Here is a 72,089-nt window from a genome sequence, read left to right as displayed (position 1 = left end):
AATATACAACAGTTTTATTAAACTGTTGTCTATTGAATGTTGTTGAATCCTAAAAACACAACAATTTTTTTAACTTCATGAAAAAAAACCTAAAAACCCACTTTTCTGTGACTCTTCAACGAACAAAAACCTATCTCCGACTCCTCCTTCGCGACTCCTCCGCGAAAGACGCTCCTCCACTACTAGAAAAATGATTTATTATAACACTTTCTTCATGACACCTATTAAAAAGTGTCAATATAAATAAATTATAATGACACTTATAAAAACTAATTAAATTTTTAGAAAAATATCATATTAGATGGTGTATGATGACACATTTTGTAAGTGTCATTATAATTATAATCATATTAGACCTATTCCAAATCTCTTTCCACCCACCCGATCCTCCTGATCCTTTCGTTTCCTCCTTGCAGCGCCGCCCGTTTTCTTCCCTCTCCCACCCCCTTCTTTCCTTCAGTGCAGACAGGTTTCTTCCCTCTCCGCAGCAACCAAGATGAGCTCAAAGGTAACCTATTTCTTATTCCTTCCCTCTCCGTAGCACCGCGCACTGCCTCGCCAGGCGACGAGTGATCGCTTCGCCTGTGGCCGCACTCAAGAGGGCCACAACCTCGCCAGGCTGCTAGTTCACTCACGGCTAGTTTGTAAATGGAGGCACATGAGGGGGCCATGCCTCGCCAGGCAATCGGTTCACAAACGATCGCACACGAAGGGGTCAATTCCTTGTCGGGCAGTGTCCTGTCGTGAGGCAGCGACATCACTACATGCTTTTGGAACTCTCGCCCTTTTCTTTTTTCCTAATTAATTTGATCTATTTTGGTTGAATAACTATAGGAATTTTAATCATAAATTGGTTGATTTTGTTGACTGTGAATATAGTAGAGAAGTTAATTAGTTGTGTTTGTTGTTGGTAATTATTCATGACACTTGTGATGTTTGTAATTTAGATTATGTGCTTGATTCTTAAATTTTATGACATTTTGGTTGCTGGGAATACTGATGATAATGTGTTCTTATTTAGGCAAAAGGGCATTTATTGCTGGAGTTGTTGATGATAATGGTTATGGCTGGGCAATCACAAAGGCTCTTGCCGCTGCTGGGGCAGAAATACTTGTTGGTACATGGGTGCCTGTAGGTGCTTCCGAAGTCATGTTTATTCTGTCATTATGTAATTAGATAAACACTGGAATATAAGCCTTCTGTTGGATCATTCATCAATATGCATTGAACATATTTGAGACAAGCTTAAGGTGTGACAAATTTGATAAGTCACGGAAGTATGCCTTCCTCTATTATCAGGAGCATAAATGGTTGGATTTATTTATTTTTATCTTTCATGTTCAGTAGTAATCTTTCTCAGATTGTATTTACATATTGCCAAATGGCTCACTGATGGATATTGTCAAAGTATATCCTCTTGATGTCGTTTGCGATACACCTGATGATGTTCCTGAAGATGTATGTAAAAGAAACTTTTGATAAAATTGGTTCCTGACACTTATTCCAATTTATGATCATAATTAGCAGCTTGTATGGTGTTTATTTTAGGTCAAGACAAACAAACGCTATGCTGGATCCTCAAATTGGACTGTTAAGGTAGACACCAACTCCTTGTTTTCACCAGAACTTGAATTCCCTTTTCTGTACGCTAATTAAACATTTTTTCTCCAAGAGACTGTGTAAACAGAACTAAAGCCTGGAATGATAATTCATTTGATTTTTCACACGCTCTTATGTTACTGATGCCTTCTTCTGCTTGGTGCAGGAAATGGCAGAGCTGTGACGAAAGATTTTGGAAGGATTGACATCCTCGTGCATTCTCTTGCCAATGGACCAGAGGTACTACCTTACACCATCATATAATCATGATGTTTTTTTTTACTTTAGTTCTAAATTATGGTTTTCATAAATAGGTAACGAAGCCACTCTTGGAGACATCTAGAAGAGGGTATCTTGCTACAATTTCAGCTTCGAGTTACTCTTTTATCTCCCTGCTTCAGCACTTTCTTCCAATAATGAATCCAGGTTTCTTTCGATTCCATGAAAGCAAAACAATTGCATGTTCCATTTGTGTGTATATTTCAACTTGAGATCCTGACAAGAACATCATTATCAATCCATCATTATATCTTCTTCTTTACGGACAGAATAAAGCAATGCTAGTAGTTATAATTAAACCCAAAATAAAGTTATCAAACAATTCCTTTTCTTGTTGGCACATAGATTTTATATCTCATCTTCACTTTGTTTTGGATGTCTCCGTTAAACATGGCAAGCGGTGCTTCAATATCTTTGACATACATAGCTTCCGAAAGGGCAATCCCAGGGTATAACCTTTTCCCTTGTTTATTCCAAAGTTTATAATTTGGAATACTTGTTTAGTTCTTGCATCAACTTGCAGATACGGAGGTGGAATGAGCTCAGCAAAAGCTGCATTGGAGAGCGATACAAAAGTAAGTTCAACTCTTCTGTAATTGTTGTATGTGAAATTGATTGTCAAGTCCGGCTAGTGTTTGGAAATATTTAAACCCAAACTATATGGTAGTTCACTCATCTAAGATTATATTTGGCAAAATATAGATTCAATAATTTTGATGTTTTCAGCATTTGTTTTTGGATGTAGGTGCTAGCTTTTGAACTGCACTTGCTTGCCACAAAGCATCAGGTAATTATATAATTAGTAACCATTTGGTGATTGTTAGCATACACGATATGATGGCTTTTCTTCAGTTCAATAGACATGTTTTTACCTACTGCTCTGTATTCCTATGTTCCTTTCTTTGTCTATGCCATGTTTTACATTGATCTTTCAATTGGCATTTGACTCGAGATTTACCCACGCATGAAATTCTACAGTTTGTTTATATCACTTGATTATAGAAATTTGTTGAAGAGTTGTCCCGTTTTTGTTTATTTGATCTATGAATTTGTTTGCATTTGCATTATTTTCAATTCATGAGATGTTAAACACTTCTAGTTGCTTCCTTATACATTGAAGAATGTTTTAAAACATTCTTCAACCTAGCTCTTGATTGTTAATTTTAGTCAATTATAGTGGTAATTGTTAGATCCTTTATTTATTTTAATTAATCTCTATTTGTATATTCCATTATCTAATTAATCAATGACTTATTAATCAATGGTGCTTATTTTTGTAGATGTTTCATCTGATTCCAACACCTCAAGGAGCTTTATGTACTCAATGACATATTCCGTCTCAATGTGCTCATTACAAAGATTCTAGGATACACTTGGAGGAATGATAGCTCAGCCTTATCATCTGGTGTGATTTTAATTAATCTTTCAGTGAAATATTATAAATTTTTTAGATTTATTATGTTATTAAAATTTTAAATAAATATGAAATGTATTTGCAGTTGGCTATAAACGAAGAAGATTTCTATTAGTGCATATGGAATGATACTTTCTGGATTCATTTTTATTTAAGGCATTCTTTCCTTTAATGGTCCCTTTTAGAATTTAATGTATGACTTATTCCTTAGCATCATATGGAGTGTGTGGGAACGTTTGCATTAGATTGTACCTTTTAGAATTAATGCTGCTTGATCACTGGGAAAAATAATGTTTGCATGGTTTATAATAGAAGCTTTGTATGCAGTGACATAAAATGAAAATTCTGTTTAATAAGAAATTTAAGAGCCACCATATTGTTTCAAGAGGTTACCATTTATGTTACATAGATAACGCTTTTTGCACTTCTGTTAGATGACTAGATCAAATGGTTTTTATGGTTATGTAACATTTATGCCGTGCAATTAGAATCACGCGTACAGTTTAGTTTCTAATTTGTAATATATATCTTTATTCGAATAGGTGCCCTCAAGAGTACTGGGAAGAATGCCGACAAACTAAAAAAATGGAGAGACTTTAACAAATTAAGGAGCACTAGGAGCTGCAGTCCCTCCTCTTCACCAACATCTAAGTAGAAAATCTCGTGTTATATTGTTCTACCTTTGTTTTAATAGTGTTATCATTTTGTTAGTTACTTATGAAATTTCTTCAGAATGTTATAGATTTTATTTTTTAATGTTAGAAAATTGTATATTAAATTTTATTTTGAAATTTAGTATTTTGAATGATTTATAATATTGGAAAATTGTGTATTAATTTTTTTTTTATCTAAAAAAGATAACGGTTTTTCACCGTTGTCGTAGATAGTTTAAAACTGTTGTTGAAGATCCTGTTATTAAAGGTAGACGCTCAAAGACAACGGTGAAAAACTGTTGTCTTTTAAGGAAAAGACAACAGTTTTTCACCGTTGTAAAAATGTTGTCTTTGCCTTCAAAGACAACGGTTAAAAACTGTTGTCTTTGTGCACCCCTTTTAACAACACGGCCTTTAACAACAGTTCAAAATGGGCTACGACAACGGTGAAAAACTGTTGTTGTTAGGCTTTTTTCTTGTAGTGCATATCCAAGACTTAAAAGAACGTGTTAAGTTTCACAGGAGATCCAAATCTAAACCTAAAAGAACATATAAGTTAAACTTGGAATCAAACGTGTTAAGTTCCGCAGGAGATACAAGTTTAACTTAAAAGAACACATGGTAGCTAGGAAAGGTTCAGATCACGTACAAAATTTATGTACATTGGGTTTTCCGAGTAGCAACCAACAATATTAAACCCTAAAATTTGAAACATACAAAGTTATCATAATAATAAGTAAGAAGAAACAACATAACTAACCCAAATCCAAAATCTATATATATATTACAAGGTTATCAAAAACATGGTTAAGGTTCCATAATCTCCTAATTAAACCTAGAATCCAAAATTAATCTCTATCATATTAAGTTATTTTAATAAGAAGTAAGAAGAAACATGAATATAAACCTAAACCTAGAATCTGAAATTCACATATATATCTTATAAAGATATGATGATAAGAAGTACGAAGAAACATAAACCTAGAATATGAAATTCACTCATATAACTTATAAAGTTATCATGATAAGAAGTAAGAAGAAACATAAGCATAAACCTAAACCTAGATTTGAAAGTCACTCATATAACTTATAAGTTATATGAGTGACTTTCAGATTTTAGGTTTAGGTTTAGGTTTAGGTTTATTTTTACTTCGTATCATGATAATTTTATAAGTTATATGAGTGAATTTCAGATTCTAGGTTTATGTTTATATTTCTTCTTACTTCTTATCATGATAAGAAGTAAGAAGAAACATAAACATAAATCTCAACCTAGAATCCAAAATTCACTCATATAACTTATAAAGTTATCATGATAAGAAGTATGAAGAAACATAAACATAAACCTAAACCTAAATTTGAAAGTCACACATATATCTTATAAAGTTATGATGATAAAAAGTAAGAAGAAACATGAACATAAAGCTAAACTTGGAATCTGAAACTTATCAAATCTACCATGGTATCTAAACATCCATAGTTTATATGAACTAATTAATACATGATATGAGATATAGAACATGCCTTTGATTTCCTAGCTACCAACCCTCTCCTTCTTCTCCTCCTCTTAGAGCTTGAGCTAGCAAAAAAATCCAAGGTGGGGAAGAACCTTAGGGTCGGCTAGGGTTTCAAGGTGAGGATTAGGATTTGGGAGATGGTGAAAATCCAAGGTATATATTATATAGGTTTTGCCATGTCTAATCCATACTTTGAATGTTTTATTCGTAATTACTAAATTTTTATTTATGCTAAGTCATGTAAATTTTTATGCATGCTAAGTCATATAAATTTTTATATATGTTAAGTCATATAGATTTTTTTATACATGCTAAGTCATATAAATTTTTATACATACTAAATCATATAAATTTTTATATATACATATTTGGATATGTAATAAATTTTATACATATTTATATCTATGGGTTATATAAATTTTTATACATTCTAAATCATATAAATTTTTCTATACATATTTGGATATGTAGTAACTTTTATACATATTTATATCTATGGGTCATATAAATTTTTATGTATACTAAATCATATAAATTTTTATATAAATTTTTGGATATATAATAAATTTTATACATATTTATGTCCTATCATTTTTTAATATAATTGATCAACCCAAGTTCCATAAATGTAAGATAACTTAATTAATTAAATCTAACTAAATCTATCTATTTAAATTAATCAGTTCTAACTAAATATGAATTAATCAAATAAATCCTCTTAATTGAAACGTGTGGATTTAGGGGTCACCTTACTTAGTGTGTATATAATTTTTTTAAAATCTTCCTAAACCTAGGCATCTCGAAATTTAAATCACATAACTCATAACTATTGCTAATAAACCTACATTATTTAAATTTAACATTTTCCTTACTCTAATTATGCATGGAGTTAGCGTGGATGGATTTCAGACACTATAATAGTGCTCCATTCATGTGCTAAGACACCTATTATATATCCAATCAGTTAATAGCTGATCGGGTTTAAGGGATGGCTGACCTACCATAGATCCAATCAGTTAAAAGTCAGGCCGGATTCAGAGGACCCAACTTCCCATTCTCATAGTACAACGTATGGTCGGTCAGGCCTTAAACTGGTCAAAATTAAGGGGCTCAATACCAATACATACACATAACATGAACAACCTTATGGTTGGACGAGTGTACAAGATAGCCCTCCTTCATATAATCGGTTGGTAACAACGTCAGGTAGGTTTACACAACTTAACACACCCATTTCTCATATGTACAAAAGATAAATGTATAAGGCAATTCTCATTATAGACTTGGCTGAACTTCTAGATCTCAGGTTATCACTTCAAAGGCAAGCCTCCTGCCATATGGATGATCAACTTAAAGTACCGATCGGATCTCTCAGGATTTAGTTCTCCATCCTTCAGAGTCAAGTATCCCAACATATAGTCGGTCAGTCATATAGCAGGCCGAGCTTATGGAACCTGACTCCCTATTGTTTTAATATTAGATCCCCAACATCACATAGTATATAGCTGACCGGCTCAGGGAATGGACGACCTTATGGGACTTGGTACCTTGTTTCTTATGTATTGATTTGCCAATATAATATACAACTAGTCGGCTAAATATCCAATCGGATTTTCTCAGGAGATTGCATTATCAATGAATCACAACAACCTATCAGAATAGTAGCTATTCGTTAGGGAATATTCTGATATCTGACATATACTTTTAATGAAACCTTCTAACGAAGGTGGCTATATAACTTCTTTCATTATTGCAGAGGTTATACGAAACTATTCATTTACATATAATTGAAGATTCCTTGAAGAATAACTGTACAAATTCTAGACTGTATGCCTTCCATCACCCAACATCTTCTAGCACAAAATATTTCTTGTCACCTCATTATTGCGAAGATTATGAGAGGTAATATAAAAGGAGGGGTTCTCTCTACTGGTAAGGTACGCAATACATTCTAAGTCAACTTTACAGCACGCACTCTCATTTTAGTATTCATCTTCTGTATATTTCGCTCGTATACTAACTTGAACGTTTGAGGACCTATGCTAGGGGCTCCTTCCCTGATTTTTTCCCTAGCATTCTATTAGCTCTTTCAAGTGTGTGTAGAAAGGAACCGGAAGGAGGGTCAGGCGTCATCATTTCTCCCTAGCAAAGTCTTCTCCTAGTCAACGTTAGAGCCACCTTTCCTAATGTGTCATCTCTGTAACTTTCAGACAGGATCAAATTTGACATTGTCTATGAGAACTTTCACCTGAATATGAAACATAGAGATGGAAGAAGTTGAATGATTCTCCAATGTCACCCCGTCTCAAGAGGATTTTGAGTTGTTGATAGCTGCCTAAGCACAAAGGTTAATGCAACAACAACAAGCAGCTGTCGCTGGTATGTTGCCGCATGTTCTGGCCACATCCAGGATGGGTCCTCACACTAAAGAGGGACTCGAGTAGAAGGCCCAACTTGGTTTCAGCCAGTTCCTCCTCCACTAGCGGCTAGCTATGTACAACCACCCATCCAACCAATCAACCTATTGGTTGTGCTACCATCCCTAATAGCACATCATCGGGCACTATTTCACACTCCTTTTGAGGAGATGGGATGAGAAGTAAGGCCCCAAGTATCATCTTTTAGAGATGCGCTTACGCAGGATTTGCGCCAAGGGAAAGCCTTGATGGGCGGTAGCTCCCCTGGATGGATCAGTAAGTCGTTCTCGCAAGAGAAATTAGAGGATAAGCTACCAAACCACTTCTGACCCATAACAATAGGAGAATATGGATGAGCAACACATCTAGAAGACTACATTCTCAAATTTGAAAATATAGCCATCCTTCACCAATATACCGATGGTGTCAAGTGTCGAATATTCCTTACTACTTTCTCTGGTAAGACATAGAGATGGTTCAACCGACTCTCTTCTGAGTCCATTTATTGCTTTAAGGATTTTTGTAAGGTTTTCTAACACCACTTTGCTTGTAGCTGCTGATATCAAAAGGCTCACCTAGGTTTGTTCACGCTCAAACAAGGTGCCAAGGAGTCCATGAGGGCATACATCAAACATTTCAATCAAGTGGAGCTAGATGTTCCATTTGCCACTTCAGAAATATTAATAAGTGCCTTCTCCCAAGGGCTCATTGAAGACTTCTTCTGATCTCTAATCAAGAAGCCCCCGAGAGATTTTAACTATCTACTTTGAAGGACAACCAAGTACATCAATGTAGAGGAAGTACAATTCGCCCAAAAAAAGGAGGTGCCTATTCTAGTTTCGATTGACTCAACCGATTGGAAACCACCATAACCTCTAATGTGCCCTATAGATCCTCAACCAAACTTTTGCTGGTCTGTTAAGCGAGGGCAGTATGGCACGTCGAGGTTGTTCGGACTTCTTTTGCCGAACCCCTCCAGTGTGCACCTCGATTTTGTGATTACCATAAATCCCATCAGTGTTGGTACGGGCAGCATCTGACAATCGAACTCGTGTTTTGATAATGACAAAGGATTCAAAGTTAAGGTGTTTTGTGATTTAACATGTCTGCTTGAGTATTTCAGAAAAGTCCTAGCTGCGGTTAGGCAAAGGGAAAACCCTAGGGGGTGGTAACCCTAGGTCATAGGGGGCGGTAACCCTATGCAGAAAGTCTTGGCAGGTCGATGGCTTCAGGCAAAAGTCCTAGGGGGTGGTAACCCTAGGTGGAAAGTCCTAGTGTCGCGAACCAGGTGAAAGACTGGACAAGCCGGGAAGCGGATGTCCAGCAAAAAGTCTGAAAGCGTCGAGTGCTGAGCAAAAGTCCAGTCGATCTGGAGGATCGCACTGGCAGCAGGTAAATCTCCTGAGTGGAGTAGGTGAGGACGCGTTCCCCGTAGAGGGAACAATAGGTGTCGGGTCGACCTAGGGTTTCTGGTCGGAAACCCGAAGTCAGACTCGGATAGTCCGGAGACTGTCATTATCACTTCTATTATGTTTTATGTGCTAACTTTATGCTACAGGGTATATTTGGGATTAATGTATCTTGTAGGGACCAAAGTACAAAGATTAATCTCGGATGAACAGTGTCCGAGGCGCCTCCATGGAGCTTGGAGGCGCCTCGGGTGCAAAACCTGAGCTGGCTGCAAAGCAAGCTTCAAGGCGCCTTGGATAGGCTTAAGGCGCCTTGAACAAGTTGATGAAGGCGCCTTGGAGAGGTTGAAGGCGCCTTAAACAAGATAAAGTTTGACCAGGTCAGTTCTGATCCACGTGGGTGACGCGGCCAGCCTGGAGGCGCCATGGAGGGGTTTAAGACGCCTTAAACACTGTTTAAAAGCAGGGTTCGAGCAACACTTCAAGATAACAATTAACAACGAAAGAAAAAGCTTCCTCGTGCTGTGTTCTGCTCAAGTATTGCTTCCGAAGTGCTGCGACAATCACCCGACGACCCGGAGCTCCGAATCTTCATTTCTTAATTGTCGTCGGTATAATTAATTATTGTCAATTATTGTACTTCAGTTTGTAATTATTTCGAACTTATTGTTGTTGCCCACCGAAAGCGATCAAGGATCGCGGGCCTTCGAGTAGGAGTCGCCTTAGGCTCCGAGCGAAGTAAATCCTTCGTGTCTTTGTTTTCTCTATTTCATTTCCGCTACGGTAATTACTCGACGATTGTTTTATGATTCCGATAATCGAACGAAATAGCCGCGTGCGCTATTCACCCCCTCTAGCGCATCTCGATCCAACAATTAGTATTAGAGCGGGGTCATTTTGAATTGGTGCAACCACCATTTAAAATATTTTTTCGTGGTATTTTTTTTTGGTTTTTCGGAGTCAATTAGAAATTAGCTTAGTAGCTAAAATTCTAATTCTTTTCGAAATCGGTGTTGCTCAAAGTTGGTCAATACCACTTGAGCTCGTTGTTTTTTTTTATTCTTCCAGCACTACTAATCCAAGACTCAGTCTTGGAACAGATCTTCTTGTTTTTAATTTTTGCAAGATTTAAATGGCCCAACAAGAAGGGTATAGCACTATTCGTCCCCCACTATTCTCCGGAGAAGACTTCGGGTATTGGAAGGGGCGAATGGAGACATATCTGAAGATCCAGTTCGACACCTGGATGATAGTCAAGACGGGACTGCGACTACCAACTGATGCAGACGGCAAGCCTACATCCTGCGAAAACTGGGATCCATCCCTTATCAAAAAGGTGGAAGCCGACGCCAAAGCCACCTGCACCCTACCAAGGAGGAGCTCAACAGAGTCGGCCCATTCTCTTCCGCAAAGGAGCTGTGGGAGAAACTGATCAAACTCCACGAGGGCACTTCCGACACTAAGGTGAGTAAAAGGGATCTTTTACTTAATAAATTATATATTCTGAAAATGCAGGAAGGCGAGACGGCAAGTTCACTACACGCAAGAATCCAAGACATCCTCAACTCCCCCCACGGAATTGGGCAGAAGGTCAAGAATAGGGACATTATAAGGTATGCACTCAACTCCTTTCCTAGAAGCATATTGTGGGCATCAATGGTGGATGCCTACAAAGTCTCTAAGGATCTATCTTGTATTAAATTAGATGAACTATTTTCGGAATTCGAACTTCACGAGCAGACTAATGCACAGCCACCCGAGAAAGGTGTAGCTTTGCTTGCAGGTACTAGTCGAACATGGGAACCAAAAGTACGGTGAAAAATTGAACCGGAATCTGAAGACAAACTCGACTGAGAAGATGAAGCAGACGAACTGACCAGTGAACTCGTGAACCTCGTAAAGAAGCTCTACAAGAAGAAGAAGGGCTTCAACAAGAAAGATTTGAAGAAGGAGGTATAATCCAAGGAGGCCCAACCGAGTTCGAAGGTAAAATTTGAAGTAACCTGCTACGGATGCAACCAAAAGGGGCACATCAAAGCCAACTGCCCCAACCAAAAGAAAAGAAGAAAGAAGGCCCTGAAGGTGACGTGGGATGAATCTTCTTCGGAGGACGACGACGACGAACTCGATCAGACGAGTTTACTCGCATTGATGGCCCGGGACCAGATCGTCGAATCCGAGAGCGAGAGTGAGTCAGAGGCCGAGTCTGAGCGAAGCCACGGATCCGCATCCATTTCCGAAGGGCCAGACTCCACTATAAGTATTCCTAGACTTAACAATTTAGTCAATTATTTATTACGCAAGTTAGCTAAGTCAAACCTTAAGATTAAATCACTTCTAAAGGAAGTAGCTGTCCTTAAAGAAGTAACTAACACTAAATCCTTACCTGATCAAGTTCAAACTGGAAATTCACCTCAAGTTCAAAAACTTGAGGAAGAAAATTCTAGTTTGAAAAATCAGGTAAAGGATTTAAAAAATATCTTAGAACGGTTTTCTTTGGGTTCCAGGAATCTTGACCTAATTCTTGGGACACAAAAGCCGTTTACAATAGAACTGGGCTGGGATATAAAACTAAAAAGAAATATAAATCTTATTTATCCTTAATAAATAAACAAAATAGTAAATCAGTCCAAGCATGGGTCCCCAAGTCCAAATTAGTCAATCAAGTTGGACTTGGTCAATACTGGGTCCCGAAGGATCAAATACACTATCTCGATAGACCATATCGAAGCTATGATCCAGGGGGAGTTAAAAGAAAAATGATCTTAATAAAATCAAATTAAAAAATTGAAATTAAATTATAAATTCAAAATTCAAAAATCAAAATCAAATTAAAAAGTCGAAATTAAATTATAAATTCAAAATTCAAAAATCAAAATCAAATTAAAAAATCAAAATTAAATTATAAATTCAAAATTCAAAAATCAAAATAAAAAGTCAAAATTAAATTATAAATTCAAAATTAAAAAATCAAAATCAAAATCAAATTAAAAAATTGAAATTAAATTATAAATTCAAAATTCAAAAATCAAAATCAAATTAAAAATTTGAAATTAAATCATAAATATAGATGGAGGATCCAGAATAGCTGGCAACTCCAACTGAACTACCCGACAGGGTAACTGAACTTAACCTACCCATAATGGGTAAAACAAGAGTAGATTACCTGGCAGGGTAATTAAGGTTAGACTAAAATGGGCTAAGTTTAACTTGACCCACAGTACTGGTAAAATTTATGAATGATAGTACGTTAGGGAAGCTTGGGCATCGCATGTCTAGGAAGATATGACTTCGACCTGGTGCATTTGGCCAAGTGGAACTGACCGAAGCTATCCTTAAATGGATCCTAACTAGTTAGACCAAGGTTTAGTATTAAGCTCAATGGGTAGGACTATTTGGAAAACCTCGAAGGCATGGTTACTTTAATGAGTTCCTTGTGACTCACCATAGCCCAGAAGTTTATCCAAAGAATGCTTACTTGTTGAACCCAAAGGTAAACCTGAATCTAACACAAAGTTAACATTACCCTAAAATTCAACCATAATTCCTCTCACAACAATTATAGGGTTCCCTGATTAAAAATTTAGATCGGGTGAGATGACTAAGAAATTAAAATGAATTTAAAACATAATTTCAAAATTATTTTAAAACTTAATTTCAAAATGATTTTAAAACATAATTTCAAAATTATTTTAAAACTTAATTTCAAAACTATTTTAAAACATAATTTCAAAATTATTTTAAAACATAATTTCAAAATAATTTTAAAACCTAATTTCAAAATTATTTTAAAACTTAATTTCAAAATTATTTTAAAACTTAATTTCAAAATGATTTTAAAACATAATTTCAAAATGATTTTAAAACATAATTTCAAAATTAGTTTAAAACTTAATTTCAAAACTATTTTAAAACATAATTTCAAAATTATTTTAAAAACTTAATTTCAAAATGATTTTAAAACATAATTTCAAAATTATTTTAAAACTTAATTTCAAAATTATTTTAAAACATAATTTCAAAATTATTTTTAAACATAATTTCAAAATTATTTTAAAACTTAATTTCAAAATTATTTTAAAACATAATTTCAAAATTATTTTAAAACTTAATTTCAAAATGATTTTAAAACATAATTTCAAAATGATTTTAAAACTTAATTTCAAAATTATTTTAAAACATAATTTCAAAATTATTTTAAAACATAATTTCAAAATGATTTTAAAACTTAATTTCAAAATTATTTTAAAACATAATTTCAAAATTATTTTAAAACTTAATTTCAAAATGATTTTAAAACATAATTTCAAAATTATTTTAAAAACTTAATTTCAAAATGATTTTAAAACATAATTTCAAAATTAGTTTAAAACTTAATTTCAAAACTATTTTAAAACATAATTTCAAAATTATTTTAAAAACTTAATTTCAAGATGATTTTAAAACATAATTTCAAAATTAGTTTAAAACTTAATTTTAAAACTATTTTAAAACATAATTTCAAAATTATTTTAAAACTTAATTTCAAAATGATTTTAAAACATAATTTCAAAATTATTTTAAAACTTAAATTCAAAATTATTTTAAAACTTAAATTCAAAACTATTTTAAAACAGAATTTCAAAACTATTTTAAAACATAATTTCAAAATTATTTTAAAAACTTAATAATTTCAAAATTATTTTAATTTCAAAACTATTTTAAAACTTAATTTCAAAACTATTTAAAAAAAAAAAAACACATGACGCCTCATGGAGGCGCCTCCCACACGGGAAGGCGCCCCCAAGCGCGGCGGGAAAGATCCCGCCGCATCATCTAATGGCGCCTCGGGTCGATCCGAGGCGCCTCCAAAAACCTACTTAAGGCGCCTTAAGATGCTTAAGGCGCCTTCAATCCCCAAATTTAGAAAACGAACATATTCTTTCTATTCGTTTTCTGCCGACACCGAGCACGACTTCCGTGTGCGATTTCTAGCAACCAAGGCGCCTTCAACCCGTTGATCCTCCCTCAACACTTAGCAATGCCTCCTAGGTATATTCTCAATCCTTCCCGATCAAATTTTACATAAAATTTCTGCTTATTTTTGCCAATTTTGGTAAAATCGTTGAAAATAGGAAGTGCCGTCACGTTGATCCTACTCCAGCTAGACTTCCATCAGCAGATATCAGATTTCCTACTGTACATCTTAGGGATACCTTTGCTAATTACACTTTTGAACCTATCAAACCTAGATATGTAAATAGGACCTTTTTTACCCAGTTTTGTCAGCCATCTATCCAGATGATAGAGCACTATCAGCTGGACCAACTGGTTTACTGCACTGATACAGTAAATCAGGAATTATGTGCACAGTTCTATCACAACCTTGAGAGGGTTGATGATAGTAGGTACTTCACCAGAGTTGCTGGTGTTGACATTGAGCTTACTCCCACTTTGTTACGCACCACCCTAAGACTTAGGGCTTTAGAGTCTACTTTCCTATGCTACCCCAGTAGGGACCTGCCATTTGGCGATCCCTACTCTCATATTACGTTAGATACTATCTATACATATTTCTTCGGGGAAGAGAGACCTCTTGGCCTGACTGAGTTCAGGTCAGTCTCTCTTCGGGTTCAGGACTATGTGATGTATAGGGTCCTGACAGCATGTATTTTGCCGATCTCATCTCGGGATGTCCCGAAGATGAGGTCTTCACACTCATTTTTCTTGTACGCCTTGTGTCATCGATTAGATATCGATATAGCCTTGCATATGTTCCAGAACATTATTTGTGCATCTGGGACAGCCACTTCCAGGATAGTACACATGCTCTATTGTCATATTTTGACACGCTTCTTTTCGACCATAGAGGGCATAGATGTGACTAGAGGGACAGTCATCCCTCTAACCATATATGACGAGCTAGGATCCCGCAGTTGTAGACTAGCCAGTGCTGATATCACCGCTGATGGAGTTCTAGCCTGGACAGGACGACCACAACCAGCGGCTGCACCTATCGCTCCAGCAGCCGAGGATATACCAGGCGAGGGAGAGGAGTGGGCTGACTTCTTAGCTGAGGATCTTTTCGCGGATCCTTCCCCGTCTGCCAGACCATCCACCTCAGCTGGACCTTCGACCTCTGCACCTCTCTCCGTCGAGGACAGACTTGCTCGACTCGAGGTCGAGTCCATCCAGACACGATGGATAGTTCTCTCCATTCGATTCGAGATGGCTACCAGATTTATGTCCCTCCGTGACGAGATACGACGTCTAGGTCAGCCAGCACCCGAACAGCCCCATGCACCACCTCCCGCTGATGACCCGTCAGCTGATGCTCCTCGAGTAGATCCTGCTATTTGATATGACCCTTTTATGCATTGTACTATGGACTGTTGACTATGGACACCTTCACTTCACTATCTATCTATTTTGTTAGACCTTCTTGAAGTGATATATACTTATTTGCATGCTTGTTAGTCAACAACTTACTCAGTTTTAAATAATCTGGGTTTACCTATCATTTTAAAAGTTCTAGGAAAAATAGTTTTCAAAATTCCCTTTTTCTTAGAAGTTTCAAAAATTGAACTTAACTTAGGCTTCACCCCGTAGAAATCATGTTCCCCTAGACTTAAGCCAGAGCATCTCACAAACACCTAGGTATACCTTGATTGTGTTTGAAAGACATAAAATGGCGTGAGATGCATAGGGTACAGCCTGGACTCAAGAATGCTTATATCTGTGCATCAATATGAGTCTGGGCATTAAACACGCAATATACATCAATCAAGTCAAGTTTTCCAGCTCTAGTCAAATCTAACTGGACCAAATTGACTTAACTTGACTAACCATGTGAAAGCTGTTGCCCCGTAGGCAATCAGCAAGTAGCTAAAGGTTAGACAGTTGGTAAAGCATACTTAGTTTTCTGGTTAAGCATGTTTGATCTTTAGGGCTCTGATACCTCTTAAAATCAATCTATTGAACTTGACTCATGCTTGGACTTAAGGACCAACTCACTTCCTAAACCAAATTTTTAGCTACTCTGCTCCCTCCTAGCCCTAAAATTTAATAAGTATTGTTTAAAATTAAGCTAAGTTTTTTAAGCTATAGGTTTCAAAATCCAATACTTGCAAAGAGCTTAGCTTTATTTTCAAAACTTTAAATCTTAGCTCACTTTGAAATCTAACTTTGTAAATTCTTGTTTTCCTAAGTAAAGCACAGTCTTGCAAAATTTAACTCATTGCTTTCAAAAATTAAAAAGCGACTTCAAAAATATTTTCTCCAACAAATTTTCAAACAAGTACTCCTCTATGTATAGTTTTACTAGCTTTTCAAAAACTGTCAAATTTCAACCAAGTTTCCCAAGAGCTAACATCATCCTTTCACTTAGCTAAAAGTAAGAAATGAAAGTTATAAACTGTTAAGTGTTTTCAAAATCTTGTTATTCCTCTTTAAAATCAAATGATTATTTTTTGCTTATTTTTGATATATGGCAAAGGGGGAGAGTAGCAAATTCAAATTCAAAATTCAAATACACTTGTAGCAAAATCAATAAATATTAAAGGGGGAGTAACAGTTAAGGGGGAGCCTATACTTGGTGCTATACTTTAAATTCATAGAATTTACTTTAGCAAATTTGCTAAGCTTGCTTTGAATGTTTTCATCTACTCGTTATTTGATATATGTTTACTTAACTTTGAATTTGAGTTGTCATAATCAAAAAGGGGGAGATTGTTGGTGTGGGAAGCATCCGACGATCAAACTCGTGTTTTGATAATGGCAAAGGATTTAAAGTTAAGGTGTTTTGTGATTTAACATGTCTGCTTGAGTATTTTAGAAAAGTCCTAGCTGCGGTTAGGCAAAGGGAAAACCCTAGGGGGTGGTAACCCTAGGTCATAGGGGTAGATAACCCTATGCAGAAAGTCTTGGCAGGTTAATGGCTTCATGTAAAAGTCCTAGGGGGTGGTAACCCTAGGTGGAAAGTCCTGGTGTCGCGAACCAGGTGAAAGACTGGACTAGCCGGGAAGCGTATGTACAGCAGAAACTCCGGAAGCGTCGAGTGCTGAGCAAAAGTCCAGTCGATCTGGAGGATCGCACTGGCAGCAGGTAAATCTCCTGAGTGGAGTAGGTGAGGATGCGTTCCCCGTAGAGGGAACAATAGGCGTCAGGTCGACCTAGGGTTTCTGGTCGGAAATCCGAAGTCAGACTCGGACAGTTCGGAGACTGTCATTATCACTTCTATTATGTTTTATGTGCTAACTTTGTGCTGCAGGGTATATTTGGGATTAATGTATCTTGCAGGGACCAAAGTACAAAGATTAACCTCGGATGAACAGTGTCCGAGGCTGAACAGTGTCCGAGGCGCCTCCATGGAGCTTGGAGGCGCCTCGAGTGCAAAACCTGAGCTGGCTGTGAAGCAAGCTTCAAGGTGCCTTGGATAGGCTTAAGGCGCCTTGAACAAGTTGATGAAGGAGCCTTGGAGAGGTTGAAGGCGCCTTAAACAAGATAAAGTTCGACCATGTCAGTTCTGATCCACGCGGGTGACGTGGCCAGCCTGGAGGCGCCTTGGAGGGGTTTAAGGCGCCTTGAACACTGTTTAAAAGTAGGGTTCAAGCAGCACTTCATGATAACAATTAACAACGAAAGAAAAAGCTTCCTCGTGGTGTGTTCTGCTCAAGTATTGCTTCCGAAGTGCTGCAACAACCACCCGATGACCCGGAGCTCCGAATCTTCATTTCTTAATTGTTGTCAGTATAATTAATTATTGTCAATTATTCTACTTCAGTTTGTAATTATTTCGAACTTATAGTTGTTGCCCACCGAAAGCGATAAAGGATCGCGGGCCTTCGAGTAGGAGTCGCCTTAGGCTCCGAACGAAGTAAATCCTTCGTGTCTGTGTTTTCTCTATTTCATTTTCGCTGCGTTAATTACTCGACGATTGTTTTATGATTCCGATAATCGAACGAAATAGCCGCGAGCGCTATTCACCCCCCCTCTAGCGCATCTCGATCCAACAATCAGCACTCTACAAATGAATGCCACCGATATGCCAAGAAGCTCCGCTGAATGATAGAGCCAAGAGAAGAAAATGAAAGATTAACCTTGCTCCCCTCATAAGGATCTCATTCAAGAACATAGTGGGATCAGCATAGTTGATGCTCGACCAAACATCCAACTGGCAAGGCCAATCAATGGAATGCAATCGACGTCTTCATCCGATCAGCATACGTGAAATTCTAAGGCATTGTTACCAATGAAAGTTCCAATCAATAATTTTAGATTAACAAAATGTCAATCAATAAAATCCAATAACCCGAGTGGTGGCTCAATTTATCAAGAGAAAATATGGACTTTGAGTGGATTCAAGGAAATAAAAGCCCAATCAAAACTTTAAAGGGTAGCACCAATTGATATTGAAGCTAATCGGCAATCTTTGTTCAACAAATTTTAGCTATGTCAATGCTAGTCTATTCTAGTCTCTCGAGCTATTTGGTCGTGTTATAAGCGAGCTTGCTCTCATGCCAATCTATTCTAGACTCCTAAGCTGGTTGACCGAGTTATAAGAGAGCATACTCTTGCTCCATGTCCCTGTTGGTTGCTACCCGAAACATCGTACTGATTCCCCTGTATAAAAATTTTGTACAAGTCCTGAACATTTCCTAACAACATATTGTGTTCTTTAGAAATTAAATTTGGAATTACAAACAGAACTTAACATTATTGATTCCAAATTCAACTTATCTGTTCTTAGAGGTTTAGACTTGGATCGCAAACGATGCTTAACATTATTAATCCAAATCCACCCATGTTACAAATTCGATTAAATATTTATTTCAGAGATCGACTTCCAGGTTAAACATGGCAAGGCATTAGTGTTGGTGCAATCGACCTAAGTTTTGATCAGTACGATCATGGTTTTGATATGTGTATCAAAGAGTTTAAGTTAGGCTTTCATAGGTGTTTGATATGTGTGTTTGAGTCTTGCAGGACTTGGTGAAACACACATGAAGAGCTTGGTGTAGCTAAGCTTGGGAAGCTCATCCTAGGGCTCAGATCTTTGAGTCGGTGAAGGATGGTGTGGAAGACATCTGAGGGGTCGTTGGACGAGGAGCAATGGAGTGGAGTCGAGGGAAGCGGACTTCAAGGTAACATGAAGGATGGCACGGAGAGGAGCCGCGGGCTCGGGTGCATCTGAGGGACGAAGGCTAAGGAAGAGGACTTCAAGGGCGACTCCAGAGAGGATGAGTGTGAGTGTGTAACAAGGTGCAGTCCAGTCGGTTGCAATTTTAGCAGTCAACTGCACCAATCGACTGCAACTTTTAGCAATCGACTGCACTAGTCGACTGCATGTTTTAGCAGTCAACTGCACCAGTCGACTGCATGTTTTAGCAGTCGACTTGCAGCGAACATAATGTTTCTGTTCGCTCAGTCAGCAGCGACCAGTCGACTGCTAAAACTAGCAGTCGACTGGTAAATGATCGTTGGCCAACCGTTTGTGCTGCAAAGTATTCATTGGCTACCTCCAACGGTAGCACCAGTCGACTGATGGTTTTGCCAGTCGACTGGTGCCGAGATGAGTTGATATGATGATCAATTCTCTACTCTTATTTATAGGAAGCTTTGGGGCTTGAAGGAAGTTACTCATGCTTGTTGAATAACTCCTTAGCAATTGTCCAAAGTTTCCAAGTCATTCTCTTCCTCCTAATCTAAGTCTTCATCTTGTAAGAGGAAGAGAGCATCGTGAGAAGTTGTACTCTACCGAGAAGGAGTAAGAGCTAGCCGGAGATTGCCGGGGATTGATCCACCGAAGGGTCAAGGGTTCGCCCACCTCAAAGACACACCGTGAAGTACGAGCAAGCAATCTCCAAACCACGTAAAGGAATCGTGTTAGCGTTTGTATTCTTTTTTATATTCATTGTTTTAGTTTTCGTATTTTCACTACGCACTAACGTCTTGTAGAGAAGAAAGTGAATTGGTGGTGACCTAGCTATCCAACCCCCTTCAAGCCGGCACTGATTGCTTACAAGTGGTATCAGAGCAAGGATGCCTTTCAATGGACTAATCGCCGAGAAGAGCACTTCATCAAAATGGCCGGCTCAAATATTCATCCACCCAAATTTGAAGGGGACTTCTCTTGGTGGAAGAAGAGAATGGAGGTATTTTTTGAAACCGATTTTGACATAATGCTAATCATGGAAAATGGTTTCAAAGTGCCTATCAAGACAATAAGATACTTGAGAAAACAAGGTGGAGCAAGAAGCAAAGGGAAGAACATTTAGCGAATTCAAAAGCAATACATCATCTACTAAATGTCCTTCCCCAACAAGAAGTAACAAGGGCTGGAAACTACTCAAGCGCTAAAGAACTATGGGAAAAGCTAGTGGAGCTTCATGAAGGGACATCGGAAGCAAAATTGGCAAGAAGAGACCTCCTTCGAACTCAACTCACCAATATCAAGCTTTAAAAAGGAGAAAAGGTATCAATTTTATATTCTAGAATTAAGGAAATTTTAAATGGCCTAACAAGTGTAGGTGAGACACTTACAAACCGAGACATCTTAATGAAAGTCATCAAAGCTTTCCCAAGAACCTCAACATGGAGCTCAATTGTAGACTCATTCTACATTTCAAAGGATCTAGAGAAATCTTCTCTAGATGAATTCTTCTAAACAATGGAGCTCCATGAAACTAGAGTTGAAGGGCTAGATGGAGAAGCCCATAGATCAAGAGGAGTAGTCCTTGTGGCAAACAAGGGAAAGGGTAAGAAGAAGAAGTCTTCATCCCCACCATCCTCCGACTCCGAAGAATCAAGCGCCTCAATGGATAGTGACCAAGAGGCGTATATGGTAAGAAAAATAAGAAGAGCATTTAAAAAAATTTCATCTAACAAATCCTATGCTAGGAAAAGTTCAAGAAGCAAAAGTAGGACAAGGAAGATCATTTGCTATAATTGTCAAGGAGAAGAACATATAAGAGATGATTGCCCTCTCCTAAAGAAGAAGGAAGGAAAGAAGAAGGATGAGAAAAAGATAAAAGAAAAAGGGAAGAAAATCAAAAACCTAAAAGCAACATGGGATGATCCATCATCATCGGAGGAAGAAGAGCATCATGTGTCCCATTTTGCTCTAATGGGAATTGATGATGTAGTCTCCACCTCATCCGAACAAGAAGAAGGAAGGAGCTCAAGTGAAGATGAAGAAGGGAGCTCAACTGAAGGGGGAGGTCAAACATCGGATTCGGACTCTCGGTAAGTGAGGTATACAATCTTCCTCCTCATGTTTTAATTAAGATTATTAAAAGTACAAATGAGGATTTGTTCAAGGCAAAAAGGAAAAATAAAACCTTGAAGAATGACATTTGCATGCTTAATGAAAAATTAAAATCCATGTGTTCTAAGGACAATGATATGCATGCTTCTTCTACAAGTTCAAATGATTCATGTTTAGAAGAGGAAAATAGGAAATTAAGGGAAAAGGTAGAATATCTTACCAATGCCCTTAGAAAATTTGAAATTGGATCCAAAACCCTAAACATGATAATTGGGAGCCAAAGGGCAAGTTTTAAGAAAAATGGGTTAGGATACAATGAACCTAACAATGAAAAGACCTACCATTGTCTACTTGCTAGGGGGCAATCAAAAACCAAGACCATAGATAGAAAATGGATCCCCAAGGAATATTTGGTTAATCCAATTAGAAAGAATTTCTATTGGGTGCCAAAATCAATCCTTAAGAGTTAGAGGATTTTCCGTCAAGTCAACCATGGAAATCATAATTCAAATCCTTGAAAATGGTTGACTTGAGACCTTAAGGGGGAGCACTTAGCCTTGATAGAAATTCATGATCAAAAGGGCTAAGTAGAGGTTACCTTTATCTCACAATGATCCGCATTATTTTCTAACCATAAATGTGAGATATTAGGATGATACAAATAATTCACATATGCTTATGGCATTTTGATGAGTTATGAAATGTATCAATTTTTAGTGATCATAGGCTAACTATGGGGAAAGCAAATGTTTAATTAATGGATATCTTGCCCATTGATCGTAGTTAGACATTTCAAATATTTTGAAAATAATTCTATGTTTTATTTACAGTGAATAGTTATTTTGAAACATATGAATTCAAAACTAGGGTTTAATTTGATACAAACTTGAGTGATTTTCAAGGTATTTGAGTTTTTATCAAAACTTCAAAAATATGATGAATTTTTATGAAAACATATTTTTCCTAGATAGAGCCCCTTAAAATAAATATGTCTTCAAAATTTCATGATTTTTTGAATTTTAAAGAATTTTTTATGTATTTCTGAAGTTGGCTTCGGAAGGCTAAAATTCATATCAGTAATGTGCCAATCGACCGCGACAGTTAGCAGTCGAATGGTAGCTGTTTTCCAGCACCTTAAAGAGCTGGTTTTAAGCATTTTTAGGTCCACATTGATACCTTGGTATGGGTATATGTTTGGTACAACTTTTGATGGTGTCAAAGGGGTAGAAATGGGAAGATTTAAGTTAGAAACATAATTGTGTGCAAAACTTGAAAATTAAGGTTGAAGAGCAAATGTTAAGGTGTTAAGGGGGAGCTTGTGTATTATCCTTCATGTTTACATATTGCTTTTAATTTTCAATGTTATTATTTATGCCTAACTTAAACATATTGCCACACATCAAAAAGGGGGAGATTGTTGGTGCAATCGACCTAAGTTTTGATCGATACCATCATGATTTTGATGTGTGTGTGAAAGAGTTTAAGTTAGGCTTTCATAGGTGTTTGATATGTGTGTTTGAGTCTTGTAGGACTTGGTGAAACACACATGAGGAGCTTGGTGCAGCTAAGTTTGGGAAGCTCATCCTATGGCTCGGATCCTTGAGTCGGTGAAGGATGGTGTGGAAGACATTTGAGGGGCCATTGGATGAGGAGCAACAGAGTGGAGCTGAGGGAAGCGGACTTCAAGGTAACGTGAAGGATGGCATGAAGAGGAGCTGCGGGCTCGAGTGCATCTGAGGGACGAAGGCTGAGGAAGAGGACTTCAAGGGTGACTCCGAAGAGGATGAGTGTGAGTGTGTAACAAGGTGCAGTCCAGTCGGTTGTAACTTTTAGCAGTCAACTGCACCAGTCGACTGCATGTTTTAGCAGTCAACTACATGGTTTAGCAGTCGACTGGCAGCGAACAGAATGCTTCTGTTCGCTTAGTCGGCAACGACCAGTCGATTGCTAAAACTAGCAATCGACTGGTAAATGACCGTTTGCCAACCGTTGGTGCTGCAAAGTAGCCATTAGCTACCTCCAATGGTAGCACCAGTCGACTGATGGTTTTGCCAGTCGACTGGTACCGAGATGAGTTGATATTATGATCAACTCTCTCCTCTTATTTATAGGAAGCTTTGGGGCTTGAAGAAGGTTACTCATGCTTGTTGAATAACTCCTTAGCAATTGTCCAAAGCTTCCAAGCCATTCTCTTCCTCCTAATCTAAGTCTTCATCTTGTAAGAGGAGTAGAGCTTTGTGAGAAGTTGTACTCCACTGAGAAGGAGTAAGAGTTAGCCGGAGATTGCCGGGGATTGATCCACCGAAGGGTCAAGGGTTCGTCCACCTCAAGGACACGCCGTGGAGTAGGAGTAAGCAATCTCCGAACCACATAAAGGAATCGTGTTAGCGTTTGTATTCTTGTTTATATTCATTGTTTTAGTATTCATATTTTCGCTACGCACTAACGTCTTGTAGAGAAGAAAGTGAATTGAGGGTGGTCTAGCTATCCAACCCCCCTTCAAGCCGGCCACCGATCCCTAACAATTAGGCCTTCTTGAGTATGGGATCATCCACCACTTCTTAGACAAAGCATTTCAACGAAATTCAATATTTAATCTCCTTATAATAACCCTAGGTTTAACCATTAAGAACAATCAAATCACAAGATCGAAAAACAAATGAACACAAAATCGAAACATAAATTCGATAGTCTAGAATCGTTAGCCTCTTGTGTTTGATATTTCAAGATCTAAACAAAAGAATGAACTAGTTATGATGCGGAAACAAATAACTAGTTATACCTTTTGTAGCTTATAGACCTCATGAACTTCTATCATATTCCTCTTCTTATCTCGGACGTTATGTGGGTGACGATCTACCGAGATGAGAATCCACCCATGCCTCCTTCTTCTCCTAGCAAGTTTCGACCACCAGCAATCTCCTTGAGATAAAGAACTTCGGCCACCAACCAAGCTCCAAGGGATGATAAGAAACAAAGCCTCCTTTCTCTACTTCTTCTCCAAGCTAAATTCGACCACCAAAATTTCCCCAAGAGTTGATGCCGCTGGCCATCAAAGAAGAAGAAAAGGAGGAGAGGAAGGATGAGGGCCGACCACCACCAAGGAAGAGAGGAGAGGAATAATAGATATCTTATAAAGTGAGACACCTCTACCCTCTCTTTTATATTCCTTGGTCTTGACAAATAAGAAAAGTTTTAAACATAATTAAAACTTCCTTATTTTCCTTGCCAATGGCTAATAAGGAAAATTTAATTAAAATTTCCTCTTAATCCATCTTATGGCCGACCCCTACAAGTCCTCCAAATAAGGAAAGTTTTAAACATAAAATTAAAACTTCCTAATTTGTTTCCGGATTTTTTTTAAAATAAAAATTTCTCTTTTAAAATTCCATTCATGGTTGGTTATAAAAGGAAACTTTTATAAATTAAAATCTCTCTATTAAAACATGTGGATAATTACTGATCCTGTCTGAGAAGCTTGATAAAATGGGAAGTTGGGAGAAAAACCTACTGCTGGTGAAGAATAATACCTATAGAACACCGATCTGAGAAACCCAAAGTGGATATAGGAGAATGAAGTCCCAGAATGTCCTCCTTGTGCGAAGCTCCAATGGCGAGAAAGAAATCTGACTGAAGAAAACCTAGATCCGGAGCTTCCAAGGCTTCCTGCGCACAAGAGACCAACCAACACTATCGTCAGTGACCTAAGACCGGGGTGGGAATCCCTGGCTAGGCCCTCTGATGCTCAAGTCAGTGATCTCTCTTGGTGTGGAAGAAGGAAGAAGAAAAAGAATAGTAGTTGAAACCTAGAATCGTGAGTGTGAGCATCAATGTGAACTTACTTGGCCAACGGAGAGGATTCCCCTTTTTATACCACTTCATATAACCTCCGTAGTCATGAAGTGGACCCCGGTTTGTTAGAGTTTGTTATGAGATGACGTAAACTGCGTACTTGTGGTAAATGACTTTTAAGAAATCTTTTTTGTACCCCAGATGTACCTTCTTTATCGTATAGTATGCAAAAAAGTCCAAAAACATACTTCCCCCCAAATAGGTGATCCTGTTATTCAATCATATACAAACATTTTTATTAAATTAATTATGAGTTTACTTGTTCATCCTCTTTTTACTATATTATGGACAGCTAGGTATTATACTATGTTTTGTATTGACCGAGTATTAAACTCAGACCTTGTTCGGTCGGTTTATCATCATTCAACTAACCGTTTAGTAATATATAACAATTCTATAAAGCTTTAGATCTTTTCATTCCCGGGTGATCATGTATACTCAATTAATTTTAGATATACCATTTTAAACAATCTTGGCTTTTTATCTTAAATGTGTGAACCCTGCCGATATTGATTTACCCTTCCTAAGATGTATTCCGGTCGAGATTGGTATACTCTTCTCAAGGTATTTCTCGATCGGTATTAGCTTGTTTTTCTTAAGGTATATATCGGTCGATATTGACCTACTCTCCTTAAAGTATATCTCGGTCAATATTGACCTACTTTTCTTAAGGTATATATCGGTCGATATTGACCTACTTTCCTTGAAGTATATCTACGTCGATATTGACCTACTTTCCTTAAGGTATATCTCGGTCGATATTGACTTGCTTTCCTTAAGGTATATATCGGTCGATATTGACCTACTTTCCTTGAAGTATATCTCGGTCGATATTGACCTACTTTTCTTAAGATATATCTCGGTCGATATTGACCTACTTTCCTTAAGGTATATCTTGGTCGATATTGATCTTCCTTTATCAAAGTATTATCTAGCCGGGATTGACCTACCTTTCTTAAGGTATATCCCGACTGATATTAATCTATCCTCTTAGTTATGCTATCTCCTTTCCCTTTTTTCACCAGGGACCTACTAAACCTAACCCATATCACTAGTCTTCCTTTCAAGTCTAGTCGAAGGAGGTGTAGCCGACTGACTAGACACAAGTCTATTTTTATTTCTTTGCCTGTCTTTACCCGTGACCAGCTACTTATGACTCGGGACCGAGAAAACGACCAGTTGAAAGCTCAAATAGAAACATTGAAAGCCAATCTTCCTCCTTCTCACATTGAGCTTACTCAATTACACGAGAAAGTAGCCTCACAAGGCAAATAGAGGCTATGAAGAAAGAATTACAGGAGTTACAATAGTCATTGAAAAACAAAGAGCTTGAAAGGAGAACCTTAGAGCTACAGGTGGATAGATTACATTCTGGTCTCCAGATGGGAATTGCTTTGAAGGACAAAGCCCTCTAAGATGTTTCTCATAAAAGCATGGTTTTAGAGAAAGTAGAGAGGCTTCATAATGTCTTTCTTTCTGAGTAGGCCCAAGATTCAGACTCACACAATTTTGCTATTCTACAGAACAAGAACAAAGAAAGGCTCAGGATGTCGAGCTATCATTACTCCAAAAGGAACTGGAACAGCTTAAATTGGAGAAAGACACTCTCAAAAATCAAGCTGCTAAAATACAGGTTGAATTTCAAAGTTATAAAGAGCATGAGGAAAACCGATGGGAAGAGAGACGCTTAGCTTATCTAAGATCTCCGACGTTTGTTAATGAATATGTTCGTCGAATCATAGGAGCTTTAAATCATTCTGTGGCGGGGATTCTTCAACAACTGAGAGAGGGTGGTTATCTACCTAGGGAACTTCCTTCTCTATTCATAAACCGTCACAGACTCAACAAAGAATTATCCGAAAATTTGACGAGCCATTTTGAGTAAGCACGATTATGTATTTAAAAAGGCCTATAATTGAAAGACTTGTAATCAGATGACTTGTAATGAAAAGATTTGTAATTGAGAGATCTGTAATTAAGTAACTGCAATCATCAAGTGAAAATTTGATACTTACCTATTTCCTCCAGTTTGTATTAGCCTGACATTGCTTCCTTTGAAATGCTTCTGAGAACCAAGCATAAGTACTACTTTGTTCAAGAATTCCTTCCTTATTCCTCAAAATTAGATCTTGTTTTGATAAACTTTTCCATTAGTGATATCTTCATTGATCATATAACTTTGAGCAGTAAAATCTCCCATAATCTCCTTGAACTTCAATTAGGTAGGCGTGTACAGAGTTCCATTCATACTTCAGAAGAGCATGTAATTCTGAGCGATTTTATATGAAGAACTTCATGGAATTTCTAGGCTTTAGTTGAGTACAACATTCCGAGTAATCTGGAGTGTAATACCAAATGATTTTTATAAAGAAATCCGCACAATTTTAAATTTCCACTAATAATACAATCCCGATCAATTATGCTTTTATGATAGTTTAAAGCCTCCGGTTCCTCTAATGAAGACCCGCCCGAGTTACTTCATGAGACTTCCCGATCGACTTATGTTTTTATGATAGTTTAAAGTCTCCATTTCCTCCTATGAAGACCCATCCGAGTTACTTCATGAGATTTCCCAATCAACTTATGCTTTTATGATAGTTTAAAGTCTCCGGTTTCTCCCATGAAGACCCGTCCGAGTTACTTCATGAGATTTCTTGATCGACAATGTTTTTATGATAGTTTAAAGTCTCAGGTTCCTCCTATGAAGACCCGTCCGAGTTACTTCATGAGATTTCTCGATCGACTATGCTTTTATGATAGTTTAAAGTCTCTGGTTCCTCCTATGAAGACCCGCCCGAGTTACTTCATGAGATTTCCCGATCGACTATGTTTTTATGATAGTTTAAAGTCTTCGGTTCCTCCTATGAAGACCCGTCTGAGTTACTTCATGAGATTTCCCAATCGACTATGTTTTTATGATAGTTTAAAGTCTCCAGTTCCTCCCATGGAGACCCGTCCGAGTTACTTCATGAGATTTCCCGATCGACTTATGCTTTTATGATAGTTTAAAGTCTTTGGTTCCTCCCATGAAGACCCGTCCGAGTTACTTCATGAGATTTCCCGATCGACTTATGCTTTTATGATAGTTTAAAGTCTCCGGTTCCTCCCATGAAGACTCGTCCGGGTTACTCCATGAGCTTTCCCGATCGACTATGCTTTTATGATAGTTTAAAGTCTCCGGTTCCTCCCATGAAGATCCGTCCGGGTTACTTCATGAGATTTTCTGATCGACTATGTTTTTATCATTGTTTAAAGTCTCTGGTTCCTCCCATGAAGACCTGTTCGAGTTACTTCGTGAGATTTCCCGATCGACTATGCTTTTATGATAGTTTAAAGTCTCCGGTTCCTCCCATGAAGACCTGCCCGGGTTACTTCATGAGATTTTCTGATTGACTATGTTTTTATGTAAAGCAAACATGCTTGTACTAACCTTGTGATAGTTTAGCGTTTTTGAAGATTTTCTTAAGGAAACTCGGTAGGCCCTTCTTAAGGCTTCCAATTGACAGCCACTTGATCAAATAATAAATGTTTGCTTTATAATCATTATGCTGTTTGAACCATATTTATTTCTCAAGCGATATTCGGCCTGCATTGTATTTATTAATTTGAATAACGTACATAAACTATGAGCATACTTGTCATTTGTTCATAGGAAAACTGCTTCAAATAATTTTGATTTGTTCTTTCAGACACATTCTCGAATGATATGAGCTTGTCAAGTTCGGTAGGGCTATAAATGATTTGCACTCCAGGGACGCTCGAGAATTCTTCCTTTAATGTCCTAGAGATAATATGAGTCTGATGCTAGTTTTTCTACCACCTTATAAGGTCCTCCCCATTGCGGTGCTAACTTGCTAACATCCCCAACCGGCTTAACACGTTTCCATACTAGATCTCCCACTTGAAAAAATCTTGGGATAACTCTTCTATTATAATTTTACCTCATTCGTTGTCGATATGATGTGAGACGAGTTGCGGCTTTGTTTCTGATTTCCTCTATCAGATCCAGCTCCATGAGTCATCGATTAGCGTTGTCTTCATTATATAATTGTCTTCTATCAGATTCTATTCCCACCTCGATAGGAATTACTGCTTCTCCCTCATAAACCAGTTGGAAAGGAGTGATCCCTGTAGCTTCTCGGGGTGTAGTACGATATGCCCACAAAATACTGGGTAATTCATCTACCCAGCTGCCTCCGACATGATCTAGTTTGGTTTTTAAGCCTCTTATAATTTCTCTGTTGGTCACCTCTACTTGACCATTACTCTGTGGATATGCCATAGAGGTGAATGCTTGAATAATACCATAACTTTTGCACCAATCTAAGATTCTGTCTCCTTGGAATTGCCTTCCATTATCAGAAACCAATTTATGAGGAATACCAAATCTGCATATGATATTTTTCCATAGGAATTTAATGACTGCATCTTCAGTAATTCGAGCAAGTGGTTCTGCTTCTACCCATTTAGAGAAATAACCCACTGTTACTAATAAAAATCTTCCTTGTGCAGTTGCCATAGGAAACGGGCCCACTATATCCATGCCCCATTGATCAAAGGGGCAGGAGACTATAGAGGTTCTTAATAATTGCATGGGATGATGCGAAATATTCTGATGTTTTTGACAAGAAATACAAGTTCTTGCCAATCTGTTAGCATCTTCATGTAGAGTAGGCCAGAAATATCCTGCTAGTAAAATTCTACGAGCTAAGGATCTTCCTCCTATATGACTACCACATGAGCCTTGATGAACCTCTTGTAAGATAAATTATATATCTTTTGTGCCAACACACTTAAGCCAAGGTCTGGAGAAAGCTCTTTTATATAACTACTCCCCTATCATAGTATACTGAGCAGCCCTCTTTTTAAATATCCTTGCTTGTTCTATATCATTCGGAAGAATGCCTTGCTGCAAGTATAATATGATCGGTGCCCTCCAGTCACCTTATATTTCTACGTCGGCTTGTCTTTCAATACAAGATATTAACAGGATCTGCTCCACTGGTCGATCCAGACTCCATGGTGTTATAGCAGAGGCCAATTTAGCAAATTCATCAGCTACTTGATTTTAAGATCGAGGAACTTTTTGTATATTTACTTCTTGAAACTGAGACTTCAATTTATCAAATGCTTCAGCATATAGCTTGAGCCTATCATTATTAATCTCAAAGTTACTTGATAATTGTTGAGCTGCCAATTGAGAATCAGAATAAATGAGAACTCGAGCTGCTCCTATATGCCGAGCGGCTTGTAATCCGGCTATCAATGCTTCGTACTCTGCCTCATTATTAGTATTCCTATAATTTAGCCTGACAGAAAGTTGAAGTCTATCTTCTCTTGGAGATATAAGGAGAACACCAATTCCACTACCTTGTCTGGTTGAAGATCCGTCCACATAAACTCTCCAAGTATTTTCTTCTTCAGGGCCTTGAACTTCTATAATGAAATATGCTAAAGCTTGTGCCTTGATGGTCGAGCGAGGTTGATATTGTATGTCATACTCACTAAGTTCGGTCGTCCATTTGATCAATCAACCCGATGCCTCCGGGTTAAGCAACACCCGCCTGAGAGTACTGTTGGTCAACGCAATAAGTGTATATGCTGAAAAATATGGGCGCAACCTCCGGGCAGTCAACACTAATGCATAAGCCAACTTTTTGAGTGTAGTATATCTACACTCGGCTCCTTTTAATAAATGGCTAGAAAAATACACAGGGTGTTGCTCTTTCCCTTCTTGTCTAACTAACACAGAGCCTACAGTATTTTCATTAGCCGAGAGATATACCCACAAGGTCTCTCCTACTACAAGCTTAGTCAAAACAGGAAGGGTGGACAGATAATCTTTTAACTCTTGAAAAGCTTTGTCACATTCTTCATCCCATTGAAATTTATTAGCCTTCCGAAGTATCTTGAAGAAATGGAGACTAGGATTGGTCGACCTTGAAATAAATCTGGATAAGGCTGTAATCCGGTCGGTGAGTCTTTGAGCTTCCCTCATGTTGCGTGGTGGTTCCATGTTCTCCAGAGCTTTGACTTTGCTTGGATTGACTTCTATTCTCCGCTCGGACACCATATAGCCCAGAAACTTTGCCCCCTTTACTCCAAATAAACATTTGCCCAGGTTTAGCTTGAGCCTATATTACCTCAATGTCTTGCAGGTCTCTTCTACATCCCTGCATAGATCAATAGCTTGAAGAGACTTAATTAAGATATCATCGACATATACTTCCATATTTCTTCCAATCTGTTTCTAGAAGACCTTATTCATAAGCCTCTGATAGGTTGCTCCTGCATTTTTTAGTCCAAAGGGCATAATATTATAACAATAAGTAACTTCAGATGTTATGAAACTGACCTTTTCTTGGTCCTCCTTAGCTAAGGGGACCTGATGATAGCCCTGATAAGCGTCTAGCATAGAGATGCATTCACACCTAGAGGTAGAATCTACTAATTGATCAATCCGGGGTAACGTATAATAATTTTTCGTGCAAGCTTTGTTGAGATCACGGAAATCAATACATACCCGCCATTTGTTGTCGGGCTTAGAGACCAAGACCACATTAGCTAGCCAGCTAGGGAACTGTACCTCCCTGATGTAACCAGCTTCCATGAGTTTAGTCACTTCTTCCTTGATAATTTGATTTTATTTTGCGCTGAAATTTCTCTTTCTTTGCATGACCGGCCGGGCATCTGGGGAAACATGCAAAGAATGCTCCATTATTGAAGGGGAAACACCCATGGCTTCTTTGGGTGTCCAGGCAAAGACATCATTATTTTTCTTCAAGCACTGGACCAGCTTGGCTTTCAATGTAGGATCAAGATCAGTCGCGACATAAGTAGTAGCTTCAGGTTGATCGGTTTGTATCTGGACTTCTTCCTTTTCTTCGTAAACCAGAACAGATGACTTTTCTTGAATGACATTAACCTCCATTCTTTGGATTTTTTGAGCGGCGCTAGCTTCAGTTCAGACGATCTCCACATAACATTTTTAAGCTGTCTTCTGATCACCACACACTTCCCTGACCTGGTCATCAATGAGAAATTTAATCTTTTGACAGAAAGTAGAAACGACCGCCCTAAACTCATTTAAGGTCGGTCGACCCAGTATCACATTATAGGAGGAAGGGGCATCCACCACCATAAAGTAGGATCTTCTTGTTCTCATAAGAGGCTCTTCCCCTAGAGATATGACCAATTTTATTTGACCTAGTGGTTGTACTTCATTACTAGTGAATCAATATAAAGGAGTTATCATTTGTTGAAGTTCACTCGGGTCAATCTGCAGCTGATCAAAAGATTTCTTTAAGATAATATTCACAGAACTACCAGTATCTATGAAGTACGAGAAATAGCATAATTAGCTATCACAACCTTGATTATTAATGCATCATCATGGGGTATTTCTACCCCCTCGAGGTCTTTGGGCCGAAAACTGATTTTTGGACCGGCTGCTCTTTCCATGCTACATCCTACGACATGTATTTCAAGTCTCCGTGCATGTGCTTTTCTAGCCCTGTTGGAATCTCCATCAGTAGGCCCACCTGCGATCATATTAATGTTGCCTCGGGTGGCATTGCTCCTGTTTTCTTCTTGCCGAGCGGTCATGACGTCAGGCTGAGTTTTCTCGGGCGCCTGACTTGCACCGACCGGGGTTGGTAATGCGCCTTGTTGAGGTCCGACCGGGCGATATTCCAATTTGAGCGGACTTTGTTGTCTGGGGTATTGTTGCCGATAATAATTTTGCCCTTGATAATGATCCCTGTTTGCTCTCTTATTCTTCAAAACAAAACAGTCCTCTGTATGATGACTGCTAGTCTTATGGTATGTGCACCACCTTCTTGGTGCTTCTTGTTGTGTCTCCACGTGTTGTACTGCTTGCGGATGATATTCTGGATGAAGATGAGGTGGATGAACTACTCGAGGTCCTCGAGGTGGAGGGACAGGAGCAGGAGCCTTCTCCTTAACAGGGGTAGGAGAAGAAGTAGTGCCTTCTTTCCTGCGGACAGCTTGAGTTCTTCAACGTTAATGAATTCAGTGGCACGTTCGATCAAGGAATCAAAATTAACAGGAGGATTTCTTACTAGATCTTTAAAGAAATCATTATCACTCAGACCTTGGGAAAAAGCACTTACTAATATTTCAGTAGTAGCGTTGGGAACATCGATAGCTACCTGATTGAATCTTTTGATATAGGCTCTAATGGACTCCTTAGATGCTTGTTTAATTGAAAATAGACTCCAGGGAATCTTATGGTACCTCTTGTTGCTAGAGAAATGGTGTAGGAAAATCGTCTTGAAATCCTTGAACTTTCGAATAGATTTTTCTGGCAATCTCTTAAACCAACGCTGCGCCGCTCCTCTAAGTGTCGTGAGGAACATCCGACACTTCACTCCATCAGAAAATTGTTGCAGTAGTGCTACATTCTCAAATTTTAACAAGTTATCTTCCGGATCTGTAGTCCTAGTGTACTCACAGATCTGAAGATTTTGATACCGTTTGGAAAGCGGATCATCCAGTACATTTTGAGAGAACGGAGAAATGATTATGTCCGGCGAACTATCGCTAGCTATCACCTTAACTTTGTGCTTCTCTCTGTCTGGTGCTTCTCTAGAAGATTCCTAAAATATGGGCTTTCGTCCTCCCTATTCCAAAGGAGTACGAAGGAAGGCTCGCGGACGCCTAGTCGGGGAAGCTGTAGCCAGAGGGAAATATACATGTTCTTCTTCTTCTGACTCCTTTCCCTTTCGGTGCTCAGTAGTTGAAATCGCGGGATTATGAGCTACCGGCAGAGTAGCCCCAGTATGAGCTTGATGTTGTTGTTGAAAAGCTTTCTGGACGTGAGTATTAATGAGAAAATCCAAATCCTCGCGGCTAATAGTGAGTAGATTTGATTTTCCAACTTCTTCCATCTTGTAGTCTCAGATTCAGGTGAAGTTCCCACAGACGACGTCAAATTTGATCCTGTCTGAGAAGCTTGACAAAACAGAAAGCTGGGAGAAAAACCTACTGCTGGTGAAGAATAATACCTATAGAACACCGATCCGAGAAACCCAAAGCGGATCTAGGAGAATGAAGTCCCACAATGTCCTCCTTGTGAGAAGCTCCAATGGCGAGAAAGAAATTTGACTAAAGAAAACCCAGATCTGGAGCTTCCAAGGCTTCCTGCGCACAAGAGGCCAAACAATACTATCGTCAGTGACCTAAGACCGGGGTGGGAATCCCTGGCTAGGCCCTCCAACGCTCAAGTCAGTGATCTCTCTTGGTGTGGAAGAAGGAAGAAGAAAAAGAACAGTAGTTGAAAACTAGAATCCTGAGTGTGAGCATCAATGTGAACTTATCTGGCCAACGGAGAGGATTCCCCTTTTTATACCACTTCATATAACCTCCGTAGTCATGAAGTGGACTCCAATTTGTTAGAGTTTGTTATGAGATGACGTAAGCTGCGTACTTGTGGTAAATGACTTTTAAGGAATCTTTTTTGTACCCCAGATGTACCTTCTTTATCGTCTAGTACTTACAGGAAAGTCTAAAAACATACTTCCCGCCAAATAGGTGATCCTGTTATTCAATCATATACAGACATTTTTATTAAATTAATTATGAGTTTACTTGTTCATCCTGTCTTTCCTATATTATAGACAGCTAGGTATTATACTATGTTTTGTATTGACCAAGTATTAAACTCAGATCTTGTTCGGTCGGTTTATCATCATTCAACTAACTGTTTAGTAATATATAACAATTCTATAAAGATTTAGATCTTTTCATTCCCGGGCGATCATGTATACTCAATTAATTTTAGATATACCATTTTAAACAATCCTGGCTTTTTATCTTAAATGTGTGAACCCTGCCGATATTGATTTACCCTTCCTAAGATGTATCCCGGCCGAGATTGGTATACTCTTCTCAAGGTATTTCTCGATCGATATTAGCTTACTTTTCTTAAGGTATATATCGGTCGATATTGACCTATTCTCCTTGAAGTATATCTCGGTCGATATGGACTTACTTTTCTTAAGGTATATATTAGTCAATATTGACCTACTTTCCTTAAAGTATATCTCGGTCGATATTGATCTACTTTCCTTAAGCTATATCTCGGTCGATATTGACCTGCTTTCCTTAAGATATATATCGGTCGATATTGACCTACTTTCCTTGAAGTATATCTCGGTCGATATTGACTTACTTTTCTTAAGGTATATCTCGGTCGATATTGACCTGCTTTCCTTAAGGTATATCTTGGTCGATATTGGTCTTCCTTTATAAAAGTATTATCTAGCTGGGATTGGCCTGCCTTTCTTAAGGTATATCCCGGCCGATATTAATCTATCCTCTTAGTTATGCTATCTCCTTTCCCTTTTTTCACCAGGGACCTAATAAATCTAACCCATATCAATTACAAAAAGAAAATTTTTCTCCAAAATTAAATCTTCCTTTTAACTACAAATAAGGAAAGATATCAAACCTTTCTCTTAATCCTTTGTAGAAACTATAAAAGAAAAAAAATTAATTTTAAAACTCTCTTTTAAATCATGGCTTCCGCATAAGGAAAGATTTTAAAATTAAAATCTCTTTTATTTTTATTGTGGCCGACCACCTACTTGGGCTCCAAGATAGGGCCGACCACCACTTGAACCCATCTCTCCTTGGTTTGGCCGGCCCTAGCTTGGGCTCCAAGCTAGGCTTGGTCGGCCACCTTAAGGTGGGTAAGAAGTTGGGTTTAGGTGGGTATAGGACTTTATAAATAAGAGGCTACGACAAAAACCGAGAGGAGGAATTGGTTTTGGTCTCCCGATGAACTTGAGCTTCCCGTGTTCACCCCGAACACCCAACTCGAGTTCATCAATAATAACTGATACCACTAAAGAGTTATTATTGAACTACCACACCAATCCCATATTACTATATGGGCTCCTTCTTATCATGAGTGTGTTATTCTCCCTGTGTTTAAGATATCGAATGTCCACTAATTAAATGAGTTACTGACAACTCATTTAATTAATATCTAACTCCAAGAGTAGTACCACTCAACCTTATTGTCATGTCGGACTAAGTCCACCTGCAGGGTTTACATGACAATCCTTATGAGCTCCTCTTGGGGACATCATCAACCTAGATTGTAAGATACAGTTTCCTTCTATAATCAACAACACACACTATAAATACTATTATTTCCTAACTTATCGAGCATATTGATTTATCGAACTAAATCTCATCCACTGATAAATTAAAGAATTAAATACTAAATATATGTGCTTGTTATTATATCAGGATTAAGAGCACACACTTTCATAATAACAAAAGTCTTATTCTTTTATGCAGTCAGTATAAAAAGAAACTTCCTTAAATGGTCCTGCTCAATACACTCAGAGTGTACTAGTATAATTTTATAGTTAAGATAAACTAATACCAAATTACACTACGACTATTCTAATGGTTTATTCCTATCCATCTTAATTGTGAGCTACTATTTATAATTTATAAGGAACTGAAAATATGATCTTCTGTGTGTGACACCACTCACCATGTTGTTTACAATATAAATTAATTGAACAACTACACTTAACATATAAATGTAGACATTTGACCAATGTGATTCTTTATTTCAAAGTAAATGGTTACAAAAAGCTAGACTTTTAGTATACACTCTAACAATCTCCCACTTATACTAAAAGACTATGTGCTGCCATAAATGCTGCCATATATCTGATTCCCATTGCTTCAACATGCCGATCAAATGATTTCGCCGGAAGGGCCTTATTGAAAGGATCTGCCAGGTTATCTGCTAATGCAATCTTGGCGACAACAACTTCTCCTCGCTTTACGATGTCCCGTATCAGGTGGTACTTACGCTTTATGTGTTTACTCACCTTATGGGCTCGTGGTTCCTTCGAGTTTGCTACTGTACCACTATTATCACAATAAATTGTGATAATTTTAGGAAAACCAGGAATCACATCTAAATCCATTAGGAAGTTCCTAAGCCATACAGCTTCTTTGGCTGCCTCAGAGGCTGCCACATACTCAGCTTCCATGGTTGAATTTGAAATGTATTTCTGCTTAACACTCCTCCATGCAATGGCTCCACCTCCTAAAGTAAACACATAGCCTGATGTAGACTTACTATTGTCCTTATCTGATTGGAAGTCAGAATCCGTGTAACCCACAGGTAGCAAATCATCTGCTTCGTAAACCAGCATATAATCTCTAGTCCTTGTCAAGTACTTCAATATATGTTTTACAGCAGTCCAATGTCCTTGTCCAGGGTTACTTTGATATCTGCTAACTATGCCCACGGTAAAACAGATATTCGGTCTCGTGCATAACATAGTATACATTAGGCTTCCTACAGCTGAAGCATAAGGAACTGCCTTCATCTCTTCTATCACTTTTGATGTGTTCTGAGATATCTCTTTAGATAAAGATACTCCATGCCTAAAAGGTAGAAAACCTTTTTTAGAGTCTTGCATGCTAAAACGAGCTAGGATTGTATCGATATACGAAGCTTGATATAAGCACAACATTCTTTTCTTGCGATCCCTTATTACTTTGATCCCGAGAATAGGTGTGCATTCTCCCAAGTCCTTCATATCGAATTTCTTGTGCAACCATACCCTTACTTCTGACAACACTTTGATATTGTTTCCAACTAACATAATGTCATCTACGTATAGTACAAGAAATACCACCACATTTCCATCACACTTCTTGTATACACAAGACTCATCCGGACATTGAATAAATCCATATGACTAGATTACTTCATTAAATCAGATGTTCCAAGATCTTGAAGTTTGCTTCAATTCATAAATCGACCGATTGAGCTTGCATACTAGATGCTCTTTGCCCTTTGCAATCAACCCCTCTGGTTGCTTCATATGGATATTTTTTTCAAGACTCCCGTTAAGGAAAGCTATCTTGACATCCATTTGCCAAACCTCATAATCCATATGAGCAGCAATAGATAAGAGTATTCGAATAGACTTAAGCATAGCTACTGGCGAAAAGGTTTCCTCATAATCGATTCCCTCTTTCTGAGTGTACCCCTTCACAACAGGCCTTTCTTTGAAGGTTTCCACCTTCCCATCTATTCCTCTTTTCCTTTTGTAGATCCACTCTAATGGCTTTTACACCATTTGGTGGTTCTACAAGCTCCCAGACTTTATAAGAATACATAGATTCTATTTTTGAATTCATTCTCTTTGCCAAGATGTTGTATCTTTATCCTGGAGTGTTTCGCCATATGTTCATGGATCAGGTTCATGTTTACCTAGGATCAAGTTCGAACACTCTCCCAAAAACATGAATCTTTCAAGTTGCCTTATAACCCTCCCACTACGATGAGACACTGTATGTGGTTGTGTATCATTTGTGATACGTGTTGCAGTTTCTTGTGATATTTCATCTTGTACTGTTGGTACTAGACTAGACGTGTCCTCTCTAATTTCTTCTAGAGCAATTTCACTCATGGGCTTATGGTTCATTATATAATCTTCCTCTAACATTCGAGCATGGGTGCTAACAATGATTTTTTGATTTTTAGGATTATAAAATAAATTACCTTTCGTTCCCTTAGGATATCCCATAAACAAACAAACTTCTGTACGTGATTCCAACTTGTCAGTGTCTCCCTTCAGCACATGTGTTGGACTACCCCAAATCTGAATATGTTTTAGACTAGGCTTACGCCCATTCCACAATTCTATGGGAGTAAAGGGTACTGATTTAGAAGGTACCATATTCAGAATGTATACTGCTGTGTCTAGAGCATATCCCCAAAATGAATTTGGTAATTCTGAATAACTCATCATCAATCTAACTATTTCCATAAGAGTCCTATTCCTTCGTTCTGCCACACCATTCTATTGGGGTGTACTAGGTGCAGACAATTGGGATTGAATCCCGACCTCTGATAAGTAATTCCTAAACTCTCCAAAGATGTATTCGCCACCATGATCAGACCGCAGTGTCTTGATACTTTTACCATGACGTTTCTCCACATCGGCCTTTTACTCTTTGAACTTATCAAAGCATTCAGACTTGCGACGCATCAAGTAAATGTACTCATATCTTGAATAGTCGTCTATAAAAGAGACAAAATATTCGAAACCACCTCTTGCCTGGATAGACATAGGACCACACAAATCAGAATGAACCAGTTCCAACACATCTTTGGCTCTATACCCCTTGACCTTAAAAGGTCTCTTGGTCATTTTTCCTTCCAAGCAAGATTCGCAGGTTGGAAAGTTTTCCACCACTAATAAACCCTAGAGTCCATCAGCCATAAGCCTTTGAATTCTACTTAAGTTAATATGACCAAGCCTTAGATGTCAAAGATATGTTTGGTTCATTTTCGAAGGTTCCTTTCTCATTAGAATTAGAAGATGTGTTATTAATTTCCATTTGTTGTTTTGTGGGAGAAATTAGATTTAGAGTATACAAATTGCCTACTAATGTACCAGAACAGATAATAACCTTATTTTTTTTTATAACTACTTTGTCATCAAAAGAAACAGAATATCCATCCGTAAATAGTTTAGAAACTGAAATTAAATTCTTTCTAAAAGTTTGTACATAAAGACAATTTCTCAAAACCAAAGTTCTATTCCTATCGAATGATAAGTAGACGTCTCCCACTGCAACAACCGTCACTTTCGTAGCATTGCCCATGTAGACAGTTATCTCTCCTTCATTTAGTCATCGGGTTTCCTGGAACCCCTGCGATGTATTACAGACATGATCAGTGGCTCCTGTATCTACACACTAGGTACTGGTAGATAACACCGCTAAATATGTTTCAACTACTAGAGAATAAGATATACCTTTATTGTTCTCTCTCTTATGAGGACAGTCCACCTTCCAATGTTCAAACTGCTTGCAGATGAAGCACTTGCCCTTTAGCTTTTTCACTCCAGCTTTTGGTCTAGTACCTAGAGATCTATTCACCTTCTTTGCTGAACCAGCCTGTTTCTTCTTCTTCTTGCCTTTCGACTTAGAAGTAGAAATATTTTCAGCAAAGTGAATTTGAGAATTATGACGAAATAACCCTTCTGCTGCCTGAAGTTCTATCAGAAGTTATGCCAATGTATAAGTCCTTTTGTCCATATTATAGTTTAGGCGGAACTGCTCAAAACTTCTGGGTAATGTTTGGAGAATAATATCGATCTGGGTTTCCCCATCGATTTCAACTCCAAGGATTTATATTTCGTTCAAATAAGCCATTATCTTTAGGATATGATCCCTTACGGGTGTCCCCTCTGAGATGGTGGCTGTCATTAATTTTTTCATTGCCTCTTGCCTAGCAGCCCGATTCTGGTGTCCGAAGAGTTCCTTGAGATTATTCATCAGTCATAAGAAATTAGTAAGTCCAAATGCTGATGTTGCAGCACATTTGACATTGAAGTCATAATGTAACACCGCGCCATCTCATCTGCCTTTACCCATTTCTTATGATACTCAATCTCCTCTTCACTAGTATCACTATTAGGCACATTAGGACAAACCTCTAACAGTACAAACTTATAGCCTTAAGCAGTTAGGATAATGTCCAGGTTCCTTTTCCAATCTATGTAGATAGGACCAGTAAGTTTGTTTTCTTTCAGTATAATAGCTAGTGGGTTGAAAGTCATCCTAAGAATCACAAAATAAGTTTTGGTCAAGACTCTAAATTTAGAATAATATTAATTCCTCAAACAATACTATTTAAATTTACCAACACCGTGAATTTTGCATGCCATGTTAGTGTGGACGTATACAAATTCAAACATTTGTAAGAGGATGTTCTACCCATTAATTTTATTATCTTGTCATCCTAACTTTATGACAAATAAAATTAATAGTTGGTTTTCCTTTGGTCACACAAAAAATAGCAGTGACTTCGTTGGGGAGGATACTATTGAATGCGTCTATGTGTATACCATTACATGATACTTAGTCCATTAAATAGGATTGTGCCCCTTCAGTTGGAGAAGATCACACGCTCCTAGATAATTTTCTATAATCATCCATAAAAGGAAGTTTGACCTAGTGAACCGCAAACAAACTCATCCATTGTGGATGAATGCACTTAGAGCCAACACGCAAGTTTGTTTGCATCACTTTCAAACCAGTAATGGAGACCGTGGAATTTATTTAAAATCCCTCTCCCACTTAGTTATTTAAGGTGAGGAATTTTAACCATGCAAGCACACATCACAGTAAATAAAAGCAATAAATATGGAAATTAATTTTCCAACTATTATTACTTCTTCCATCATTTTCCTCCGTGTGCTGCCAACCCTAGCTACTGCCATCTTTAGGTATCACAATTGGGTCTAGTCATCACATCATCTTGCTTCTTATTCCGCTACGCCTCTGGTGCTTAAATAGTACCACGCCTCGCAAGAATACGATCCACGACAAAAATAGAATTTTACATTTATCGATCCTATATTCCACAAGGGAATGCACATGCAATCTAGATCGAAACAAAAATGTAAAATCCTAAAACTAATATAGCTCCTGCTGTATTTAATATATACAATCATGTACACACATAAAATGCCCTTGACATGTCCGAGGGTCCAATCACACACAATCACAATAAGCCATAATAGTTGGAGCCTGCAACCATAGAGTTAGCATATCTTACTATTATCCTGCTTAAATTATGTATGACATGTGTATAATTAAACTGAAAACCAAACACACAGAGGTAAACCTTAGCTTTGATACCAGTTGTTGGTTGCTACCCGGAATATTATACTGGTTCCCCTGTACAAAATTTTTGTACAAGTCCTGAACCTTTCCTAACAACCTATTGTGTTCTTTAGAAATTAAATTTGGAATCGCAAACAGAACTTAATATTATTAATTCCAAATTCAACTTATTTATTCTTAGAGGTTTAGACTTGGATCGCAAATGATGCCTAACATTATTAATCCAAATCCACCCATGTTACAAATTCGATTAAATATTTATTTCAGAGATCGACTTCCAGGTTAAACATGGTGAGACATTAGGCCTTCTTGGGTATGAGATCATCCACCACTTCCTAGACAAAGCCTTTCAACGAAATTCAATATTTAATCTCCTTATAGTAACCCTAGGTTTAACCATTAAGAACAATCGAATCACAAGATCGAAAAAAAAAAGAAACACAAAATCGAAACATAAATTCGATAGCCTAGAATCGTTATCCTCTTGTGTTTGGTATTTCAAGATCTAAACAAAAGAATGAACTAGTTATGATGCGGAAACTAATAACTAGTTATACCTTTTGTAGCTTATAGATCTCACGATCTTCTGTCGTATTCCTCTTCTTATCTCGGACGTCGTGTGGGCGACGATCTACCGAGATGAGAATCCACCCAAGCCTCCTTCTTCTCCTTACAAGTTTTGGCCACCAACAATCTCCTTGAGATGAAGAACTTCGGCCACCAACTAACCTCCAAGGGATGCAAAGAAACAAAGCCTCCTTTCTCTACTTCTTCTCCAAGCTAAATTCGACCACCAAAATCTCCCCAAGAGTTGATGCCGCCGGCCACCAAAGAAGAAGAAAAGGTGGAGAGGAAGGATGAGGGCCCGCCACCACCAAGGAAGAGAGGAGAGGAATAATAGATATCTTATAAGGTGAGGCACCTCTATCCTCTCTTTTATATTCCTTGGTCTTGACAAATAAGGAAATTTTTAAATATAATTAAAACTTCCTTATTTTCCTTGCCAATGGCTAATAAGAAAAATTTAATTAAAATTTTCTCTTAATCCATCTTATGGCCGACCCCTACAAGTCCTCCAAATAAGGAAAGTTTTAAACACAAAATTAAAACTTGCTAATTTTTTCCAGAATTTTTTTAAAATAAAAATTTCCCTTTTAAAATTCCCTTCATGGTTGGTTATAAAAGGAAACTTTTATAAATTAAAATCTCTCTATTAAAACATGTGGATGAATACAAAAAGGAAAGTTTTCTCCAAAGTTAAAATCTTCTTTTAACTACAAATAAGGAAAGATATTAAACCTTTCTCTTAATCCTTTGAAGAAACTATAAAATAAAAAATTTAATTTTAAAACTCTCTTTTAAATCATGACTTCCACATAAGAAAAGATTTTAAAATTAAAATCCATTTTATTTTATTGTGGCCGGCCACCTACTTGGGCTCCAAGCTAGGGTCGGCCACCACTTGAACCCATCTCTCCTTGGTTTGGTCGGCCCTAGCTTGGCCTCCAAGCTAGGCTTGGTCGGCCACCTTAAGGTGGGTAAGAAGTTGGGTTTAGGTGGGTATAAGACTGTATAAATAAGAGGCTATGACAGGGATCAAGAGGAGGAATTGGTTTTGGTCTCCCGATAAACTTGAGCTTCCCATGTTCGCCCCGAACACCCAACTCGAGTTCATCAATAATAATTCATACCATTAAAGAGTTATTATTGAACTACCGCACCAATCTCATATTACTATATGGGCTCCTTCTTATCATGAGTGTGTTATTCTCCCTGTGTTTAAGATATTGAATGCCCACTAATTAAATGAGTTACTGATAACTCACTTAATTAATATCTAACTTCAAGAGTAGTACCACCCAACCTTATTGTCATGTCGGACTAAGTCCACCTGCAGGGTTTACATGACAATCCTTATGAGCTCCTCTTGGGGACATCATCAACCTAGATTGTAGGACATAATTTCTTTCTATAATCAACAATACACACTATAAATAATATTATTTCCCAACTTATCAGGCTTATTGATTTATCGAACTAAATCTCACCCACTGATAAATTAAAGAAATAAATACTAAATATATGCGCTTGTTATTATATCAGGATTAAGAGCACACACTTCCATAATAACAAAGTCTTGTTCTTTTATGCAGTCAGTATAAAAAGAAACTACCTTAAATGGTCCTACTCAATACACTCAGAGTGTACTAGTGTAATTTTATAGTCAAGATAAACTAATACCAAATTACACTACGACTATTCTAATGGTTTGTTCCTATCCATCTTAGTCATGAGCTACTATTTATAATTTATAAGGAACTGATAACATGATCTTCTGTGTGTGACACCACACACCATGTTTTCTATAATATAAATTAATTGAACAACTACACTTAGCATATAAATGTAGACATTTGACCAATGTGATTCTTTATTTCAAAATAAATGTTTACAAAAAACTAAGTTTTTAGTATACACTCTAACAGTCCTAGACTCCTGAGTTGTTTGGCCAGGTTATAAGCGAGCATGCTCTCATTCTATGTCCTAGACTCCCAAGCTATCTGACGAAATTATAAGTGAGCTTGATCTCGCACCTATATTCTCTAGACTCCCTGAAGGATAAAAAATGTGATAGAAAAGGGGGGGGGGGAGTTGAATATCATTCATTTAAAAAAACCTTTTCTTTTATCAAAGTAAGCACCATAATAGAAAAAGAAAAGCATAACTCATTTGGTTATTTAGTTTAGAGCCAATGTTGACTCTTACTCTAAGACTCTCAATCCTTGATCGTACTGTTGGGAAATTCACTATAATTCTTCTTCCTAAAATATTTGGAAAGAAGAAATTCATACAATGAAAGGGAAGATAATAATGCACTACTATCTTCTTGTAAACAATGAAAGCTTAAATAAAAGTATACCGATAAAGAAATAGATGTTGAAGCTTGTCGACACTTCTCGGCATAGCAGCTTGCACGTGAAGTTGAGGCACAAAATGATAGAAGCACAAGTAGAGTAGAACAGAGGATTTTCACACAAGAAGTTGCTCTCATTGGATCAAATCTCAAGGCTCTTATATAAGCTAGGTTTAGTCGACCAAAAAGCCATTCAGTCGATTAATCCTTTTAGTCAATCGAACCCATTATCGATCAAAGAAATAGGCTCCCTTCCTTCTTTGCTGAGAATAAATCTTCATGCAATTAATGATCATTTAATGATCGGTTGACTAATCAACTTGATCAATCAATCGATCCCTATATTTTCTATGTTGTAGAGATCGTGATCTGCCACTGTGCATGCCATAATAGGTTCGATCAACTGATAGATAGGTTTCGTCGACCGATCCTCATGTATACCAAACTTGTTCTTCTTGATACAAACTCTATGCTTAATCAGCTATGTTCTATTGACCCATCCCTAGGTTTGATCGACCGATCCTTCTGGTTCATATAAAATAGAGTTAGTTCCTCAAGTATAAAATACTCCTACAAAATAAAGTTAGCATAGTATAATAATCCATGAATAGGAATATATAGTAAAACCTGTCTTGATAGTAACTTGGAAACCTCCTGGTTTCTTCAGATGGATTAGTGATCTAGGGGTTGTTCCTTCCCGGAACACGTCCTCCCCGTCACTCTATTAGAGTTGCTTACCTCAACCTACCTACCACACATCAAGTACTCAAGACCTGTTTGGACTTTGGCTTATCATCAGATCGGCTCACTAGTATTTCCTCTCAATATCAGGTCCTCCAGACCAATCGACTCCAACTATTAGGTCTCAGGTCCTCAACCCACCTAGACTTCCTGCCTGACTTCCATGATCTGCTAAGTCTTTCATGCTTAGCCATGGCTAGAGCTTTTCCGGTTGAGTAAACAGCCTGCACACTTAGTCAACTTCTTAGATCACAACAAGACTTAACTTGAACCTTTGACAACATCAAAACTCAAGTTTGATTCTGGTGCACCCTATACCAACAATCTCTCCTTCTTGATATTTGGCAACCAAGGCTCATAGGTAAGTTTAAAATATACAAAGATAAGTAAACAATCATTTGACTCTTCCCCTAAATTTAATAACTTTCTCTAAATTTAATATCTCTTCCCCTTGGACACACATTACAATTAGAGGTTACACCAAATAATATGTTTGAAGTAGAAAAATTAAGTGTTGGAGTTATAAAAATTACTTGTAAAAATTTTGAAACCAAAGTTCTCTAACATAAGTTAGAAGTAATGATTTTGAAAAAAAATGGTTATCTTAAAAGAATTAAGTTAAAATTTTGAAAATGATATTTGAACATCTTGAAAATTTTCATAAGTGTAAATTTTTAAGAAACCATAAACTTTAAGATTTTGAGAAAAAAAATTTTTATAAGGAAAGCTCTTGAAAATAATGAACTAACTTTTGAAATTTGATTTTTTTTAAAAAAATTCTAAGTCTGAAACAAAATTGTAAAGAAGATGTTTTTAGTCAAAGTTTGAATTTTGAAAGTTCGAAGCAAAGAGAAACTTAATTCTACTAGACAGTTTGAACCACTAAGTTTTGAAAATATGAAATTTGAAAATTTTTAAGAATTTCAAAACATAATTAATAAAAAAAATTGAACCACTATGTTTTGAAAATATAAATTTAAAAATTAGAAATTGAGTCCTGGAGTGGATTCAAAAATGATGTTAATGCTCCCCCTTAACTTTCAATTTTCCTACAGGTACAAGCATGAATGAAATGTACAAGTTTTTGAAAACATGTTAAAAAAATATCTAAGAAATAATCCTTAAAGAAATATCTAACCTTTGTACTTAGCTGACTATCACAAGATAGCAGCTGCTGACTCAAGTTGGTCAATTTTAGTGTTTTGTCTTAACTAATTTGTTACTAGCTAAATTACTCAAATTGATATATATATTTAAAGCCCAAATATATATCAATGTAATAACATAAGCAAAAGCTAAGAAAGCAGCTAAAATACCCAATTATGCCATCAATTCATAAATATGTCAAAATAAGTATCAAGATCTAAAAGTCACTCATCAGGGTCATCATCTATAGCACAAAAGTAATCGAACATCCTACATAGCTCCTCCTCAAAAGCATTAGCTCGTTTAGTCATCTTTTGATGAAAATCTACAAGCTGTCCTTGGAGAGAGTTGTATTGATTAGTCATCTTCCTCTTTAGGGGGTCGAACCGCCCAAAAATGTCATCTCGGAGATGACTAAAAAAATCACTGGTTGATGGAGGAGGTCCATAAGAAGTCACTTGACCTGGAGCAAAAATTGGTGTCATGGCGACTCCTGAATCAAAAGGTGGTTAGTGAGGCTCCTTGATTACAACCGGCTTATCCTCAGCAATGACTTCCTCTCCTACAAGCAGGACGTATCATGGATGGGTCCGCTTATACACTAGTCCCTTTGTGCTAGTCCTGATCCTAGCCAAAGATAACTATCTATTCCCAACTCACCTAGATGAACTCCTACCCCTAGCGAAGCAATGTATGAGTTAGAATATGACACTGGATCATATATACTTTATTCGAGGTGTTGTACCCTGAATAGTAGATAATAGACCTAAACACCCAGTAACCTAAGTCAAAGTCTAGTCAATGTCTCAGTGTGTACATTAGAATTAAAAAGAGGTACTGGACACACAACTCCATGATCTCTTAATGATAGAGGATGAATGCAAGGCACAACCATCTTATAAAGTGCATTGTCACGTGGACTCAGTGGTATAGATGACATCTTTTTATGATGTTGTCCCTCAAAGAAGTCAGCATACATAAGATCAAGAGTTAGATGAGTGACAGGATTGGGTAGGACATCAAGAAGAGAGGCACTGAAAAAGATGCGATTGATTGAGGGTCAAATTTGTAAGAATCTAATTAACATATCAAGGTCAAACAACATATCTCTGGTTTCTACTTTGATTTTGTATTGATGAGAATCAATTTCACATAAGTTGTGATAGAATTTAGAACATAGAATTGGGTTATATGCATGCCGACAAAAAAACAATGCTATCAAGTTAAAAATGCCAGGTTATATCTATGACCTTTGGACAATATATTTTATAAAATGGGATGTCAAGACAATGAATTCCTATCACTTTAAAATTTTTATTTTGAAATGATTGTCTTAAATCCTCAGGCAAAAATCGAGGATATTGGCTAAGATTTAAGGAGCTAACCTCCCTTTGAGCAGTTGTACGAATTTTTTTACTATGATCAAAAGAATTCGATAATAAATTGAAATTAAAAATTGAAAGAAAGGATGTATAAATGTTACAGAGGCATGATCGGGTTCAGAGGAAGACTATATATGACATAATAGAATGAGAGAGATGAAGGTGGAGAAGGATTTGGATGAGATAAGCATTCTGCCCAAGTCTCGTTTATATAGAGCTCGATAGGTTGACCGATAAAGGTATCGGCCGACTGATCCCTTAAAATTGTTGATATGTCGACCAATCTGCATATGGTGGTTGATTTTTGGTCGATCGAAAAATAGGATCGGCTGATCAATAATTTGATGATTCGATCAAATTTTGCGTTTTCATTGAGGATGAGCTTAAGTTATCGGTCAACTAAACCGGATTTTTGGTCGACCAACAAATTGAAGATGAATTTATCCGCTGTGGTTCAAGTTATGTTATCGGTTGACTGAATCAAGTTTTCGGTCGATCGAAACATTGATGATAGATTTACCGTTTTGTAATATTTATGCAAGGTTTGGTCAATCGAACTGAGTTTTTGTTCTACTTAACCATTTTTTTTAGACCAGGGTTTGGTATTTTCTAGATCATCTTATCACTTCTAGGTTATCAACCATAGTTAGTCTATGATTTGTGTTAGATGATTTATGATTAGTTTTATGTTAACTTAAGGAATAATTGATTAATGATTAAGTCTAGTTAACTTAAAATTTTGAGTTGAGTTAATTTAAGATTTTAAAGTAATTAGATTAGAATTTTCTTATCATTTTGTTTTGTTTATTTGAGTTATTTGTTTTAAAGTGTTCAACTTTATTTAAAGTTAATTATTTTAAGTTGTTGGTCAAATCAACTTTTTAATTTTAAGCAGAAATCCTGATTATTGATTTTGAATAATTAGTTTTGATTAAGTTTGAAAATAAGAACTATTAAGTTGATATTAAATTGGTTTAAACTAATTTTGAATATTAAGTTAGATTGATTAAGAATAATTTAGATTAATTAGATTTGTAAAGTTAAATTAATTTTGGGTTAATTTCAAATTTGATTTATTGATTACTTTAGGATTAATTGATTAAATTGAAAATAATCAAGTTAAGTTAATAGTTAATTGTGAATTGTTTAAGTTTTGATTAAGTAAATTAATTTTAAATTAAAATTAATTAAAGTAATTTATTTATTAATTAAATTTTAATTAAAGTTACTAATTAATTAAGATAAATTTTAAATTGTTAGTTTAGCGATGAATGGTTTAGTTATCAAAGTTTTGTTTAAATTTTAACAATTTATTTTAATTATTTAAACATTACTTTAATATTAGGATAGATTTATTAACTAGTTATAAGGTAATAATTAATTAAATCAATGTTAGTTTATTAATTTATTATAGTTGTTAACTTATTAGTTTTCTTAATTATTAATAATTTTTGAAAAGGTCGTTTGACTCATGTTATATTCAAACTTAGCCTTAGGTTCATCAAGAAGGAGTTTATAGGATAAGTATCTAGACTATGGTGAGTCATATCGGACATCATAAGAGTAACTACATCTAAGATAACTTCTAAAAAATTATCCTCCTAAAGAACTTAATACTATATTTTAGTTTAACTAGCTCATGTTTGACTGGGCAGCTTCAGCTAGATCCATAAAGTCTAGTGCACTAGGTAGAACACATATGATTCAATCTAGACATGCCTTCGATAGAGTTTCCTTGATGTACTATCATTCCGATCCATTCCGATACTATGTTATTAGGGTTTGGTAAACCTTTTAATTTCTAACCATCATAGTTTAAGTATAAAAATAAATCTAAGTCTAAGAATGCATAATCAATCAATCAAGTAGGTTAACAATTTTTCTATTTACTCTCCTGAGTTATAGCTTAGATATTGTCTATCTAAGAGATTGATCTGACTCTTAGGAACAAATATTGATTCAGTTCAATCATTTTAATTAAACATGACTTAGGTACCTACGCTTGGACTTATATTCTAACGTTTTGACTAAGTAAAGATAGATATGATTTGTTAATTATGTTTGGTTTGTACCCGATTTTGGATCTATTGTATATGGCTCATTGCGATCCAAGTACCATGTTTAGACACTTGGATCCTAAATTGAACTTTTCCAACATTTTTTTAAGTCGCTCCACTTGACCTTTCAAGCTAGAATTTTCTTCCTTAAGTTTTGTAACTTGAGTTGAAGTTCCAACTTAAACTTGGTTAATCGAGTGACTCAAGCTAACTTGCTTCTTAAGGTGATCTATTTCCTTAAGTAGTAAGTTATTTTGTTCCTTGAACTTGGTTAATTTTTTAAAAGAAGAATTTTATAATTTTAAGTATATATTTGACTTGGAAGAAAAAGTTATAATATCAGGACCTTCATAAATGAATACAGATCTATGCCTTCTGTCAGACTCGGTGTCGGATTTAGACTCATACTCTTCCTCAAACTTTGATTTTTCATTTCTTGCCATAAAAGCAAGATGACTCGTGTTCTTCAATTCTTCCATGTTAGATTCATCAGAAGATGATTCATCCTAAGTCACTTGGAGAGCTTTCTTTCTTCTTGTGGATTTTGGCTTCTCCTCCTTCCAATTTGGGCACTTGTGTTTGTAATGACCTTTCTTGTTGCATCCAAAACAGGTCATTTTTTATTTGTTTTGGTTCTAGTTGATTGGTACTTTCTGATTTGTTTTTTCTTTTGAACTTCCTTTTGGTGAACATTCTTCGGATCTTGTTCACCAATTCTTTTTCATTTGTTGGTCTGAGTCTGACTCACTTTTGGGCTCACTTTTAGATTTGAATTTTGTCTCCTTGCTTGTTCTAGGATACAAGGCAATTCCTTTCTCAACTTGACTCGAGTTAGACTGTTCATGCAATTCTAATTCATAAAAGAGTTTGTCTACCTTAAGAATAGAAAGGTCCCTAGAAATTTTATAAGCATCTTCTATCAATTCCCACAATACATTTTGAGGGAAGGCATTTAGAGCATACGTTATTATGTTACGATTTCCTAAGTGATGTCTGATTAAATGGAGGCCATTGAGAATATCTTTAAGTCAAGCATGCAGTTGGGTAGTAATTTCTCTAGGAAGTATTTTGATATTAAATAAATTATTTAATGAAAGATCCCTTTTTGTTATATTGGAGTCATCTGTTCCTTCGTGTAATTTCACCAAAAGATCTTAAAGCTCTTTTGCATTCTTGTAGGGTCTCACTTTGTTTAGTTCCTCCATAGTTAGGTCACACTAGGTTGTGTTTATGGCTTTGTAGTTCATTTGAGCCTTCTTGATCATTAAGGTAGTCCAGTATTCTGGATCTATGGGCTTCCCATCTATCATTGGTGGTGTGGATCCTTTTAGTATGGTGAACTAGAGCTCAATGTCAGACTCAACATAACACTCCATTCTATTCTTTCAGTAGCTAAAATTGTCTCCCTTGAATAGTGGGGGACGAACCATTCTATATCTCTCTTGGTATGAGTTCAACAGTCTTGCATAAAAAGAATTAAGAGATTTCCAAGACTTTCATCTTGGGATTAGTAGTGTGAGATAAAGAATAAAAATATTATTATGATTAAAGAAAACACCTTTAAAGAAAAGAAAAAGTTTTTGAAATTTGTTCGAAAAACTATTAAGTTAATTCAGAGTAACCTGCTCTGATACCAATTAAAGGATCAAAAATGAGATAGAAGGGGAGGGGGGGTTGAGTATCATTCATTTTAAAAGACCTTTTCTTTTATCAAAGTAAGTAGCAGAATAGAAAAATAAAAGCAATATAAATGGCTCGTCTAGTTACTTGGTTCAGAGTCTATGTCGATTTCTACTCCAAGACTCACGATTCTTGATCACATTGTTGGGCAATTCATTATAATTCTTCTTCCCGAAATCTTTGGAAAGAAGTAATTCATATAATGAAAAGGAAGATAATAATACACTACTATCATCTTGTAAATAATGCAAGCTTAAATAAAAGTATATTGATAAAGAAATAGATGTTGAAGCTTGTTGGCACTTCTCGGCATAGCAGCTTGGATGTGAAGTTGAGGCGCAAAACAACAGGAGCACGAGCAGAGTGTTAGTTAGAGCCCTAGAGCCAATCATATGATGATTGTTGTATGAACTCAATGTATCATATTCCTATATATTAATAAAGACATTTCTTTATGGTTATTATACTTACTTGTATTAGTGCCAAATAACTAAGTATAATAGCGTCCTTGAGTAGAAGATTCTTATCTATATCAATCAATTGGTTGAATTGATAGTGAGATGATATAGAGAACACTACTCTTAATCATTCCTAGTCAAGTATTAATATTCAGGGACAATGTTAATGTGATGAGACTAGCATGTAGGTCAACTCGATGACTTGATCTCACAAGTCATGGATATAGAGATATCAAGTTAACACATGGGTATGCATTGGAGAATGTATACTGAATGACCCGCCATGAGAAAGTATCATGGATCGTTATATGAGTGTCATATACTTTCTCATATGACTATTATTATGACTATCAGTCCTTGGACCTGAAGTCACCATAGGTCCCTACATAAGGAGTTGCATACTTTGGCTTCGTCAAACGTCACCCGTAACTGGGTGGACTATAATGGCGATTACTGGGTATGTAACAAATTATGCAGAGGGATGTGAGTGATGTAGATGGGATCTATCCCTCCTATATGACGGGAGTGATATCATGATTCTTGATAGAGTGAGACCACTAAGTGCATGGCTATCCTCAAATGAGTCAATATGAGATATTGAGCTCATTTGATTAGAGTGAGTCTACTTGGGATTCAAGACATAGATTGGTTAGAGGATGACACGGTCTATGCCTCAATTAATCAATGTAGATGTCAAGGATAGAAGGACATTGTCACATATTGTGAGAGTCACAATTAGTAGTCACAATGGTGATGTTGGATCTCAACATTCTTGTAACTTGGGTAGTAATGATGTGTTGCTAGATACTGCTCATTACTTATGTTTCTAAATGGGTTTAGGAGCATTACCAACGTTACAAGAAGCTATAGGGTCACACACAAAGGGCAATTAGATGGAGATTAGGTTCATATGATGAACCAAGAGGATTAGGTTCATATGATGAACCAAATTGAATTAAGTGTAATCCAAATTAGATTAATTAAGTAAGACTCGATTAAGTTAGACTTGAGTTAAACTCAATTGAGGCTAGACTTGAGTTAGACTCAAGTGAGACTTAATGATGATATTCATTGAATTTTGAATTCAATGATAAATGGTGACATTCATTGAATTGTGAATTCAATTTGAATATTAAATTCAAATTTCGATTCAAATTATGAAGAGAAGAGGAGTTTCAAAATGACCATTTAATGAAGAATGAATATTTATTAAATACTCATTAAGACTCATTAATGAGGCTCATTAATGGAGTTAACGAGCATTAAGTATTTTCATTAGATGAAAATACTTAAGCCATTTTACTCTTATTTTTCATAAAAAAACATATCATCATTATTCTTCCTCTCTTCTAGCTCTCTCTCACTCTCCTCCATTGCCGAGCCACCCAAGAGTGCTAGCACACTCTAAGTGGTTCTTCTCCACCTATTGTCCGTGTGGATACGTATAGAGGAGTGTACGCTTGACACTCTCAAGATCTAGCAACCTTTTGGACGAGCGGGATAAGCGAAGGGCTTCGCAACAAGGGTAGCATTTCTTATTCATGTAGATCTAAGGTAGATCTAGGTTAGAAACATGTACATGATTTATTTTTATATATCTTCGTACGGATCCGTGACAAGACTTCGAGGTTTCCGCAACGCAAAAAGCGGTTTTTGCGGCTCGAAGTCCCAACAGTGGTATCAGAGCCACGTGCGAAGCATGTACAAGTTTGTATTTTACTTTTTTGAAAATATTTTAGATCTATAAGTTTCTGTAAGTTTGCTATTTTTATAGTTTTTTTGAGTATTTTTCTCTTAGAAGCAAAGCAACAAGTGCTTGGACACTTGTAGGCTTCGACTACCAAGAAAAACCTTCTGAAACGGCAAGGTCTCGCCCAAATCATTTTGGGACAGCGACTTAAGGTGCTGTTAGATCAAGATGGGGCACTCGCGATATTCATTTCGCGAGAAGGAGCGCTGCCCCTAACCCCGCAAGGGGCATTGTCCCGCGATCGCGCCCGAAAACCGTTAAACGGGACTGCCGGGAAGTTGTGACTCATAAAATCGATAAAATCAGTAGTAAAATTATAGAAATTTATGTAAAATATATAATTTAGAATTATGTATGCGTTTGTGATGGTCATGGCCCAAAAATCCAATTTGATTGGACAGAATTGTGTTGTAATTCATAATATGGCTTGCGCGTCATTTTTGTGTGTTATGTGTGTTGTATATGCGACCTGCGTGTTGTACCTTCTCTTTTATATTCTTATTGTAAATAGATTTTAGACTCGAATGTAACTCGAGTTTCACATTTGTAATGTATAAAATGAAGCGGTGGAAGGTCCACTCAAGAAGGAGTTACGAGGAGGGTGATTTCAACACATGGTGGTCAAAGGGAGGAGCTTGAAGAAGTCGTTGACCCTAGGTTGACTGCCCGATCTTTTCATTGGCTTGAAAAGATTGTAGTAGGGCCATGACCTCATCACAAAATAATTAGTTATCTATCATTGCTTGTGTATGTGATGCATGATAATGTAGGATAATCAGTGCCTTGATGCGTATAAGATACAAATCCACGATTAGATTAGATCTTAATCAAGTCAACTCGATATGCCTACCAAGTTTTGATACCCATCACTACCTCGAACATTTGTTATTGTTGAATCTGCCAAAGCAGAACAATGCATATTATCTTGGTAGGGTGCGGAGGGACAACCTTGGTCCCGCCTATCTAAGCTTGGGTGAGTACAAACTCAATTAGATTGAGCATAATTAGTTAACTCAATTGGATTGAGTAAAACTATAGGCATTTTCCAACGGTTGGACGATAGGATAAAAATTACATTTATACTAAATCTTGGGTAATTCAGCCAAAGCTAACCCAAGTTTTAATATAAATGAGATTTTTGATCCTATAAACAAGAGTTGGATAGAGATGTAATTGATAATTAGTTATCTACCGATCATACTAAGTCTTGGGCGATTTAGCCAAAGCTAACTTAAGGCGTAGTATGATGTGGATCTTGTCCCGCAAGGATTATAGCTAATTGGTACGAATCTAGTAGTGTGGTTTGACCACATCCATGACTTGATTCTACAAAGGCTCTATAATTTAGTGGGAGCATCATTTAGTTAAAGGCCTAATTAAATGATAAATGGAATATGATATTTACTTTCTGCATTATTTTTGTTGTAGATTGCCATGTCGACAAACATGAACACGAACACCTTCTCTCCGCGTTCTGTCCTTGACAAGGACAAGCTCAATGGAGATAATTTCCCTAGACTGGTACAGGAATCTGAGAATCGTTATCACAAAAGAAAGAAAACTGTACGTCCTGGAGCAGCCCATTCTGGAGGCACCTCCTGCCACTGCCACGCAAGCAGACTGAGATGCTTATAAGAAGCATCATGATGATGCATTAGATGTGTCTTGCCTCATGCTCACAACCATGAACTCTGAGCTTCAGAAGCAACACGAGTTGATGATTGCCTATGATATGGTTGAACATCTTCGTCAACTATATCAAGGGTAAGACAAGGGCAAAGGCAAGGTAATAAAACCTAAATGAGGGGTTGCCAAGGATACTACCTACTTCCACTTCGGTCAGACCGGGCACTGGAAGAGGAACTGCAAAGGATACATGGAAGATCTTAAGAAGAAGAGAAATAAGATTTCTAATTCAGGTATACATGTTATAGAAGTCAATCTCTCTATTTCATCATCATGGGTATTAGATACCGGATGTGCTTCTCACATTTGTACTAATGTGCAGGTGTTGAGAAATAGCAGGGCATTGATGAAGGGCAAGGTGGACCTATGAGTAGGCAATGGAGCACAGGTTTCTACTGTTGCTATAGGGACTTACTATCTATCTCTGCCCTCTGGGCTTGTACAAGAACTAGATGAATGTTGTTATGTGCCTGCTCTTACTAAGAACATAATTTCAGTTTCTTGTTTGGACAAGAAAGGTTTTTCATTTATAATAAAGAACAAATGCTGTTCAATTTATTTAAATGATATGTTCTATTGTAGTGCATCTCTGATGAACGGACTCTACATTCTAGACTTAGAGAACCCCATCTATAACATATATACCAAGAGGTTCAAATCAAATGAAATAAACCAAACATATCTTTGGCATTGTCGCTTAGGTCATATAAATGACAAATGCTTATCCCAGCTCCATAAAGATGGTTTGCTGGACTAATTTCATTTAGAATCATATGAGACATGCGAGTCATGCCTATTGGGCAAGATGACCAAGACTCCCTTTAGTGGACATAGCGAAAGAGCGATTGACTTGTTAGGACTTATACATAGTGATGTATGTGGCCCTTTCAATGTCGCTGCCAGAGGTGGTTATTGGTACTTCATTGCAATTACTGATGACTTCAATATATATGGTTTTGTGTATCTGATGACACATAAGTAAGAATCCTTTGAAAAGTTCAAAGAATTCAAGAATGAAGTGCAAAACCAGCTTGGGAAGAGTATTAAGATACTTCGATCAGATCGAGGTGGTGAATACCTTAGCCATGAGTTTCGTGACTATCTAGTTGAGTGTGGGATTCTATCCCAACTCACTCCTCTTGGAACACCACAATGGAATGGTATATCCGAAAGGAGGAATCGTACCCTATTAGATATGGTACGGTCTATGATAAGTAACACAGATCTTCCTATATCTCTTTGGGGCTATGCTCTGGACACAACAGTCTTCATACTCAACCGTGTTCCATCCAAGGCTATGATAAAGACACCATATAGGATATGGACTGGGAGAGATGCCCAGGTGTCTTTTATGAGGATTTGGGGTTGTGAGGCTTATGTTCAACATCAAGTTTCAGACAAACTGGGACCCAAATATGATAAGTGCTATTTTATAGGATATCCCAAGGAAACGAAGGAATATTACTTCTACATTCCCAGTCAACACAATGTAGTTGTGGCTAAGACTTGGGTATTTCTAGAAAGGTACTTTGTTTCTAGAAAAACTAGTGGGAGTACGTTCAATATTGAAGAAGTTCAGGATATGGACCATAACACTGAAGCCTTAATGGAAGTTGAACTGGAACTACAAATTGTTGTGGATGATGAGATTGTTCCACAAGGAGTTGAGGAACAACAACCAGTTCAAGTAGACCTACCTCTTCGCAGGTCTGATAGGGTACGTCGTCAGCCTGAGAGATTCTCATTTCACTTGTCTGACTATGATGACGTTATGCTCGTTGAGAATGAGCCTACCTCTTATCAGGAAGCTGTGATGAGACCAGATTCTGAGTCATGGCTAGAGGCCATGAGATCCGAGATGGAATCCATGTACACCAACCAAGTATGGACTTTGGTTGATCCACCTGAAGGTGTCAAACCCAATGGATGTAAGTGGGTCTTTAAGAGAAAGACTGACATGGATGGACTTATTACCTATAAGGGTCGCTTGGTAGGTAAAGGTTTCAAGCAAATTCATGGTATTGACTATGATGAAACCTTTTCTCTAGTAGTGATGTTTAAGTCCATTCGGATCATGCTTGCTATTACAGCATACCATGTTTATGAGATCTGGCAGATGGATGTCAAACCCGCGTTTCTGAATGGAAACTTGCTCGAGGATGTGTACATGACACAACCTGAGGGTTTTTAGATCCACTATATACTGGCAGTGTATGCAAGCTGCATAAGTCTATTTATGAACTAATGCAAGCTTCTCGGAGCTAGAATCTTCGATTCGATGATGCGATCAAACAGTTTGGTTTCATCAAGAATAAAGATGAACCCTGTGTCTACAAGAAGGTTGTAGGTAACACAATTGTCTTCCTTCTATTGTATGTGGATGACATACTACTCATTGGGAATGACATCCCTTGTTGTAATCTGTAAAGACTTGGCTAGGGAATTGTTTCTCAATGTAGGACTTAGGTGAAGCAGCCTGCATTCTAGGCATATAGATCTATAGAGATAGATCTAAGAGATTGCTTGGCCTAAGTCAGAGTACATATATTGACAATGTATTACTACGGTTTGCCATGCAGAACTCCAAGAAGGGATTTCTGCCGATGTCACATGGTGTGAGTTTTTCGAAAACTCAAAGTCCCTCTTCTAGAGAGGAGAGAGACCGCATGGATAAAATACCCTATGCTTCAGCCATAGGATCTATCATGTACGCCATGCTATGTACTTGTCCTGATATTTCGTATGCTTTGAGCATGACGAGCAGATACCAGTCAGATCCAGGTTAGCATCACTAGATAGCAGTCAAGAATATTCTTAAGTACTTAACAAGGACTAAAGAATATTTCTTGATATTTGGAGGCGATGATGAGCTAGCTGTAAAGGGTTACAGTGATGATAGCTTTCAAACTGACCAGGATGATTATAGATCGCAGTCTGGGTTCGTGTTTTGCTTGAATGGTGGTGCTGTGAGCTGGAAGAGTTCGAAGCAGGACACAGTTGCTGATTCTATAATAGAGGCAGAGTATATTGCTGCATCAGAAGCAGCAAAGTTCATTACTGATCTTGGGATGGTTCCTAGCATAGCCGATCCTATAGAGCTCTATTGTGACAACAATGGAGCAATTACACAGGCTAAGGATCCTCGCTCACACCAGCGGACTAAACACATACTACTGCGCTTCCATCTCATTCGAGAGATCATCGATAGTGGAGATGTGAAGATTTGCAGAGTACCCACAGAGGCTACGTCGCTGATCCCTTGACCCAGGCTTTGGCACAAAGAAAGCATGATGGTTACACTAGGTCATTGGGCCTTAGAGCCTACATTGATTGACACTAGTGCTAGTGGGAGATTGTTAGTTAGAGCCGTAGAGCCAATCATATGATGATTGTTGTATGGACTCATTGTATCATATTCCTATGTATATAAAGGTATTTGTTTTGGTTATTATACTTACTGGTATTGGTGCCAAATAACTAAGTATAATAGCGTCCTTGAGTAGAAGGTTCTTATCTATATCAATCGATTGGTTGAATCGATAGTGAGATGATATAGAGAACACTACTCTTAATCATTCCTAGTCAAGTATTAACATTTAGGGATAATGTTAATGCGACGAGACTAGCATGTAGGTCAACTCGATGACTTGATCTCACAAGTCATGGATATAGAGATATCGAGTTGACACATGAGTATGCATTGGAGAATGTATACTGAATGACCCGCCATGAGAAAGTATCATGAATCGTTATATGAGTGTCATATACTTTCTCATGTGGCTATTAGTATGACTATTAGTCCTTGGACCTGAAGTCACCATGGTTCCCTACATAAGGAGTTGTATACTTTGGCTTCGTCAAACGTCACCCGTAACTGGGTGGACTATAAAGGCGATTACTGGGTATGTAACAAATTATGCGGAGGGATGTGAGTGATATAGATGGGATCTATCCCTCCTATATAACGGGAGTGACATCGTTATTCTTGATAGAGTGAGACCACTAAGTGCATGGACATGCCCAAATGAGTCAATATGAGATATTGAGCTCATTTGATTATAGTGAGTCTACTTGGAGTTTAAGATTTAGATTGATCAGAGGATGACACCGTCTATGCCTCAAATTGATCAATCTAGATGTCAAGGATAGAAGAACATTGTCATATATTGTGAAGAGTCACAATTAGTAGTCACAAGGTGATGTTGGATCTCAACATTCTTGTAACTTGGGTAGTAATGATGTGTTGCTAGATACCGCTCATTACTTATGCTTCTAAATGGGTTTAGGAGCATTGCCAACGTTACAAGAACCTATAGGGTCACAAAAAAAGGGCAATTAGATGGAGAATAGGTTCATATGATGAACCAAGAGAATTAGGTTCATGTGATGAACCAAATTGGATTAAGAGTAATCCAAATTAAACTAATTGAGTTGGACTCAATTTGATTCATGTGTCCAATGAGTCTAATTTAAATTATGACTCATTGAATCAATTTAATTTAATGAATAGAGATTCATTAAATCAAATTGACTTGAATCTATGGTTGGATTTGATCAACCATGGGAGATATATGGGTCAAGTTTGACTTGACTTGAGAGGGAAGATGAAAGGTCAAGTTTGACTTGACCAATGCCACATCATTTGTGTGTTGGCATATAGTGGGCCAATGATGATGTTCCACATCATCAAGGTTGGATTATGTGTGTGACACCTCATGAAGGATACCAAGAGCCATGACTCTTGGTATTCCATGGAGTTTAAAACTCCTCATGAAGTGGCCGGCCACATTATTGTGTGGGTTATAATTTTGTGATTCATTCACTCCTTCTTCTTCCTCCTCTCAACTTCTTCTCTCCCTCTCCTCCACCTTGGCCGAAATCTTCAAGAGTGCTAGCACACTCTAAGGTTTCTTCTCCATTTTTTGCTCGTGTGGATACACATAGAGGGGTGTTCATTTGACACCCTTGAGATCCGGTAAATTTTGGACGAGTAGGATAAGCGAAGGGCTTCGCATCAAAGGTATAACTTCTCTACCATGTAGATCTAGTGTAGATCTAGGATTAGAAAACATGTACACAAAAATTTTAATCTTCGCACGGATCCAGTGGTATGGAACTTCGGGGTTTCCGCAACGCAAAAAGCGGTTTTTGCGGCCCGAAAGTTCCAACAGTGGTATCAGAGCCACGTGCGAAGCGTGTACTTGTTTTTTTTTTATTTTTATAAAAAATTATAGTTCTATAAGTTTCTGTGATTTTATTAATTTTATGATTTTTAAGAGTATTTTTCTCGTAGAAGCGAAGCAACAAGTGTTTGAACACTTGTAGGTTTCGACTACCAAGAAACACCTTCCGTAACGGTAACGTCTCGCCCAAAGTGTTTTGGGACAGCGGCTAAAGGCACTGTAAGATCGTTGAGGGACACTCGTGAGACTCATTTTGCGAGAAGGGGTGATGCCCCTAACCCCGCAAGGGGCATTGTCCTGCGATCGCGCTCGAAAATCACTAAACGGGACCGCCGGGAAATTGCGACTCATAAAATCGTAAAAATATTAATAAAATTACAGAAATTTATATAAAATACATAATTTATAATTATGTATGATTTGTGATGGTCATGGCCCAAAAAACCCCAAATTGGATTGGTTACATGTGTTGTAACTCATAATATGGCCTACGCGCCATTTTTGTGTGATTGTGCATGTTGTATATGTGATATGCGACCTGCGCGTCGTGCCTTTCTATTTTATTTCCTATTGTAAAATAGTTTAGACTTGAATATAACTCGAGTTTCATCTTTGTAATGTACAAAATGGAGCTGTGGAAGGTCCACTCGAGGAGGAGTTACGAGGAGGGTGAGAGCAACACATGGCGGTCAAAGGGAGGAGCTTGGAGAAGCTGTTGACCTTAGGTTGACCGTCCGATCTTCTCATTGGCTTGAGAAGATCGTAGTAGGGCCATGACCTAATCACAGTTTAATTAATTGCTTGTGTGTGTGTATGTGATGCATGCTAGAGTAGAATAATTAATTAGTGTCTTGACGATTAGATTAGATCTTAATCGCGTATATGATACACATCAACGATTAGATTAGATCTTAATCACGTCAACTCAAAATGCCTACCATGCCGTGATATCCATCACTACCTCGATCACATGTTGTTGTTGAATCTGCCAAAGCAGAGGAACAGATATTATCTTTGTAGGGTGCGGAGGGATAATCTTGGTCCAGCCTATCAACGCCTGGGTGAGTACAAACTCAATCAGATTGAGTAAAACTAGTTAAACTCAAATGGATCGGGTTTAACTATAGGCATTTTCCAATGGTTGTTAGATAGGTCAAAATCACATTTAGATTAACTCTTGGGTGATTTAGCCAAAGCTAACTCAAGTTTTAATATACATGCGGATCTTGATCCTATAAACAAGAGTTGTATAGAGATGTAATTGGTAATTAGTTACCTACCGATCATACTAAGTCTTGGGCGATTTATCCAAAGCTAACTCAAGGCGTAGTATGATGTGGATCTTGTCCCGAAAGAATTATAGCTAGTTGGTTAGAATCTAGTAGGTGTGGTTTGACCACATCCATGACTTGATTCTACAAAAGTTCTATAATTCAGTGGGAGCTTCATTTAGTTAAAGGCTTAATTAAATGATTAGTGGAATATGATATTTATTTTCTGCATTTTCTGTTGTAGATTGCCATGTCGTCAAACACTAACACCTTCTCCCTCCATTCTGTCCTTAATAAGGACAAGCTCAATGGAGCTAATTTCCTGGACTGGTACAGGAACCTGAGAATTATTCTCACTCAGGAAAGGAAACTGTATGTCCTGGAGACGCCCATTCCCGAGGCACCTCCTGCCACTGCCACGCGAGCTGACTGTGATGCTTATAAGAAGCATCAAGATGACGCATTAGATGTGTCCTGTCTCATGGTCGCAACCATGAACTCTGAGCTTCAGAAGCAACACGAGTTGATGGTTGCTTATGATATGGTTGAATATCTTCATCAACTATATCAAGGACAAGCTAGGCACGAGAGATTCGAGATCTCTAAGGCACTGTTTCAGTGCAAGATGCAAGACAGGACTCCCGTAGGTCCATATTGTTAGTTAAAGCCCTAGAGCCAATTATTTGATGATTGTTGTATGGACTCATTGTATCATATTTCTTATGTATATAAAGGCATTTGTTTATGGTTATTATGCTTACTTATATTGGTGCCAAATAACTAAGTATAATAGCGTCCTTGAATAGAAGGTTCTTACTTATATCAATCGATTGGTTGAATCGATAGTGAGATGATATAGGCAACACTACTCTTAATCATTCCTAGTCAAGTATTAACATTCAGGGACAATGTTAATGCGACGAGACTAGCATGTAGGTCAACTCGATGACTTGATCTCACAAGTCATGGATATGGAGATATCAAGTTGACACATGGGTATGTATTGGAGAATGTATACTGAATGACCCGCCATGAGAAAGTATCATGGATCGTTATATGAGTGCCATATACTTTCTCATGTGGCTATTAGTATGACTATTAGTCCTTAGACCTGAAGTCACCATGGTTCCCTACATAAGGACTTACATACTTTGGCTTCGTCAAACGTCACCCGTAACTGGGTGGATTATCAAGACGATTACTAGGTATGTAACAAATTATGCGGAGGGATATGAGTGATGTAGATGGAATCTATCCCTCCTATATGACGGGAGTGACATCATTATTCTCAATAGAGTGAGACCACTAAGTGCATGGCCATACCCAAATGAGTCAATATGAGATGTTGAGCTCATTTGATTGAGTGAGTCTACTTGGGATTCAAGATTTAGATTGATTAGAGGATGACACGGTCTATGCCTCATATTCATCAATCTAGATGTCAAGGATAGAAGGACACTTGCCATATATTGTGAAGGGTCACAACTAGTAGTCACAAGGTGATGTTGGATCTCAACATTCTTGTAACTTGGGTAGTAATGATGTGTTGCTAGATACCGCTCATTACTTATGCTTCTAAATGAGTTTAGGAGCATTGCCAATGTTACAAGAACCTATAGGGTCACACACAAAGAGAAATTAGATGGAAATTAGGTTCATATGATGAACCAAGAGGATTAGGTTCATGTGATGAACCAAATTGGATTAAGAGTAATCCAAAGTAAACTATTTGAGTTGGACTCAATTTGGTTCATGTGTTAAATGAGTCTAATTTGGACTTAGACTCATTGAGCCAATTTAATTCAATGAATAGAGATTCATTAAATTAAAATTGACTTGAACCAATGGTTAGATTTGATCAACCATGGGAGAGAAGTGGCCAAGTTTGACTTGACTTGAGAGGAAGATGAAAGGTCAAGTTTGACTTGACCATTGCCACCTCATTTGTGAGTTGGCATTGAGTGGGCTAATTATGATGTGCCACATCATCAAGGCTGGCACATGTGTGTGTCACCTCATGAGGGAGATCAAGAGTTGTGACTCTTGATATCTCATGGAGATTTAAAAGCCTTCTTGAAGTGGTCGGCCACTTAATTCACAAGTGTGAGTTTCATTTGGTTTTGGTAGCCTCCTTCTTCCTCTCTACCATTTTTCTCTCCCTCTCCTCCACCATTGCTGATCCTCTAAGGTTTCTAGCATATCTTTAGAGGTTCTCTCCATAGATTTGTTCATGTGGATACACATAGAGGGTTGTACACTTGACAACCTTGAGATCCGGCAAACCTTGGACGAGCGGGATTTGCGAAGGGCATCGCATCAAGGGTAATCTCTTTTTCTTTGTAGATCTAGTGTAGATCTAGGTTAGAGAAACTCATACACGTAGAAAATTTTTGTTTTATAACTTCGCACGGATCCGGTGGCATGGGATTCGTGGTTTTTGCAACGTAAAAAGTGGTTTTTGCGGCCCGAAAAACCCAACACATATGTACTCAAGATGATTGGGTGCATAGAAAACCTATAGAGGTTGGGATTTCCCCTTGGCCAAGAGCTGGCCACTGACTTGATCTTGCAATCCTTGCCGTAGAGCTACAGTCAATTTGTCATGAATTACAACATGAATGAAATTGACAAGCCACTGCCCGAGCTGCTTAGCATGTTGAGAACTGCTGAGCTCAACCTTAAGAAGGTTAAGCCCAACTCCATTTTGATGGTACAAAAACATAAGGGTAAGGGCAAGACTAAAGGTAAGGGAAAGTCCAAAGCTAAGGGCAAAGGCAACGCACTGAAACCCAAAGGAGGGGTTGCCAAGGATGCTACATGCTTCCACTGCGGTCAGACCGGGCACTGGAAGAGGAACTGCAAAGTGTACCTGGAAGATCTTAAAAAGAAGAGAAGTGAGAATTCTACTTCAGGTATATATGTTATATAAGTTAATCTCTCTATTTCATCATCATGGGTATTAGATACCGGATGTGCTTCTCACATTTGTACTAATGTGCAGGTGTTGAGAAATAGCAGGGCATTGATGAAGGGCAAGGTGGACCTATGAGTAAGCAATGGAGCATGGGTTGCTACTGTTGCTATAGGGACTTACTATCTATCTCTGCCCTCTGGGCTTGTACAAGAACTAGATGAATGTTGTTATGTGCTTGCTCTTACTAAGAATATAATTTCAGTTTCTTGTTTGGACAAGAAAGGTTTTTCATTTATAATAAAGAACAAATATTGTTCAATTTATTTAAATGATATGTTCTATTGTAGTGCATCTCTGATGAACGGAATCTACATTCTAGACTTAGAGAACCCCATCTATAACATATATACCAAGAGGTTCAAATCAAATGAAATAAACCAAACATATCTCTGGCATTGTCGCTTAGGTCATATAAATGACAAATGCTTATCCCAGCTCCATAAAGATGGTTTGCTGGACTAATTTCATTTAGAATCATATGAGACATGCGAGTCATGCCTATTGGGCAAGATGACCAAGACTCCCTTTAGTGGACATAGCAAAAGAGCGATTGACTTGTTAGGACTTATACATAGTGATGTATGTGGCCCTTTCAATGTCGGTGCCAGAGGTGGTTATTGGTACTTCATTGCATTTACTGATGACTTCAATAGATATGGTTATGTGTATCTGATGACACATAAGTCAGAATCCTTTGAAAAGTTCAAAGAATTCAAGAATGAAGTGCAAAACCAGCTTGGGAAGAGTATTAAGATACTTCGATCAGATCGAGGTGGTGAATACCTTAGCCATGAGTTTCGTGACTATCTAGTTGAGTGTGGGATTCTATCCCAACTCACTCCTCTTGGAACACCACAGTGGAATGGTATATCCGAAAGGAGGAATCGTACCCTATTAGATATGGTACGATCTATGATAAGTAACACAGATCTTCCTATATCTCTTTGGGGCTATGCTCTGGACACAGGAGTCTTCATACTCAACCGTGTTCCATCCAAGGCTATGATAAAGACACCATATAGGATATGGACTGGGAGAGATGCCTAGGTGTCTTTTATGAGGATTTGGGGTTGTGAGGCTTATGTTCAACATCAAGTTTCAGACAAACTGGGACCTAAATATGATAAGTGCTATTTTATAGGATATCCCAAGGAAACGAAGGGATATTACTTCTACATTCCCAGTCAACACAATGTAGTTGTGGCTAAGACTTGGGTATTTCTAGAAAGGTACTTTGTTTCTAGAAAAACTAGTGGGAGTACGTTCAATATTAAAGAAGTTCAGGATATGGACCATAGCACTGAAGCCTTGATGGATGTTGAACTGGAACCACAAATTGTTGTGGATGATGAGATTGTTCCACAAGGAGTTGAGAAATAACAACTAGTTCAAGTAGACCTACCTCTTTGCAGGTCTGATAGGGTACGTCGTCAGTCTGAGAGATACTCATTTCTCTTGTCTGACCAAGATGACGCTATGCTCATTCAGAATGAGCCTACCTCTTATCAGGGAGCAGTGATGAGACCAGATTCTGAGAAATGGCTAGAGGCCATGACATTCGAAATGGAATCCATGTACACCAACCAAGTATGAACTTTGGTTGATTCACTTGAAGGGATAAAACCCATTGGGTGTAAGTGGGTCTTTAAGAGAAAGACTGACATGGATGGACAGATATATAAGGGTCGCTTGGTAGCTAAAGGTTTCAAGCAAATTCATGGTATTGACTATGATGAAACGTTTTCTCCAGTAGCGATGTTTAAGTCCATTCGGATCATGCTTGCTATTGCAGCATACCACGATTATCAGATCTGGCAGATGGATATCATAACCGCGTTTCTGAATGGAAACTTACTCGAGCATGTGTACATGACACAACTTGAGGGTTTTGTAGATCCACAGCATAGTGGCAGAGTATGGAAGCTGCATAAGTCCATTTATGGACTAAAGTAAGCTTCTCAGAGCTGGAATTTTTGATTCGATGATGCGATCAAACAGTTTGGTTTCATCAAGAATTGCAATAGTTTGGTTTTGTTGCAATTCTAATTCTAATTCTAACTTTGTATTCTTGATTTCTAGCGCCCTAATCTAACTTTTCTCTGTTTTCTCTTTTGATCTAGTTTTTTTTCATCTTTTCTTTTGTAAACATATCTTGCAATCTTTAGCATATGAATTATTCTAGACATTTTTCTTGTTCCTTTTGTCTTTTCTTTCTTGTTTTCATTATGCACTTTCTTTCTTGCAATTTAAATTCTGCATTTTCTTTCTTGCTTTTCATATTGCATTTTATTTCTTGTCTTTGATTCTTCATTTTATAATTTTTTCATGAATATCCATGAGCACTAACATGTCAAGCAGGCCCATGAGAAATTTTTCTACACCCTTTTTTGCAAAATTTTTATCTCCCATTGTGCAACCTCAAATTAAAGCAGAAAGTTTCCAACTAGACCCAGAGATAATTTTCATGATACAAGGTCACAAATTTAGAGAAGTATCAGAAAGTCCTTATTTGCATCTTGAAACATTTTTAGAGATTTGTGATTTGGTGAAATGTGAAGGAGTATCAGCAGATGCAGTTCGATTGATGACATTTCCTTTCAGTATCAAGGATAAAGTAAGGACTTGGCTATATTCTCTCTGTCCTCAAAGCATCACAAGTTGGGAACAATTGGAGAAGCAATTTCTGAATCATTTTTTTACCTCCAAGTAGAACAGTGTATATGAGGAATTGCATAACAAATTTTGCTCAAACATATGGAGAATCATTATTTGAAGCATGGGATAGATTCAAGAGTCTTCAAAGACAGTGCCCTCATCATGGTTTTAAAAAATGGTTGATTTTGCACATATTCTATGGAGGAATTTCTTTCTCAGACAAGAGTTTATTGGATTCATCAGCTGGAGGTTATTTTATGGACAAAAGTGTAGATGAAGCTTATTCATTAATTGATCAAGTGACATTGAACCTCCATGAATGGTCAAACAAAAGTTGGATGGAATTTCCCTCAGATATTCAAGAAGTGCAAGCCATAAATGTAAGAGAGCCTGTCAAACAAAATGAAGTTCAACCACCTAAAAATGTTGAAATTCACAAGTCACAGAGTGAGGAGTTCAAACATTTGGGGGCAAAGCTTGATAGTATTGTTTCAAAATGGTTTAAAGAATATCTCCCTCCTACACAGTCAAGATCTAATGAAAAGTGTGATGATGTTGGGTTGAGAAGTGGCAAAAATCATGAAGAACTTATGAAGAATGACATATTTAGAATTGAGGAGAAGAATAATAGAAGATCATAAGAACTTAGTTCCATTTCTCCAGGAAGTTCCCAAAGGCCACAAGTACCTTTCCCTCAACGATTAATCACACCAACACTAGATAAGCAAGTTGGACCTCCTCCAAAAGCTCAAAGGGAATTTGGGAAAAAGGAAGTTCAGTCTTTCCCAGGACCTTCACTAAGGGTTCCTTTTCCACAAAGGTTAGTGGGGGTCAATGAAAATAAAGACTTCGGCAAATCCTGTGACACTAATATGGTTGAGTTCAGATTTTTGAATGTATATGAAGATGAGGATTTTATTGATAATGCAGTGGTAAATAAGTTTTCAGATCTACCTCAAAATTTTATAGGGTGTTATAGTGACATTGAATTTTCAGATGATGAATGTGATGTGGTAGATCAACTTAAAACTGCAAGTGAAGTTATTGATCCTCTTGTTATTGATTCTCCTATTGAGGACATAGATGTTGGTTTATTTTTTGATGTATGTGTTGATGATAATGATATGAAAGAATGTGTAGGGAGCTGTGTTGTGGAAGCAGCATCTCATGGATCACCACCTTTGTCAACACAGCCCTTAGAGTTTTTAAGAATTGATCATGTTGTGGAACATTGTGTAGGGACTTATGCAGAGCTAGCAGAGTCTCAAGAATCACCATCATTGATATCATCAACACCTGAGCTAGAGCCAGAACCATCATTTGATTCAGAGGAAGTCACATCTACATGTTTAGAAATTTTAGGTATTTCTCAGCAAAGTAAGGTTAGTATTTCTTGTGATCTTTTGGAAAACTTTATGGAGGTACCTATAATTGACTTTGTTGGATGTGATTCAGTTTTTATTACTTATTCATCTTATCTTGATATGGTTCTAGCTCTATTGTAACACCCCAAATTTCATGATTTGGAGTCCTAAAAGACCTTATTAAAATCTAGAAATGCTTTAGAAAAATTCTAGAGATTTTTAGAAATTTTTAGAGTATTTTTATGAAATTTTTGGAGTTCGTTTGGTATTTTTACCAAGAGGAAAAGGTAGAAAAAAAAAGGGAAAAGAATATGTTGAAGTCGGGTTTTGAACCCAAGAGCTCGGACCCGAGCAAAACCGGATCAACCAACTGGGCTAGCAATTGTTGCTTGATTAAATAAAGGAAGAATCTTATTTAATGAGCAGAAGTTAATAACAAGAATTAATAGAAAAAAAATTGGTTACAGGCAGGATTCGAACCCACAAGCCAAACTTTAACCCACGCACGCGCTGACCAAGTGTGCTAGCAATCGGTTCTGTTTAGAATAGGAAACAAAAATTTGTTAAGCAATAACCGAACTTAAGAATAACCCTAGGTTATAAAAAGAGGTTAAGTTAAGAGAGGATTTATTTCTCTCGATCCCTCTCCCCTTCTCTCGAGTTCGACGGCGTGGCTTTTCTCAGCGAAGACGCAGCGAGCAATCCGGTGTCTACGGCGGCCGGCCAAGGTTCTCCAAAGGGTTTCTCCACCTTAAGCTCTTCTCGTTGAGGAGGAGTCGTGAGCATGAAGTAGGGCCGAGATCTCAAGCCTTCCGAACCCTAGAACCTTCCTCCTTCTCGGTTTGAGTCCAAGAACCGAAGGTAAGTCGCTTACTCACCTGCGGTAAGATAGCTTCGAAGTTCAATTCTTGTTCCTTTTTCTTGTTCCCGAAGCTCTGGAGGAAACCTAGGGCTGTGAGTCGCCGAATGATGGAACGAGAAATGATTTGAGTCCTTTCCTATGAAGTTCTCATTTTGATTTATGCCTTCCTCGATGTTATTGATTCAGTTGGGGATTTTTAATAGATTTCTATAAGAATTTGGATGTTGCAAGTTTTCTCTTTGCTTTGTTTCAGATTTGAGAAAGGTTGTGTAGAATTGGTGATTGTTTTGCTTTCCTGTGTGGTTTTGATTCACGGATTGATTTGGTACTTCCTTGTATTTTTGAAGCATCTGTGAAGTTGTTGCATTAGTAAATTTAACGTAGATACTTCACCTAACTTCTTAGGAGTTTTGGAATTATGGAACAATTAATGATGTAGTATATATTTTATCATGCACTAATAGATTTCATATTCATTAAGTGCAGATTTAGTTTAGTTTCATTAAGCAAGGTTTAGTTTAGTTTTTAGCATGAACAACCTTAGTTTTGGGAGTATTCAGTAGTGCATGTGTTACTAGTTTTTCCCATGAAATTTTAGAACATCCACTTTGTTCTTACAGATTTCATTAAGCAGTATAGTGCAGATTTGTTAAGCTTAGGATGTAGATTTGCTTAAACTATTTAGTTTCTTTAGCAGTACGGATTCAAATTCAAGTTTTCATTCTATATATTAGTTTTCGGTTTGAGTTTATAGTTTAGTAAACCAGTTTAGATTATGTTGAAGCATGCTTAAAGATTTCAGAATTGTTTTCCTTTGTTTTAAATCTGTTGTAGCATGTTTGAAGAAGTTAGATATGCTTTCTTTTGATTTGTCTCTGATTTAGCATGCTTATAGAAGTCAGATTTTCTTTCCTTTAATTTAATTATGTTGTAGCATGCCTATGTTTTTTAAAGAGTTTAAGAAAAGTATAAGAAAGATAAAGATAAGTATAAGAAAGATAAAGAAGAGAAAGAAAAGGCCGAGGCCTTAAGTAGATCCCAAGAGTCAAGACTTTAGGGATTTTTGGCACACAAGGTGCCTATTAAAATGCCGAGGCATTTAAAGAAGAAGTAATTAAGATTATAAGTATTTTACTTTTAAGAAGAGGCTAGTACCCGACATCCAAGAGCTTGTCGTTAAACAAATCCAGGTGTCCAATTCCGAGGTCTTGGCCCTGGTAGACCGAGGTCTGCTCTTTTAGGATTGGTGGCTCGCTACCCCAACCTATTAGGGAACGCGCATAAGATGGTACTATGCCTGGGCCCAAGAAGAAGTTGATTATTATTTTGAAGTATTATAAGTATAAGTTTTTGAATAAGTAAAGCAAGTTTTTCATAAACATAAAGTATTAAAGATTAAGTTAGAACAAATGAAATAAGATTCAGAAGGTGTTTAGAATTCAGTAAGTTTAGTCCTTTATGCTAGCATGATTGTATAGATTTACTTTACATGTTTAGCCTTTCAGTATGTTTCTTTCACTAGTAGATGAGCATGAGTAGATTTCCTTTTGAGTATTCAGTTTTAGCATGTTTTTACTTATATACATGCATATCAAGATTTTGTGAGTTAGATAGCGCTTACTAAGCAAATTTTGCTTATAGACTACACTTCCTCTTACTGCAGATACAGGAAAGGAAAAGATATAGAAAGGAAGGCGACAAGGAGGTGCGGATGGATGTGTGATGCCAGGACTATGGAAGCCTTGGGACTAGGAAAGAAGTTTTAATTTTAGTTTCCGCATTTTAGTTATTGTAAACATTTGAGTTGTATTTTAAGTTCATGTCATTTGAGATTTATTCTGTTTAGATTGCATGTAGGATGAGTTCAGTTTAGTAAGT

General features: G+C 37.3%; 1 non-coding gene and 1 pseudogene across 1 annotated transcript; one reads left to right on the top strand and one right to left on the bottom strand.

Annotated features, from left to right (window-relative positions):
• The first annotated feature begins 669 nt into the window (after positions 1–669).
• LOC122033877 lies at positions 670–3,206 on the top strand (annotated as a pseudogene).
• A 64,842-nt stretch (positions 3,207–68,048) lies between these two features.
• On the bottom strand, positions 68,049–68,154 carry LOC122035489. The gene has a single exon (XR_006127038.1). It is a non-coding gene; the product is annotated as a small nucleolar RNA R71 (small nucleolar RNA).
• Between the last annotated feature and the right edge of the window lie 3,935 nt (positions 68,155–72,089).

This window comes from Zingiber officinale, chromosome 11B, assembly GCF_018446385.1.
Source record: "Zingiber officinale cultivar Zhangliang chromosome 11B, Zo_v1.1, whole genome shotgun sequence".
NCBI classification, from domain to species: Eukaryota; Viridiplantae; Streptophyta; class Magnoliopsida; order Zingiberales; family Zingiberaceae; genus Zingiber; species Zingiber officinale.
Note: the sequence above shows the minus strand (reverse complement) of the source record. Positions and strands in the feature narration are given on the sequence as shown.